This window comes from Dreissena polymorpha, chromosome 12, assembly GCF_020536995.1.
Source record: "Dreissena polymorpha isolate Duluth1 chromosome 12, UMN_Dpol_1.0, whole genome shotgun sequence".
NCBI lineage: Eukaryota > Metazoa > Mollusca > Bivalvia > Myida > Dreissenidae > Dreissena > Dreissena polymorpha.
Window position 1 is genome coordinate 44,207,248 of NC_068366.1, and position 72,089 is coordinate 44,279,336.

The window sequence follows — 72,089 nt, forward strand, 5'->3', positions numbered from 1 at the left end:
ATTAAGCCGATATAACAATAAGCGTCTGAAGGCTGTCCTCTAGATCTGTCGGCCTGAATATTTACGACATCATTCGCCGAAATGTGTGAGTACTCATCGGAACACAACACCCCACTGTCGTTGTTGACCTCCGTTTGCTTTCGTCCAAACATCATATGATTGTATACGTGTACTGTGGATAAAGTGTCTCTTTCAAGGGTTTCGTAAGCGTCATCAAGCGCAACACGGATAGCTCTTTCAGTATCATTGATACCAGTGCAAAAGTCTGTACTTTCTCTGAATATCGGACGCAACCTTAAATGAGAGTTACAAATACCATCTTCGTCATTCGCATGTGTGTTGTCTAAGGAGTTGGCATATTGTTTGCTAGACATTGATTTCGAATCAGGCTTTGAGTAGTGGTAAATCTCTGGTGGCATTGACACGGCGTACTCAACTCTTCCCCTGGTGATGCGAGGGACGTGGTCAACGGTCTGACAGTCATAGTCATTGTCGACCCTACCATCTTTTGCAAAGTTTTCGTTGCGAAATGAGCTAATAGTTAAAGTTAGTCGTCTTTCTGATTTAGGTTTGTTTTCGAACAAATTTGTCCGTCTTTGATAGTTCTGTCTCCTGTCAAAATAAACTGTTAAGATAGTTATGATTTTCTGACACAAATAATATTTATACCTTGTTTTTCTACAAAACATATAAGGTGGTGCTTTATTTTTTGCTTCCCGTGGTTTATAGAGAAATATCAGTGAAATAAAACTGGTATTTCACTGTTTTAAACAGTGAAAAATAACAATGAAAAATATCGATATTTTTCAATGTTTTACTGAGAAATGACGTCATTTTTTTCGACGAAATGACGTCATAAATCCAGCGAAATTATCCAGTTAAACTCGTTTACAATGTAAATAAGCGTTGAAAAAAGCATAAAATATAAAGAAAATGTGTTGGATTCGATGGAATATCGATTTTGATTCACTCGTGATCATTAAAAATACATATTTTCATTCGTGGCTGCGCCACTTGTGAAAATATTATTTTATATGATAACTTGTGAAATAAAATCGATATTCCATCGAATCCAACAAATATCCTTTATATATTTCCTAAAACTACGCAATTTCAACATTTCAAAATGATACATACCGGTAAATACTTAAATATGTTTTTATTTTAACTGACCTATGTTTGACGATTAGTATACAACCGAAGACAACCACCACAACAACGACTACGACAGAACCAGACGCGACGTACTTTATTAGGGATGTGCTTGTATTGGGTGTTCCTAAAACAATGTTTCAAATCAATGAAAGAAATATATAATTATACATTACAGAAAAAAAGTTTCCATTACTATCTGTATTTAAATTTAACATTCTCAGGCAAAAATCAATGCATACACACCCAATAAAAAAGTACCAAGAGTTGTTGTATTGCGACTGTTTGATGAGAAAGGTTCAGACGAAGTCACCGGGGACATTGGTGGGTATTTAGTTCTTTGTAAATCTTGTTGAATAGTGACTGCATTCATAGCGGGATTGTGCTCGTTGACGGTTGTTTTAGTATGTGTAGGGTATGAAGTAATTGCAGTTGTAATCCCTGTTGACATAGAGTTGGTTGTCATGTTCGTGGTCAAGTCTGCGCACCTGATGTAAGTTCCGTTATCTAAGTATGATTCAACACTATTTTAATAGCGATCAGCATACACTCATGAACTTCATAAATTTCATTTTTCAACTGCTTATTAACCAGTTTATGATACTGCTACTTCTTAACAACAACAACGACAACAAGAACTACAACTATTACCACCACTTATAATAGTACTACTACTGCTGCTGCTACTTCTGCTATTATTACTTCTACTACTTCTGCTACTATCTTTCCTACCACTGCTGCTGCTACCACATTCACAACCACTATTATAATTGTTATTTTGGTATACGTTTACCTTTGGCGGTGACTCTCAACCAAAGACGCTGGATGATGTTATTGAAACTGAAGATGATACCGAAGACATTCATGAAAGAAAAATCGCCATGAACGATGCTGGAATTATATCTGCTGTCGAAGAGTGCTTTACCCAACCATAGTTTACTATCGGACTGATCATAAGGCGCATTGGATAGATTTTTTATTGTAAAAAAGTCACGCAGTACAACTTCAGCGGAGCCGTTGATTGTACAGACGCATGCTCCAGATGGCGCCGTGTTCAGCAGAACCAGATGTCGTTGATCACCGATGTTCAGACCCGTTGATAAGCCACCACAAATGTCTATTACTCTTTGTTCTGCAATATTAAAAGATGATTATTATCTTCAACATTTTTCATAAATAGTTAGTTTTCGTTTAAAAACTACATAATCAAACATCCTGATTATTTATGTAATTAAATTACCTGGTACACATATGTATGTTATGCGGATGTTGAATGTATAAAGCCCGATCGGCATCAATGAACACGATGGATAAAAGGAACATCTTGCAAGTATGAACTTCCTGTATCTATCAACCTGATCGTCGGAATTGTTGATGCAAACATCGTACTGTTGGTTCAAACACATTGAGGAATTTTCATGTGGGCCGCTACCGACTTCTCGAAGCCTATATATACGTGTTAGCATAATGAGCCCATCTGTACACGATATATTGAATCGTTGTAGCTTGTTTGAAATGGTCATGCTTTGCTTTCCATATGCACTCGAACGCTTTCCGTTAACTATTTATAAAATCAAATCGATAAAGCCATATTAAAAAAGTCACGCATATATATGTTCATATATGTCCACACAAACAAAGTGAAGGACACTGCCTGTTATAAATAGCGTAAAAACTAGAGTTTGTCACAATGACAAAGAATACCACGTCACACACGAAGCCGAATAAATTAATATGTAGAAAGTTTATCAAAATAATGTCGTGGCGAGTTTTGACCAGATGGGCATGATTTGGTATAGGGTAACTGTTTAATTTTATATACCAAATACAGCACTTCCATTTCAGAAAAAAAGATATTTTTGCTATGTAAGGCAATATAAATCGTTTGACCACCGGGATTTGGCCGGTTTTTGATTGAACACATTTTGGTTGACGACCCCCGAAACGAGATACTAAGAAATTGTATATTTACATAGCAAATGCAACACATTGGGATTGCAGATAAGTTATATTTTGCAAATTATATATATTAATAATCATGATATTCCAGAATGTTTAAAAAGAAGCAAACTTGTTCACTTTCTAACAGAGGACGATTTCACATTCACAACTTCATGTTACAAGAAACAATGCCAAAATATTTGAATATTGTAACTTGAAAAGTGTAACAAAACGACACTGGACAAATATATGTCAACGGACAGTATGACGGACATACGCACATGGTGATTAACCAGTATAACCCCTTCCATTTACTTATTAATTATAATAAAACTGGTAAATCTAACATTTGGTTGGTACTCAACAAAACAATACAACTCAGTTCATATATACCACTGTAAATAAATAATGATGACCTTATAATTATCAAAAAACGGAAGATGTATACACGTACATGTATATAATTAATATAAGACTTACCGCTGGAAAGTATATCTAACAAAACAAGAATGATACACAACATGATTTTTCTTTGTAATTCGACTTGTTTACTCAGTAATACTCTGAGTTTTAATGCTAACACTGGAAGTTGAAAACAATTATGTCCTTGTTTCGTTTGATAAAAGTATTTGTTTCACGTCAACATCGAAGATAAATTAGAGATTAAATTTAAAAAATCACAAAGAAATTTGGAAAACGTTCAATGTTTTCAGGTACTTAATAATACTGCGGAAGAAAAAACGTTTGTTATCAAGCCTTTTATGTAACATAATTTGGTTTAAAAAAAAACAACTTTTGAAAAAAATCAAAAACTGTTATCATACAAAAGCACACGTCTCACTTTAACAAGTTTCGGCTGCGTTTGCAAACGTTGTTCTAATTTCAAGAGCGCCGTAAAATACACGAAATAAAATGGAGAATAAGTAGGTTCATTTTTCCAACCTCCGTATTCCTTATCAAATAAGGAACAGTTTCCTAGTCCTTATTCAAGCTTCACATATTTTAAATACAAGCTTTTAAAAACAAATACCTACGACTCTTAAGGTTTCAAAAATATTGAATAAGGTGTAATGTGTAATCAGATAATGAATCAAACTCTTAAATGACATCAAAATGATATTAAACATAACTATCTTATACAGCTGAATTAATACATGCATCCTATAATTATAACGAGAATAGCATATCAACTTAAACGCATGTTTACACAATATTTTGTGATATAATTAAATTCATGAAAAAAATGTCTTTATAAGTTTTATTTAAAAAAATGTATGTATACACCATACAATGATTTGACATCTAATTATATGTCTTTTCTAGCAATATGACTTGAACTTACTTCAAACAACTATGCTGTGATTGCTATAAAAAAACACTGACAAGATTTAGACTAAGTGCTCAGTCATTAGAAATTGAAACTGGCAGATACAATAACATTGCGAGAGAAAATAAGAGATGCAAAATATGAGGCAGTAACATGGTTAAATCAGAATATCACTTAATATGTATATGTACGGTCTCATTATCGTGATTAAAGAATTAAGTATAAAGTTAACATAATGTTTTAAATTGTCAACAAGGTCACATATATGATGTCCAGTACTAACACTAGACAAATAAAAAATATTTCCAAATATATTTACAATCTTCGATGAAAGTTTGACTGTGTGGTTGCCATCATAATCCAATAAGTTTCAGACTGTCAAATTACACACACTAAGTATTAAAAGCTATACATGGAGCTTTCGTCCGTGTACTACGGACTTCATCAGCGGACTGATTACTACTGATGTGAAACGTTTACACCAATAATTGTCGGGATGAGCTCTGTTAACGTACTGTTCCAGGTGTACGAGAGTTGGTAGAGGCCCCCGTCCTTTTTTATCGCCGGTCTTAGTGCACGGATGTAAATAGCCTCCTTGACCCCTCTCTCGAATCAAGATGGCTCACGGTCAAGAATCCTAACGTTCTCCATTGTGATTGTGTGGTCCGGTTTGCAGTCATGTATATGCCTTGAGACCTCAGATGATGTTGAACTCGGTCTCCTGTGTTCCATGAATCGTGCTTTCAGATTTCAGTCAGTTTCACCAATATAGTCCATTGAACGCTGTTCCTTTGGATTGCCATCACATTTGATATGGTAAATAAGTCCGCAGATATCTTTCGTGTCTGGTTTGTCCTCAGGGTGAACTAGTAGTTGTCTTAGAGTTGTATGTGGCATAAAGGATACGCTGAAATGTGTTTAAGAAAGGTCCGCTTCAACTTTTCAGAGGTACATGAACATATGGAAGGAAGACGTTGCTCTTAGACTTGGCTTGCCCTTGTACTCTCTTGCTCTCCGTACCGGACTTGGGTTTGCTGGCCTGTTCCCTTCCTTTCTTCAGTACCCATTCCGGATAGTGGCACTTCTCAAGGCCTGGCTGACATGCTGCATTTCTGAAATTCTTGATTTAGCGCTGCCAAAACAGTTCTTACTACTGACAGTTTGTGTTCATTCGGATGGTGGGAGTTGAAATCTAGATATTGGTCTGTATGTGTCGGGTTTTTGTAGATAGTGATTTTTAAGCTGCCGTCCGGTTTTCTGATTGTATTGGTTTCAAGGAAAGCTAGTGAGTCGTTCTCTTCTTTTTCTATAGTGAACTTAACGTGCACTAATTTAGGCGCTAAACAATGACGGGGCCTCTACCAACTCTTGCACACCTGAGACATAACGTTAACATCGCTCACCCCAACAATTACCGGTGTTAACGTTTCCCAACAGTAGAAATCATTCTGCTGATGATGTCCGTAGTAAGCGAACGAAAGCTCCAGGTATAGCTTTCAATACTTAGTGTGTATAATTTGACAGCCTAAAACTTATTGGATATTTGCAATGTTATGTTAAAAAAGAAATGGTTATCCTGCTAGTTAGGTATTGTGTTGCTTCTTGATAAAATTTACGATTTAAACTAAGTTATCTTGTTAAAAGTTATGTATGTAATAATTTAATGTGACATGGATTTTGTTTAGTAACTTTAATTTTGCCATATTCCATTGTGGTATCGTCTTTTCGTATATGTGTGTAGCAAAATGCATGTATTGCTGATTCTGCAAATAAACTTAAAATGAAATTAATGCTGAAGTGAAGTATGAAAATAATCCAAAGATACAATTATTCAATTCGTTTACAACATTAATAAAGTAATAAATTAGCATTGATTTGGTCGAATTGGTATGATACTTTAATTGATTTTTTTTCACCCACACAGTCTGGCTAAACAATATGTATGAAAAACAAACAAAATTCACGTCAACAGAAATTTATCCGAAATTCCAACTAAATTGTCATGCCAGAAATATACTTCACTTGCGGTGATTATTTTTTTAACTCTCACTTAATGTATTTGTGTTGCATTCAAACGTTGCAGTTTGGTTGTCACAATGGTGTATATGAAAGTTGTCCCTTTATTCCAAACGTCAGGAAAACTTTCATATACACCATTGGTACAAGCAAACTGCAACGTTTGAATGCAACCTTAAAGCAACGTTGCAGCAACGTTTGGGTGCCCACTGGGTTACTGGAGGCGTGTGTACACTTTTTTTATTTTATTGGTATTTGATACTAAATGACAGTTTGTTTTTTTACTTTTTAACGATTTCATCCATATGTGTGCATCAATGTCAGGGAAATACCATTAAAATTGAATTGCATTGTATGTTTAAATTAAAGGTTTTTGTAAAACCGGTAATTGTTTAGTTTGTTTGGGACATATTCATATTCAGCAAGCGAAAACGCGTAAATTACGAAACTTGCATGTTTAAACGGAAAAATAATAAAACATAATGTAGTGGCGTGTTGCGGTGCGGTTCGGTTTGGTGCAGTGTGGTGAAGGGCAGTATAGCAAAGCACTGAACGGCACGGCACAGCACAGTGTGACAGCACAGCACACCGTATAGTATATTATAATAAAGTATACTGCAATTTAGTGTCAACAAATGATGTTCTAAGTCGAGATTCGATAACAAAACATTTTCAAACGATAAAGATAAATGTTTGTATTGAGAGTCAGTTGGTTCTTCGTGTAGAGTTCCTTATTCCTTATTCAAATAAGGAATATGGAAAGGTTCCGTATTGCTTATTCAGTCGCGAAAAAAGAACGGTGTGATCATAAAGTAATACTAAGACGAAAGGTATTGCAATAAATATATTTAAACGACAATCTTAGTATAGGATGTTTTGCATGTATATATGGTACACGTTGGATCATTAAAACTAACTTTTTAAAGAAGAAAATGCTGGTTTCTTGTTTGGCTTGAATAATAAATAAAGAGCTTGTTTCTTTTTCTATATTTAGCATCGAAAAAGTTACTGACGTGTAAATAAACACAAATATGTTGAAATGTACTAGATTGCATTTTTATATAACATTCATTTCAAAGGTTTTAGTTTTGGTTGATGTGAAGTTAGTATTCAATTTTTCGGTTCGGTTAAAACAAGAAATCCTACAACAGCGCGAACCAGAAACATAAATATGTGTCGTAATACATATAAAGTAAATGTATTCTATTTTTTGTTTGTTTTTATTTTTATTTTCTTAAGAATGTTATGTATTATTTTTCTGGAAAACCTTAATATTGTTAAGATTGAATACAGATTACAGACCTGTTTCTTATTCCTTATGAAGGTGTGTAATATTTTAGCCACAGTTTATTCGCAATGGGAGGAAACATAGTGTGAAGTTTGATGAGATACTTGGTGATGGATAACTTCCATTACTGCCTATGCTGTTCTTACAAAGCGTTTCCAAACCTAGATCACTAGTTATCACTTAGTAACACATAACCTTTTGGGATCAAAGGCTGTTTTGACATATTACGAGCAAGGCATTTAATCATGTTGGATGGGCTATATATATATAATCATCATTGATTATTAAGTACATATGTCACACTTAGAAGGAAGGAGTCCACAGAGTTCCAATAAATACAACAAGCATGATGCACGTTGTGAACACTTTTTTTAGAAAACATTTGAGTCGTGTTCTGAGAAAACTGGGCATAATGCATATGCGTAAAGTGCCGTCCCAGGCTAATCAGGGACTACGCTCTCCGCTTTTATGACATTTTTCGTTTAAATGAAGTATCTTCTTAGCAAAAATCCAATTAAGGCGGAAAGTGTCGTCCGTGATTAGCCTGTGCGGACTGCACAGGCTAATCTGGGACGGCACTTAACGCACATGCATTATGCCCAGTTTTCTTAGAACACGACTCATTTGATAAAGTCCCCTATTTATTTGCGTGCTAATTTAACATACCTTTAAAGTATCTCTTTCACGTGCCGAAAATTAGGCTCCTTATTTAACCGATACAAAAAACATTACAGAAATTAGTTCATATAATACAAATGAGTAAATGCTCATGTAGTTATTTATTATTTAAATTTGGAAAAGTATGCATACAACATAGTCTAAGTTCCGAAAAAGGTATATACTGTTTAATTTTACAAATAGCTTACAATTCTTCTAACAAAGGTATTTTTTATAATATAACTTTATCGAGTAAAATAATGTTAAACTTAATATAAATTACTTTCGTTAGAAGGTGTGTTTATACAACAGGAATACGAAGTAATTTCACAAGAAGAAACAATCTTTTAAACAGTTTGAGGTTATTTCTGACCATAACATTTAAATACATTAATAATAAAGCAAGATTTATCATATTCGTCAATTGGTTTTTAGAATTAATTATTTATGTGCATGCACTAGAAAAAAATACTTAGTTAAAAATCAATAAGTAAATAACTTAATCAACTGCGTTACTTGTTCAACAATATACATGTACTCGTTCACGGCAACTTGAAACTTTCATATTTCATTGTATACTATATACCAGTATTGAAACATTTACTAATCACGTCATACTATATATAAACATGGAAACGTTCATATTATAATTTATACTGTATATAAAAATTAAAATGTTCATATTTCGATTTGCATGTATACTATAAAGTCATAGTAACGATCATTCGCAGACACTTGTGTTCAAGGGCCGGTATCCTGATCGAGTTCTCAGTCCGCATTGAACATCCAGGTCTCTGTGCAGAACAGTGGGATGTGGTCTGCGAGAGACTTACAGAGCCTGTACATGGTGGGGAAGCTAATTGAGCTGCTACAACCTTTCCAGTCTGACCTTCGCTGCGGTCGTCTTGGTAACAAGTATTATGATCTCTTTGGTACTGGTACCATCCTTGAACAGGATTGATACTAAGTACCTGAAGCTGATAAACTTTTTCAGCTTGTTGTCTTTCGAGGTTATATCCACTCTGGTGTTGTTTGTGTTCACTATGATCTTCGACTTCTCCATGCTGACCTTTATCCCGTATGCCACTTTGCTTTCAGAGAGTCTGATAGTGAGGTATTGGATGGAGTTCACTGCTGGTGCCGCCCATGAGGTTAATATTCTCAGAAAATCTAAAGTAAGACATGGGTCTGCTACCGATTGAGATTGAAGTGCGGTTGTCGTAAAGGGTCTCCTTCTAAAGGAAAAGGTTTAAACAGGACGGAGAAGAGAAGATATCCTTGACTGATGCTCACTGAGGACCTGAAGAAGTTACGCATCAGTATATTGAGAAGTATTTTGCTGCTTGTGTTCCGGAAGAGTTCGTGGGTACCTTGCATCAGTCATTCGTCAATGTTGAACTGTCTCAGAACCTAACATCGGCCATCCAATCATGCCATAAAGTCGTTGAAGTTGGGAAAGCTCATGTTGGTGATGCAGGTGTTTCTCTATAAGGACTCTTCAGTTGAAGATCTGTATGTACAATGTACATGTATAGTTTATAAATTAGTTATTAATAAACATTGAAACTTTCAAAATTCAATTTATACTATATATAAGCATTGAAACTTTCATATTTTATTATATATAAATATACATAAACATGTTAAGAGTATAAAGTGAAATCTGAAAGTTTCAAGTAAATTGGACACGTCAAGCGCGTATCTCTTTCAGATCGAGGTCTTTATTTATATTTATCAATTAGGTCAATCTTGCACATGTGGTAATATATCGACATTTAAAAATGTTATTATCTATGTGTCGTGTGTTCGTTTTATCTTGTTCAAATAGTGACACAGAAAAAACTGGAATGTAATGATTATCTGTCAATAAGTAAAACAACATAAATATGGATGTTAAAGAATTAGTGTGTTGGTCTTGTGTCGGAATTTGTTCTTTGCTACTAATAATTTGGTAGGTATATATTATGGTTATCTTATCGACAATTTTCAACTTATTAAGCCGCTTTCAGGAGTCTAAAAGTACTGCTTACTATAAAGTATTTCATTACTGCAGAATTTTGATCATTCCAAGAATATTTCTATGGAATAAATACATCGAATGAGAATTTAAGTAATTCAAAATCGTTGATCGTGTTTACCATATGTTAAATGTCCACAAAGAAACCATTTTATAACAGAAATAGACAACAATTGTCCCATTTTAAATCTGTTAAATTGAAAAAAATGTCATTTGTTTGATGTACATCCATAAGTGATTAAACAAACATACAACAAACATATGGTCGGCTGCAAAATGTTCAGATGCAGATTAACGACCATGGTGTGAATGATCCCATTCAGATGCCTGTACCGTCGTAGCATATCACTTAAATGTTACGTATTGTCTTTTCTACTGTAAAATCACTAGAACGCTGCTTTTGAACACAATGTTTAAAGACACGAATATGTTCTCCTAATGCAGTGGGGGGAGTGCCCAAGTTCACCGTATCTCATACTGCAGAGACCAACCTTTTTTCACCACTGGATGCTCAAGCGACATTGACAACCCTGCGTTGATCATACACAATGTCACCTATGGATACTCGAATATTTCATCAACCAACTGCACCGATCCACTTGGTAAGAAACATTTCTACTTCCATAGACGACAACGTCAATTTGCAAAACGGCTGGACACATATGTTTCTTCAAAACAATAATGAAGTATCCCCGTACATATGCTAATAAAACATATGAAGATTATATGTCGGTAGCTTATTGTTGCAGAGGATGTATGCGAAGAGCCAATGTCTTCAATCCAACTGCAGAACGAATTTCAGAAGCTTTCCTCCATGCCAAGCTACCCTGCAAACCAGATACCGCAAACCACAGCACCAAAGCATTGCGCTGGCTTTACAAGACAGCAGCCGGCTATGATGATCTACTATCTAGAGTGTGTCCCATGTAGGTAAACTGTATAACAAGACTGTCACCAAAAATATTATGTTCTCTCAATGATAGTTTTCTCTGCGTCTGGAACTTATATTTCTTAAACGATTCTTAATCAGCCAGAAACACTGCAGGGTACTCAAGTGACAATGTCTTAATATGCATTTCTATCGCACTTATAGTATGCTGTTGACTACTGGTGCAACGTAAAACATCAAATGTGCGGTTACTTGAAAATAATTGTCGATTTCAATTCCTCTTTCAAATACATGTACGGAACAATTTGTCAAGCCTCGTTTATATTCAAGCGCTATTCATAAAAGGAAATGATTTAACACTGCTGTGCCTTTTTGTTCCTGTCAATCTAGATAGCAGCATTGCAAGGGACATGTGTACAGAGGGCAGTGTGACAGGACCGCGCGTGTCTGTGATGAACGACAACTACCCCGGACAAAGGGATCGAGCGCCCTACCACCTGTGTAAATGCGAAATCTTCGGACCCGAGAGCGAAGTGGTCGTGGAAAAACTGGGTTCGAGACTAAACTGTTCAGATCAGCATCTTACACAGAACCTGACGCTCTACGGTCATAATGAGAGTCAATTGTACACGTGGGAATGCGATACATTTGTTTTTGGCCAAACATTCAATTTAAGTGGCAGCAACTGGACACTGGTATGGAATGGTCATATAAATGGACCCTTTGGGAATTTCTGGATCGGATTCAAAGGTACCGGTATTTCTTTGAGAGTATTAAGACATTTTAGGAATTTTGAGTCAAGTTGAATAAATCAAATTATCACCTAAGTATAACATTGATTAGCGTATGGTATTGTATTGGAAACTGATTGCTTTTTTCACTGTTCAGCTAAAGACAACACAAATATAACAATATCCTGCCGACCAATACCGGATCCAACCACAACCACCTCGACAACCACCACAGCTACCACAACCACAACTATAACCACAACCCACATCACGGCTACCATACTCCATAATGGTACACAGCAAAGGGATACTGACGGATCCTTACACGTCAACGCTACACCGACCGGAAACAGTCACGTGGTCACCACGGAGATGCAAGATCAGACCACTACAAGTAACAACGCGATAATCATATATTATTTACTTGTCTTAAACGAACAGAAATTATGTTCTAGAAAACGTATGTTTTATAAGTTATGCCATTCATGCGTTAAATGCTAAGATCGTAATAAATCGGGCCTCGCGATAAATCACCGAGCGTCTCTAATAAGATACATTTAATGATAAATAAAAAGAATGTGCGTTATATATGAGCTCAGGATTCCATTGGCTGAATATCTGACATCAATACTCAGAACGCCCTTTTAAACTTTTCACTCATTTGGTCTTGGATAAATAAAACAGGTTGTTGGTAGTAGTGTCACAGTCATACATAAGAATGTCCTATTGATAAGGAAGAAAAGTAGGAACAAGATACACTTTCAACCACTAAATGTATGAGCCGCGCTCTGGAAAAAAACGGAGTCTGATGTTAAGTATCGTCACTGATTAGCCTGCGCAGTCCGCACCTGCTAATCAGGGACGACATTTTCCGCAAATGAAGTCTCTTCTACAAGAAAATCCAGTTTCAGCGGAAAATATTGTCCCCGGTTAGCTTGTGCGAACTGCACAGGCTAATCTAGGACGAGACTTTCCGCACATGCATCAAACCACGTTTTCCCCGAGCAAGACTCTTATGTAAATCACTCACGTATGTTACATACGTCCTATAAGCGTTGTTGCAGGTTTATGGCTCTATGTGGGCGGGGGTGCCTGCGGCCTAGTGGTCCTCATAGTGGTTATCTCCGTGGTGGTCTGTGTGCGCAGGAGAGGACAACCACAGGTAACATTGGCGTGGCAACTACCGATAGAGTGAAGTAAAAGTTGCTTTTCGCAGCTTAGAAACAATTCATTTCCGCTAATTGACATGGACTTCAAATAGTCGAAATTCGTGCAAACTATAGTTTCCACTTGTTTACATGGGATCTTTTGTATATACTTTTTCCTTGAAGTTATGTATTGCAGTTCAAACCCTAAATGTGACCTAAGCTATCGTGTAAAAATAATGATGTAACAAGTGCAGCTTAAACAATATTGGATTTAGTTTAGCTTAAAATACGACCTATTCGTTATTAAATACGTAGATCACATGAAACGAATAAAGCTCCCCGTGTAAAATATATAGCATAGTCTGATCATTTATCATGCGTACTGAAAAACATACACAATACATGCTTATCAAAGTAACACGTTTCTCGCCGCATCCTTTCATCAGCCTGTTATATACATGCATGTATAACGCCTTTTAATACATCGTCGATAGATTATCGAGTTGGACTCAATCAAACTACCACCCGAAATCATTCCGGAAACGACGGGCTCCAGGATAGAACCGAAGATTCCAAGGCATCCTGACAAGCGTTCCGGAGGACATCGGTCGGCCAGCGAGGTCGGAAACATTGTCGAACATCGGCGGTCGAGTACTTCGAAACAACATGACGAGGCGTCATCGAGTAAACGAAGATCCGACGTAAGTTGTGGGCAAGTCTTGTTTGGTAACAAATGTCTCTTTTGATTGTCTTTTTTATTATTCTTGGTACTATCTTTAAATAACTGTTGCGTTTTGTAAAATATATGTTTAACAAGAGCACCGCATGACGAGTGCCAACGCTCGGCTACGGGTGCAGTTTTCAATAAATGAAAGCTTGTCAGGATTTTTTTTAGAGGTCTCAGTGACCTTGACATTTGACCTAGTGACCCAAAAATGGGTGTGGCGTGTAGAACTCATCAAGTTGCATCAACATGTGAAGTTTCAAAGTTGTAGGTGGAAGCACTTTGATTTTAGAGCAAATGTTAAGGTTTTAGCACGACGCCTACGGCGGACGGCGAACGAAGAGCTGGCTATGACAATACCTAGGGTATTCTCCGAAAACGCCGAGCTAAAAATACATATTTTTTATTGTAATGCGTTGCAGTAAATCATTAGGTGACTGTTTGTAAAATATTAAAGTGAATCTGTGTGGAATTAAGTTGTATACGTATCCATTTAAAAAAAGAATGTAAACAAATCGATTGTTAAGCACATAAATGTCTATGGGAAATTGGTTTATGCTCATCAATGAATAAGATCTAAACAGACAACCATGTTTTTAAAAAAATCAGCTTATTGATTAACGTTGCATTGTTATCCCGGTGTGACCAATAATAAATTATAAATTTTATAAATTATTAATTAAATGATTATAGTCAATTGAACTGAAGACAAAAGACGAACGAGTCAAACACCGACGAGAATACGCCAATGATTCACATGTGACAAAACAAGACGGCTATGATCCACCCAGAAGATCAGAAAAACGGACCAAAAGACAGAGATCAACTGAGGAGAAAGGCACACATAAAGAGAGAGAAGATCAAATGCCGGGAACATCGTCACGTCCGGCGGAATCTGTCAGTAATCCTAGATCTGATCCTAGTGCGCGAGACAACCAGGTGAAGCGCGACAAGCGAAGCCATCGAAAATAAAACAAAGGGAGACAACCTCGCGACAGGCAACGTACTTCGTGAGGGACCTATCCGAGCAATAGCAGTCTTTGCCCGAGCGATACTGAACAAAGGTCGAGCTATGACGTTTTCTTAAAGATGAAAGTTTAAATTACACAATTATACACATACAAGAACAGACTTGTTTATTTTATAAGTTTAGTTATAATCCTTCAGATAACTGTAGAGATATTGTACATCATTTAATTATATATGTTCTTTTACTAATTGATTTCTTTTTTCTCTGATTATATCAATAGTGTATATAAATTGAGGAATATGAAATTGTTACTGCACTTTATATAGTTATTGTATGTTTTTTTTCGAATATATTTATACAATGTTATAGTAGTTATTAAAATTACCTGTTAAATTTCATTCCTTAATACCGTACTGTATGCGGTTCCGTTTGATAGTAAGGTTTTGCGGTGTTTAACAAGTAAAAATAACATAAACTCTTGTAAATAGATATGGACACATTTCTAACATATATACGAGAATAGACAATATATTTCAATTATTTAAAGCAAATGGGGACTTGTCCAACTTCGAATATAGTTGACCGTTATTTTAGTCTGACCCTTAACGAAGAATCGTCCGCGTTTGACAAATTTCATGACCGGGGTTTAAGTCTGGAAGGGGAATCGTCAGTCTAGCCATATTTCATGAACTGGGTTATAGTATTTAATGTTATTCGTCCGCCTTTTAAAATTCAATGGCCGGGGTTAAGTCCGGACGGGGAAATTGTCCGGATATCAGAATCAACCGCGGGTTAATTTGCTTTACATAAAAGTTTAACCCATTTATGCCTAGCGTATAGAAAAAAGGCCTTGGCAAACATAATGCGGCGTCTCATCTGGGTCTGCGCTGTTTGCTTAAAGGAATTTCTGTAAGAAATATTCTAAATATAGAAATAAATATACTAGACATCCCTAATTGATTCAATTTAGAAGGATGGGAGATTCCACAATGCATTAATGGGTACATAGATTCGTACGAGATCGCTTATACAAGAGGAATACTCTAGTAATTAATCTTATCGATTTGTTGTTTTTCCAGCTAGAAAGTATTATATTGTTGATGAATTTGTTCTGAAGATCAATATGATCAATGGCTAGATCATGGCATAAAGTAATTGATTTTTATCCATTCGCATTGTGTATGATAATATGTTGTTGCTTTACTTTTCCGTGATTAGTTGCATGGCACATAGCTAAAGTGTAAACTTAATGTTTTAGAATATAAGCGGCATTTATATTCGTTAGTTTTTTTTCTACATCATTCTTTTAATTCTTTTAGCGTTTGTTAAGTTATACTTCTTCTCTTTTCTTTTCCATATACCGCATACCCATTATCACAAACAAATCATAACTTATGATTCATTTACAATCTACACAATTCACACTACGTTAATTGAAAACAAGCAAGTATCGACAATACAATACCCGTTATCTACAAAACACTGAACTGCGTGGAGCACTCGATATTTTGACAATAGTTGAAAGCAATTAAATCGCTTATCAGCTCTCGGCTAAACCACCTGACAGCGAAGACATTGCCTATGCCTCGAGTAATCTCGGTTTTCACTGTATTGTCTGATACAAAAGGCTCCACTGTTTACATTGATTGCACAAGAGCGGTCATGCATTGTCTCCTGGTAACTACTCAGTGTTTCAAATGCCTCGCAAACACAGCTATTCGAGCGACTCAAGAAACTGAATCCTAAAACGTTTAAGTTTCATAAGTGATTTGAGACTGCTGATGATAATAACTTACATTTATTGGAATGTGAATTGGTTACATCGTGGTACAAAACGGTGAGTTTATACTATTGACGATTGTGATTTGTTTTTTCATCCGCATACATGACATGTATTATGTGTAATGTTAACTTTCTTTTCAATATCACCAAAAGTACTGTATTTTATTTAGTCGTCGTATTGAGTTACAATATATATACAAATTTAATACCATATGAAATGTTATAATAAAAGTACCACTAAACGAAGTAACTACTACATTACCAAATATTCTGTTAAATTAAAACAAATACTTGATATGCATTTATATAAGTTAATAAATGCTGGATAGGTAAAAAAACAAACCATACAAATAACTGGAAATGTATGTTTCATGAAAACACTTTACATTAAGGAATATCCCAAATTACCTAAATGAATGTTTGTAACAGTCAACTGCATGCATACATATTAGAAGATATGTATACATGAAGTATACCGTTTAAAACTTAGTAGTCAAGAGATGGTTTCATATCCGCCCTTGTGGTTTGTGTTGCTTTAATATCAACAATAGTGATTACAGTGTAAATTCAACAAACGAAAGCATTTGTGCATTAATGGTCTGTTGGGTGTTTTGTTATTGCTAACATTAGGCGAATGCTTATTGAAAACGGAAGCTATAAATAATGTGTTACTTGCGAACTTAAAAGGCCTTACAATAGGAACTTTATTTTCTTAATTGACAAACACCACAGAGGACCATCATAAACCAATTTATTATACAACGCTTTTATGCCATCCGATTAACGTAGGATCTCATATAAAAGTGTAGTTTTGTTGAACAAATAACCAGAAATACGGTTTACTACATCTGGTATTGTTCCCATCATATTCTTCTACTGGTAACTGAATGATAATACGCAAAGGTGTCTTTGGAAAAACTTGAACAATGTCTGAAAAACTTGTAAGCACGACACTGTCACTATAACAAGTCTGCTTTACTACGACCTGTGCGAACAAATATGAGCATTTGCATTAACAAACATGACAAAATGCTCCCCGCAATATAATGGAAATAAAAAAAACTTAACACTCTCATGGCAAGAGGAATTTATGTGAATTGTCGTTAGCATAATCAAGTTCACAATAAAATATACAGGCCACATTGACAATATTCCCATCTTTACAAAAAAATCTCCGGTTTCAGCGTCATTTAACTTCATTTATATCTTTAATGTTATCACTTAATCTAACGATGTTAAAGGGACTGTCCAACAGTCAAAAGCGTCGTTCGACGCGAATCGATATTTTGGCGAACTACGAGGATTGCTTATATAGCTAAAAGATACCTCAAAATTTGACCCGAGTGTGGATGGTCGAGTGGTAAAGTCGGGAGACATTTTACTCCATAACACCATGACTGTGGTCAGTGGTTCGAGTCCTGTTGAGGTTAACGTTTTTTCTTCTTTTTTAAAATTGTATTCTTATTTTTTACTGGAGATTTTTAGTTCAAATGTTTAAAATTATCAATATAAAGCATTTAAAGTTTTAATACATGCCAAAATCTGTTGGACAGTCCCTTTAAAAATTACTGGATTTAACGTTATTTTTATCAGTATTGCTGGATTTTAAAGTGTTATTGATTTGAACAGTTGCATTGGATTTAACGGTCATCATTTAGTTTGATGGAAGTTTTGGTCTGTACGCTATCACTGACATTTTATTACACTTTTATAATTATTAAGTATCACTTACATGGGCTGTTTTCCTTACGTGTCACTGACATCAACGGGATTCATATGGTATAACTGACAATTTGGAGGTTTAACTGACGTAAACGGAATGCATTACGGTATCCCTGACATTAACAGAATTATCAACAATATCAATCACATAATTGGAGTTCATAAATGTATCACTGACAATTGACAGTAAAAGTATTATTTTCTGCATCAATGACATAGACGGTATTCTTAAGGTATTAGTGACATTATAGTTATTATTTAGGGTATTTTGACATCATTAGTATTTTTTGTCGGTATCACTGACATTACAATGATTCTTGACAGTGTTACTTACATTAATAGTATTTATAAGGGTATCACTGAAATTTAAAGTATTCTTTAAGATATCACTGACATTAACGTTAGTTATTATGGTATCACTGACAAACTGTGGATTTGTTTTATTTCGTTGACGTGAAATGTCGTGGATTCATCAAAGCGGGCATATTCGCTGGATCTTAATTCGTGGATGTTTTACGATGTCAGATATAATACTTCGGAAGTTAACGTTTGTTGAACATTTGATTTCGTGGTTGATCCACGAATACTCAGTGTCCGACAATCAATAATGATTTCACAATTACTGTTTTCTTTAAGGTACTTCTGACATTTACGTTATCATTTGTTTTTACGGTATTTAGCCCATTTGAAATACAGCATTATGATTATCGCATGTTTACTTTTAACTCACGAAGTCTTCTGTTGCAACGCAATTTTAGATATTTAGATCAATCAGGTACATTAAAATGTCAAAGTCAAATTTATGTTGTCAATGAAGTTGTGAGAAATTATACCTCCTTTGAGTGGAAAACAATTTAACGTCTAGATGTGTGTATCGTTCACGCGCTTAGCACTTCAAATACCTTATGAACATATTCTTCCTTGAGCGAGATAAAACATTCAAACCCCACACTGTCTGTCATTCCGAATGCTAGTGTTCATATTTACTTCGTGTCAGCAGTGAATGGCAGTGAACGCGCAAACAAACATGTCACAAAACCGCAAACAAACTGAATGCTCGTAAAAAGAATTAACCACGTATATTTTACATTACATAATAAATCAACTGAACATATTTTTACTCTTTTTTTTACATAATTAACTTCCCCGACTTAACGCTAAGACTATTTCAAGCGACTTATCCAGTTATCCGGCGCATTTATGTTATAATTAGCTGCCATTATTGAATATCTGAAAAAGACAACGCGCTTTTACTTTTACATTCAAACAACGGTGCCATTCACTGCTGATCGATTTTGTGTAAGCGCTGATCGATTAACAATTAAACATGCACACAAATCACAGAAGGCAAAGCTTGGCGAAAGAAACAGCAAGTCCCGTGCAACTTACAATAGAGAGTTGTGAGTGGATAAGCATTATAATTCAATGATACCTGAATTAGTCGGTCAACACTAATAACTATGCTAGTATTACGAACACTAGTACATAAAAGCTAGCCAAGTCTAGTTAAGAAAATGTAAAGCACTGCATGGGAATCTTGTAAATAAGTATACTTTACTTTCAGTTGATGAACATGACGAGAAGTGTGAGTTAGGAATCAGACTTGGAGTTAGAACTGAGATTTGATAACATCTGCGAATATTAATAACTATAAGGAAAACGATAAAATAGTACCATAGTACCGCGGTAACGATTGAACCAGCGAAATGAGTAAAGCACCGCGAAAGACGGGGATACTGCGCTCGGTGATGACGAAGACCCCTATTCGTGAGGGGTCCATGCGCGAGCGCACATGGGACTCGAAATCCGAGGTGTCTGACGTCGAGAGGCACGTCATACATTCTATGCGCCAGATGGAGAACACGTACAAACTCGAGCCAGACGAAAGCCAGAAATTCAAACCGGGAAAAGTGGAAAAAGTCATGAAAGACGTTCTCAGCGAGTTTTTGACCGACGTAGAGTACGACAAAACGTTGGGACAGCGCATGAGCAAGATGCTAGCGGATACGATAAAGACGCGCGTGAAGGAATTTAAGTGGTCGCGCTACAAGCTTGTGGTACACGTGGTGATTGGCGAGAATCGGGAACAGGATATAGTAGCCGGAAGTCGCTTCTTGTGGTTGGACGAGACGGACACGTTCGCTTCGACCTCGTTCTCGACGAAATCTCTGTTCGCACTAGCCGTGTGCTTCGGGGTGTATTACGAGTGACCGTTGGTAATTAGAATTGGCAGTGTTATTGACCTGTGATAAGTAATATGATTTACAAGCGATGCGCAATGTTATTGATTTGTGATCAGCAATGTGGAAGCATTCCAACGTTGAACCAGGAGTCATATAATTTGTGAAAGATTCAAGTTGAACAACCTTATTAAAATTCGGCGAGTTAATCATTTGTTAAAGCAGGAACATGACATTTTGCGTAAATGAGTTTATCATGATGTGTGAAAAGCGTTAGCGTCCGCAAGGAAACCAGAATTCTCCCAGAGGTCTAAGACCAGATTAGTTTAGCCTTAACTTTTAATCCATTCTTACAATTTATTCTCGTTTTTAAACTTCGTTTTTTCCAAAACATATATGTTGTATTAATTTATAATTTAAATTATTTAAGATTAAAGAGATTTTCATTTTCGTGTATAGCTTAGAACATATTACATGTTGTTCTTTTTGACGTTGGGGCAATAAAAGGCAATACAGAGACCAATCTTAATTATAATTAATTTGATTGACGGTTTCAATCGACTTGTGTATGCTTATGTTCGATGAAAGTCAAATTACACTTCGCGTTTGCAACGCCATTACATTAGTGCATACTGCGTTGTTACTTTGAAGATAAGCAAATCCATTTGCAAAGTTTATTGTATGCAATACTGACATCTTTTATTTATTTTATAGCAAGTACGTACAATTATTTTATAGATTTTCTGATGATGTCCCTTATATATACAAGGTCCTGGTAATGTAAAACTGCTATGAGTCGATGAAACGGCCGTCATTAAATAATACGAAGAATTGTAATGCTATTGAAACAAGCTGATTATACAGTAAGTCGACAGTTCAAAATGACCCAGGGAAAATATCAGAGATTAACGAACGAATTTGAATTTAAAATCATGATCAATGACCGATCAACATAATCAAATCGATTTAAAGTGTATAATACTTTAAAGGGCATTGAAATTACTATTTGTAAGGAAGATTAAATTATTACTTTCATAATTTTAACAGTGAGTAACGGCTCGGTGTAGAATTCATCTGTTACCAACTTTAAGCAGTAGCAAGCGCAGTGATTATTTAAATTCCTACGATATTATAATTAGACAATCGTTTCCGTGTTTCGGTACTGCTTATATAAGAAAACAACAAATTAATAATGATAGACAGATCTCCCCCCCCCAAAAAAAAAACAAAACAAACAAACAAAAAACACAACAACAACAAAACAACAACAACTGCGGAGCGAGCGAGCGCAATGCAAATTAAAATAAACACATATTTAATCCATTTTGGATATATAGCCCATAATTAAAATGCTAGCATGTTTATATTTGTTGAAAATTTCTGCAAAACGCATTCAGCTTATCAGATGCTGCCACTTGGTATTATTAAATGTTTATATTTAGTCCATCAAAAAAACAAACATGTATGGACCAAAATGTGTATGCTTAACCATAGTGAACGAAAACAACAGAAACTCGACCATTTAGAACAAGACTATTCGTTTCAAACCAAAAAAAAAACTAAATTCATTTCAAATTAGAATTCGGACGTTCGAATGGACAAAGCGAGGACTATAGTTCCCCCCCCCCCCCACACACACACACCATTTCGGTATACATCGGATGTATTTTTCATGTTTACGAAATATGCGTGTAGAAATTATACTAACATCTTATTTGTCGTAGCATTTTCAACGCGCTTATTGTCGACCTTTAACAGAAGCAATCGCAGTTGTTATTTAAAGCATGAAGATGCATTAAGAGTCAAATTATGTCTGTAGTCGCTTTAATAGTCAATATCGCCGCATCAAATGTTGACTCGTCATAGAGTTTACATATTGACAAAAAAGACAATTTCCAAAATTTTGTAATAAATCAAAAATAGAATAGTTGCATTTACAGTGAAACCTCGCTTTTAAGACCACATGTGGGATTTTTGAAAAGTGGTCTTTGTAGCGAGGTGGTCTTAATTCTGAGTTTTCATTAATTTGATGGACAGATAATACAAAACGTTAATATTCAATGAATTTTAATCCCTTTGCATGAAATATAACAGTAATTAATTTATGCAATGTACAAAGATAATAGGTCCGGCTTACCAAACAAGAAGTGAAAATACATGTACATGTACTTTTCATCATGACACTATCCTTTAGGCTTACTTAAGCGTCAATTGACGTCTGCTTAGAAGAGGTTTTCACTTTCAAAACCTGCTTTTAATACCTTTCTGTAGTATACCACATTCAAATGTTGTTGAGGTTTCCCATCACTCGCGTTGATCAAATCAATCTTTTCTTTTAAACACAACTCTTTCATTATTTCGCTATCCATTTTGAATAACGATATGGTTTACATGTCGGTTTTTATATCCATCACAAACAAAACCATCTTACTGTATTGACCTAACTGTTAAATTATTCGCAGTACAGTTGACAACCAGTTCAGAATAACCCGGAAAAAATTGTTCATTCTTTCGACCACAATAGTTTCTTTCGGGATTTAGTGTCAATGTGAGAAGATGTAAACATATAGGGTTAAATTTATTTTCTATGATAACAGGTTACGCCAGACGGCATATGCAGTTTCTTGTTAAAAAATAGCCAATTTAAGTTAACCCTTCGGACAATTATTAAAAATCATTCAACTTAAAAGAGTAAGTACAAATGTACTTCAAAACTTTGTTATGACATTTGTTTTCAATCATCAAAAAGTGTATTTGAAAGTAATAAAGCCTTCTATATCCATATGCACATTTCAAAACATAACTCATTCAATCAGTTCCGGTTAACTTTTTGCCGCATTTATTCCCCCCCCCCTGTAAGCATAATACAAAAGCTTTCTTGCTAAAACTTTGTTAATTAATTCCTTTACCCAATGTATACCTTAGACACGTTTTTTTTTGTTTTTATTGCGGCATTATGGAAAATTAAATACAAATAAATCGGAACTGCTGATTATCCGGAACTGGTTGACAAACTGTATTTAATCTTTAAAGTATGTACCAAACAATAACAAATTTACCCATCAACGACTCGATAATAATATCTAATTGTCAATCAAGAATCAAGGGTTCAAATGAATAAAAAGTGGAGAAAATCGAACACATGCGTCGCAAATCAATGCCAAAAACCGCTGTCGTGATTTGTGGTATATTGGGTCGCAATGGCTTCGTACACAAACCCGACCGAACCAGAAGACAAAATCAAGTAAGGTGTGAAAATTACATGTACTGTTTGTTTGGCGGGTGTCAATTTAGAGCAATTTCGTTCATCGGTACTGATTAAAAGGTCGTAATAGCGGATTAGCGGGTTGGTCAGATTAGTGAGTGTGACGACCATTGAAATATAGAAGTAAACAAGAGCTGTCTCACTCGGAAGACACATTCCCCCGAAAAACGCTTTTTCGAAACCTAAACGCAGATTTCGAAACCTAAGTTCAAGGTCAAGGTCAAGGGGTCAAAAATTTTGTGCATTTGGAAAGGCCTTGTCCATATACACATGCATACCAAATATGAAGGTTACATCTGAAGCGACATAGAAGTTATGAGCATTTTTCGAAACCTAAACGAAAATGTCTGACGGACAGACAGACAGATGGACAGACGGATAGTGCGATCACTGTATGCCCTCCTTCGCATAACAATAACAATCGGGACTGAAAAATGGTGCACGTCTGAGCAAGTTGGTCGTAATACCGAAGTGGTCGTAAAGAGTTTTTACTGCATGCCGAAAGTTCTGCTATTTGAGGCTCTATCTATGCACGCACACATTGATATACCCAACCAGGTACCAATTGAAATACGATTTAATTATTTCTCAAACTCTTCGAAGTATGAAGTAGAAAACTAATTCGCAATTTCATAAATAAGTACTACACATACATTTTCAAATTTTTTGTCAAACATCGTTTACATGGTCTGCCTGAATCTCCGAAATGCCAGGCTTCAGTTAGTATCGAGCTACGTTACGATCCTCTCTTTGGAAACGTTTGTATTTTGTTCCAGCGTTAAACGTGTTTCAACGAAATGATGCGTATACATGCGCCATTGAATCGAAAACTTTACGCACGTTTGAAATGGAATAGAATATTTTAATGCAAAAAGTATCTCATGACCGCCGCACGGAAAAAGGATTTTCTTTGTAATGAGCGTATGTGAAAATGTGAAATGTGAAATTTTGACCTTTACCCGGGTGGTGAATGCAATTGGGGTAATTTCCGCATTAAAGTTAAACGTCGCATAGCATTAATGTACACAGTACATTGTTTATTACATAATTGTACTATGTCATGCGTGCATTGGTTAAAGCTGAAAATTAAGGAACTTTATGCGCGTTTTAACTTAAAACTGTTATAATTATTGACTTCCTAAATATCTACCTGGTTTCTGAGTGAGAGTATTCTAAACATATGGCGTATTTTCTTTTGGGATTTGCTTTAACTAATCTTGAGTCAATTCACCTATTCTAAGCCGATCAATATATCAAATAAAATGAGCAGTTTGGGGTATGCATTTTACGCATTTACAGAGATAGGAGCCGCGTTCTGAGAAAACTGGACTTAATGCATGTGCGTAAAGTGTCGTCCCATATTAGCCTGTGCAGTCCGCACAGGCTAATCAGGTACGACACTTGCCGCTTTTATGGTATTTTTAGCTTCAAGGAAGTCCCTCCTTACCGAAAATCAAGTTTAGGCGGAAAGTGTCGTCCCTCATTAGCCTGTGCAGACTGCACAGGCTAATCTGGGACGACACTTAACGCACATGCATTATGCCCAGTTTTCTCAGAACACGACTGATATGAGGGCCATCGCATGACGAGACGAGTACTACGTCATCACTGAATTTTATGACGACTACCGACTTGTGTGTGTTCATACAAAACATAAAAGCCTATAAATTGATTTTAGCAAACAACTCAGATGTTTTAACACCTTTAAAGATGTTTGTTTCCTAACTTAATTAAGATGTATTGTGTGAAATCCACTGAATTGAGTTATACATTTATTTTTATCCAAATCGACAAATACAAAATGAAGGTTTTCTTCCCATTTTAAACATAATTGACAGTAAACATAGGCAATATTTCACACGCACATTTGTTTTTGTTCATTAATTTCATACTGAATATGTAAGTAATCTATTTGTAATTTTGATATGCGCATTGATCAAAAGGTTGAAATAATGAATGGTTTGACCGGCCAATCAGTCACAAACATAATAATCTTATTCATGTGTTTGTTGAAAATTTATAATAATTACCGAATTATATAGACCTATTCAGTATACATCAATAACGATTATTACTCGCTATTTATACTCGTCTTAAGGGAGCTAATCAGTATATACGTGGCTTATATTACATTAAACAGATGAACACACATAAAAAAGACAGTGTAATACATTAAACGGCGCATTATAAAAGATTTAATTAGCGACATGTTTTTAAATCCATACATATATGGATATTTTTTTAACAGTCGTGCGGACATTCATACAGATGGAAAGACGGACAGTGCGACTGCAACATGCATATATATATATATATTATATATGTATACTGTATCGCAGTATATTGCAAGACGGGATTTGAATTATCATTGCACCCTTACTATTTACCACTGAAAGGTCAACCCATGATCAGGGAACTCAATGCTTGCAACTGATTGATATGTACAATTGCTGGTCTAGGTATGTGCACAAAGTAAACGAGCTTGCTCAGGAAAAGAATGAGCAGTTTAACTAAGTCAGACAATAGGAATGATATATTATTGAAAACCGCAAAAAAAACAATCACACAAAAACGGTGACAAATACTACAGAGATACCACTAATCTACTGGTCAACCATGGTGGTCAGTCTAACTGCGAATGTAATGTCCTTTCAGATGAAGAGTTCTTGAATTCTTTCAATGAAGTCAGGCTGACACAGTCACCAAATAATGTCTGTGCGGTCGAGTCTGTGATCTACAAAAACAGGTAATACAACACATCATATTGGTTTCTGCAAATTAAAACTTAGTATGAATGAGCTACACAAGAATTTTGATCATCAAAGTTGGGGTAAACAAACAAGTTGTATCGATATTTTTTGTAGAACAGAAATCTCAATCTAGTAGTCTATTCATATACAACTATTTATTACAATTGCTTTATTTACTGAAAGTTATGATTGAAGAAGAAAATAAAATGAAGGGCAATAACTCATAAATACATGTTATAAACTCTGCACCTCTTCTCAAAGTCTCCAATCATAACACAAAGCTTTACTGAACAATTCACAAAAAAGCAATGGGCAATAACTCTAAACATCCAGCTTACATAGTTAAGGTTCTTAAACTCTCCACTTCTGCTGAAAGCCTTCTATCAGTCTACCAAGTTTCATTTAAATACCTTTAATACTAAAGGAGCTATACTCTGCACCAGAAAATTGACATAATGGCAATAACTCTGTTAATCCTGATGACAGTTATGGTTCTTATACTCTACACTTAACTTTTTGCATGCTGGGAAATTTGTCGTCTGCTAAAATGTTGTCTGCTGAATTTCTAAAATAAGCATTTTCTTCGATTTTTTTTCAAAGAATACTATCAGAATAGCAAACAGTTTGGATCCTGATGAGACGCCACGTTCTGTGGCGTCTCATCTGGATCCAAACTGTTTGCAAAGGCCTTCAAAATCCGGTTCCAGCGCTGAAAGGGTTAATGCCCTTAATCATCATATTAAAGATTCATTTGAGTTATGCATAGCACAAGAAATGCACTACATAAGAAACAGACAATTCAAGAAATATGAAAATGGTGATAATTCCAACAATACTCTATCAATTTCCTTTATAAATGTCAACAATGTCATTTAAAGAAGTTATGACTTTTGTACTCTTCATTTTTTAATGCTTTCAATCAATATATAACCTTTCCTAGTTATGCTTTGCATGGGAAAGGTGGCAGAATGACAGCTATGCAATAACTATTTGCATCCCTTCTTGACCATAGAAATGACAAATGTAAATTAAAATGGTATTCATACCATATATCCTTTCCTCCACCACAAAAAAGCTGTCTAGCAGAAACTAAAACAAGACTATTGCCAAGCAATATAGTCCCCTACCGGCTCCATCATTGTCAGAAATTCCACCATTATCAGATTTTTTATTTTATTTGTTGCCATAGCAACCAGAATTTTTGACGTAGGAACAAAATGAAATGACGTGCATAATGTCCATATTGTCATCTATCCATGTTTCAAGTTTCATGAAAAAATATTAAGAACTTCTAAAGTTATCGCAGGATCCAGAAAACCACCATTTTCAGCAGTATTTCTAGTCTACTTGTTGCCATAGAAACCAGAATTTTTGACGTAGTAACAAAATGAAATGACGTGCATAATATCCATATTGCCATCTATCCATGTTTCAAGTTTTATGAAAAAATATTAAGAAAGTAAAAATATTTTAAAGTTATCGCAGGATCCAGAAAAGTGTGACTGACTGACAGACAGACAGACAGACAGACAGACAGACAGACAGACAGACAGAGCGCAAACCATAAGTCCCCTCCGGTGAAACCGGTAGGGGACAATAATAAAATACCAAAATATGTAACTTTGTGTGTGTATAGTTATTTTTTATAACTAGTTCACCTTACTGAGATTCTGCGGTATTTCCTATTTCATCACTTGCTAAACAGAAATGATGGATTTATATAGAAAATATTATTTAGAATATACATTTTAGCACATATAACTTAATTTGTACACACCTTAACTACTGCATAGTCCCCGGGAACAGGCGTCTGTACAGTGCTACCATGTGGTACATCAGTAGCAGGAAAGATAACTGCGATTCCAGCTTCATTCTTGCCAAACAGAGTGCCTGGCCCTTTCTTACTCTCCTGAAATGAAACCATCAACATGTACCAATCATGTACATGTAAATGTTTGCCCTTTCCAGCACAGAATTGAATGCCCCACAGACACTGATGCACCAAACCGCATGTTAGGGCACAGACACATCCACAATATACTAATCAGCTTACAAAAGGCCAAAGCCAGTTGAAGTCAAAATTCCTTCCATAACAATCATCTACATATTCAGCTGTGAAAGTTGGTGCACAATCTGCCAAACAATTAGAGGAGTTGAACACACACAAGTTTGGAACTATAAAATATTTAGTTGAAAGAGTTAAAATTCTGCCGACTTGTTGAGGCCAAAACTCTTTTTAATGGTCATCTTTAGTCATCTTTAGTCATTCTACTTTAAAAGTTTGAAAGAGATTCACTAAGTAGCAAAAGATAAGTTCGCCGTGGCGTAATGGAGGTCACAGGCTCGATCCCCACGCGGGCAGCGTTCTCTAGATCTTTCCCAAAGACACCAAGTACTGGTTATAGGCCCAGGAAATGGACTTGAGAGCGTTTCTTTAAGCCGGAGGCTTTCTATGCAATCAAGCTAATATAAATAAGTTTAAACTTAGTAGCTAAAAAGGATATATACTATATATTAAACTGTGGAAAAACAGACAAAGGGCCATAATTCTGGTGAAACTTGTTACAGCAAATACTCCTTTCTTAACAATCATCTTCATATCAAGTCATTCAAGTGTGAAAAAGTGAGCGTTATTCACCCAGGTGTTAAAAAGGAGAATAAAGGAACTTAATAGTCTATGGTGGAAAAACAGACCATAATACAGCAAATTTTTTTTGTCAAAGTCAAAATTCTTGTCTATAAAAAAAATCAAAATTCCAGTCTATAAGATCATCTACACATTAAGGTCATTCAGCTATAAATTTTCAGCTAGATCGATCCAAATATTTAGGAGTTGAAAACACAAATTAGAGACTAAACGAACCACAGACCATACAATTGGGACCAGATTTTCGGACTATACTGACAATATTTGTGGACCATATGGACCATGTCTGAAAAAATATCAATCTTCTATCAATGTAATATTTTATTATTAAACTTAATAAAATCTTTTAAGTTGCTGTACTAACGTGACCCTTTTGTGTAAAATACTTCTTTAAATATGAACCACAAGCGTCAGGTGACTGCATCTATTTTAATTTTGGGACATCCCCAAATACTTTTAAGGATCATCTGCACATTCATCTGTGAAAGTTTATGGGAGATTCTCCCAGTTATTCAACAGCAGTTAAAACCACAAACTTCCAGACAGAAATGTGCAACGCTTCATGCCCCCCTTCCCCTGCCCCTCCCTACTCTGAAGGTGCATATAAATGGTTGCCTGCCCTTACAAACATATAATGGCTTGCATACTGATTGTATGTATCCTTTACGAAGTCACACACAAAAAACAGTTAAAATCTGTAGACGAATATTTTTTGCTAAAATGGTTAATGCAGCTGTAATTTAAGTGAAAACTAATTAACGATTACATCTCCCTACTGGCCTACTCCCTACTTACCCCCTCTACAAGAACCAGGTGGTGGTGACCTCTCTGTGCCATGTTTGCCTGCCCCGCCCCCTCCCTGAACACCTGCAGCAGTTCCTGGTAACGGCGACCCTTTACATCCTCTGGAACATCATCCTGCAGGCGGTGGTATGCATGTGTCTTCTGCAATATGCACACATTTCTCGTACAATCAAAAAGAAACTTCTTTACCATGGGAAAATTGCCTTTATACAATTTATATACATATTTACCTTTGTAAATGGAAATTGTTCAGTCTTTAATTTCAAATACATGGAAATAAAACATTATAAGTAATACTTACACTTTTACAAAAAACAAGTTTAAAAGAGTCTGTAGAACATGGATGCCCCACATTCTTGTCTGACAACTCCACTCATCGGTATGTTCAAAAAAAGAGAGAATTAAACAAGATGTGTTTGTGAAACACAATGTCCCCATATATTTGACCTTTACCTTTCACCACTCAAAATGTGCAGCTCCATGAGATACACATGCATGCCAAATATCAAGTTGCTATCTTCGTTATTGCAAAAGTGTACATTAAATAAGCTGATTAAGACCCATATATTTTACCTTTGACCTTGAAGGATGACATTGACCTTGACCTTTCACCACTCAAAACATGCAGCTCCATGAGATACACATGCATGCCAAATATCAAGTTGCTATCTTCAGTTATGGCAAATGTTAAAGTTTAACAAAACAAACAAACAAACCAACAAAGCAACAGACAGGGCAAAAACAATATGTCCCCCACTATAATGGTGGGGGATGTAGGTGTGCAAGATCACACCCTGGTTACCCTGTGCAAGTTCACACGCTGGTTACCATGTGCAAGTTCACACGCTGGTTACCATGTGCAAGTTCACACGCTGGTCACCATGTGCAAGATCACACCATGGTTACCATGTTCGTAAAGTTTCAGCCCAAAAGCAGCAATACTTTTTGAGTTAAGTGCATCACAAGTTAGAAACGATATTTGTTGCTATATAAAAGGTTATAACTATGATTGTATAGAAAAATACCATAACAAAAATACTGATGAGGGACCCTTTACAATCTAGTCAATGTGTTTGCCAAGTTTCAGGCCTCTACAGCTCTCTCTGGCAAATAGGCAATACAAATGTATTGTTTGTGTATACAAAGAGGCCACAACTCCTGTTGTGACACAAGATCCGAAATATTGACAGGCACAACTTAAAATACTGGTTGACATGGGTGTAAAGTTTCAGCAATCTAGCAGCAATACTTTTATGAGATATGAGACATTTTTCTGCAAAAATATCTGATTCTAAAATTTGAGGAGTAAAACTTCAGATGCTTGCTGACATTTTTGCAATGTTTCATCCCTCTAGCACCAGCAATTTTTTATTATGTTCCACACTCATAAAAGTGGGATAGATGATAGAACGGAAAGATAGATGGACGTGAGAAAATGTGCCCTTCCACCCTTCACCCCTCATAAAGTGGGAGCATCAAAATGCTTTACACAAGTATATAAAGTGTGAGAAAATGTTTAAGTTTCTATATGCATAAACAAGTCTTAAGATATACAAAAACTAAAAATAAGTAACAGTCCTATGAACCCCATCCTGCAATGACTGTATCAGGTTAGCTGATAATTGGAAGTTATTCCACAATATCTTGAACTATATTATCCACTAAAAACTCATGGCGATTAAAACCTTGACTCACCTCTCTCATACTGTAAGGGTAGGCAAACACCATAGTGTAGCCAATATCCCTCACCAAGGCTAGTGTTTCCTGGTGACCGGTTTCCGTCTCACCACAGAAGCCACTGATGAAGTCACTAGTCAATGCAACATCTGCCGGGCATAAAATAAATGAGGGTTTAACATTTTCAACTTAGAAGCAAAGTGAAAATGGCTATGTGCAAACAGCATTAAAACAGATCAGCCTGCAAGTAACTCGCATTCTGTTCAGGTTTAATGCTGTTTGCTGCTCATCAGTATCTTAGATTTGAAGTTGAAGCCTTAAAAACTTGAATCTAGTAAGAAAGGTCTAAAATTCAATTTAACTTTTTAAGGGACTACAAATGCGAAAAGAATAACAAGTCTTCTGGGGCTATTAGTCAAATGGAATATTGTCACTGCACTCAATAAATAACTACTCCACATGTGCCCCTACCCGGCAGTATCTCCCTGACTCTGGCAACCAGGTCTCTGTAAGCCTCCACAGTGTACCCCCGCCTCATGGCCGCTAGCACGGTGTTGTTACCAGACTGGGCCGGCAGGTGAAGCTGATTACAGATGTTGTCACGGTCACGTATCAGCTCCAATACCTGCAAGGTTGAACATGCAGACATCAGTCCTTATTATACATATTATACATTTTGTTGGGAAAAGCTTAAACATATACCAATATATTGTTAAAAGATTATTTCCCATTGGTTTAAAATCATGAGCATTACCATGTGTGTTTTAAGAATCACAAACAATAAGTTTGTGTTCTTTTGAATAAAAATGTTTTACTGTTAAGAATATGATGTCTGAGTGCGATGATTGGATATTGGTTCAGGCTCCTTTTAATATGAATGACATGTTGTGAAAATGTATATTAGGGAACAGGTATTAATAAATATCAAAATAGGCAACGTGAATTATTGTCACGACCAATATATCCTCAATTTAAGTATATAAGGCCCCTGCTTAACCATGGATTCAATATAATCAATATTGTTTAAAATGACACTATTATGAGTTATACATGCGAGTTTTTACAATTCTGTACAAGTAAATGATAGTACCTCATCTGGGAAGTCTTTGGGATGCGGTGAAGTAAATCTTATCCTCATGTCAGGGTCTATGCGGGATACTTTGTCAAGGAGGTCAGCAAACCTCCGTCCCCCCGACCGGGCCTTGTACACGGTCAGAAACCCCTCCCTGAGTGGGGTGGGCGGGGCAGGGTCTGGTACACCATAGAACTGGGATTCAGAGAGGTCACGGTAGCTGTTCACATTCTGTCCCAGCAGGATCACTTCTCTGACACCCTGAAAAACACCATTTGAGTACAGAGCACATGCACAAGGGTGGTATTCACTAAGGAATCTAATTTATTCTTATAAAAAGTACACATGTACATTGTATATTTAAACAAGGATATTTTCTTGCATCAAAATCTCTGATGATCTTTGAAAGCATAATAATTATATTACAAATTCCAGCTACTTATTTTTACTTAAAACTATTTTAATTGATACTTTCATTTTATTATAGAATTTTCCCAATTCATATTTCTCATATAAGAATAATTTAAGTTTGACAATATCTTTCTTTATCTTGGCTATGTAGGAGTCTTCTGGTCAACTTCTCTCCATGTACATACCTGATCTGAAAGCATCTTTATCTCATCCATGATGGAGTCTATAGGTCGACTCCTCTCTCTGCCCCGTGTGAAGGGCACAATACAGTAGGCACACATGTTGTCACAGCCTCGCATGATAGACCTACATATAAAACATTACCATACCAATGATTTGCCATGATAAAAAGCACAATGAATTTCATTTAAAAAAACACAACATGTTGGTCTTGTTAGCTTTATATAAAAACTTACATACCATATGATTTAAGCCATACATTTACATCTCATCTGGCACAACAAGATGCAACACATTCACATGAGCAGACAGATTGAGACTTAAAGTCATAATTCAGTAATACTTTTATTAAGATATCCAACTCACACATAGGCGCTCACTGCTCCCTCGTTGAGCCTTACTGGCATCACATCAGCGTAAGTCTCCTCTAGTGATAGCAGCACATTCACTGCAATAATACATGTCTACTTACATTCAGTACTGCAACACATATTTCCACTTACATTAAGTACAGCAATACACGTGTCCCCTTATATGAAGTATTGCAACACACACACATCCACTTTTATTAAGTACTGCAACAAACATGTCCCCATATATTAGGTACTGCAATACATATGTCCACTTATATTAAGTACAGCAATACACAAGTCCCCTTATATTTAGAAAAATGTGAATGTAGTGAATCACAATGCTATCGATATAACATTATTTTAATTAAACTGTTAATTGAAGCACGTTTTGTTTAGGACATTTGTTGTTTTTGTTGTATTACCACAAGTGGTTATGGAAAAAATATTTTCACAAGTGGAGGTAAGCCACTTGGGTGTAAAAATATTTTTTCTATGACAACAAGAGAAATGATAATAAAATCATTTACCAAATAATTGTTTTTATCTAATACTTAAAGACAATTCACAACTACTTGTGAGTAGTGTATGAGTGAAAGAATTAAAAATGTGTGCATTTGTCGCATCTTACTAATAGTTTTGTTTATTGATTCATGTTTTGCTTGAAAAACAAATGTTTGAAAATATTCTTATACATCTACATTTCTTAATTACATTAACGGCCACTGTTATTATTGGGAAAATATAGTATTTTTTGTTACACTTCAAATACTGTGAAAAATAAGTGTTACATTTTCCCTAAGAATGATATTTCTTCCACTAATGAAATTGAAATAGATCACTTATAGCATATAATAAATAATATAACACCTCAGAGATATTGGTCCTTCTATATCTATACAACCGGTTTCAGTCTGTAAAATGCGATAGAGAAACCTAAGAGTATATGGACCGGTCACTATTTTTTGTATATGGACCGTTCGGGGTTACACACCACTAAATGTACACTGTGTTGAAGCGTTTTATTGAACAGCATTGCCACTATTTCAGCTTTAACAAGAGTAAAAAAAACAACTTAAATTAGAATAAACGACAAGCTTACCTCAATGCGAATGTTAATCCAATGTTTATAATAATTAAGTCGAAACGATATTCACTTCCATTTTCTATTCTTCAATCCCTTTATCGAAACTTATTATAAATCACACTATTTTATTGTATTCCTATGGAAGTTTACATTATGTATGATAAACACACAATCCGAAATATGTTTTGCATTCGTTCGATGCCTTAAACAAATAACTAACTGTTAATTTTTTTTAAACAACACGTCCGACATGTCCATAATATCCAGATAATCTAGGCTTAGCTCCAACTTGAATGTTTCGTCAGAGAAACTACGTCACACGATATATGTCATCGTTTGCGCATTTAGTTGCACGAAAAATAAAAGAACGGAAAGATGGTATAACACTGTACAATGATACAGGGGACACTTTTCGGTGTTATATAAGAAATAGTAAACTCCACTTCGGTCCCAATGGCATTATAGTTACCAGCCAGGCAGCCAAAAACTGTATATGGACCTCAGCCTACGGCTTCGGTCCATATACGGTTTGTGGCTGCCTGGCTGGTCACTATAATGCCATAGGGACCTCAGTGGGGTTTACTATTTCTTAATTATATATTGTTATACATGTCCATGTATATTTATGCATATTTATATAAACATGATTATGGTTAACTTTTTTACTTTAAAGAAATATAATACATCTGTATAATTATGGAGTTAAATACATTCTAGTTCAACATGTAGTATGAAACAAAAGACCACAAGCTATCTGTCAATCAAACTTAAAAAATTAGCCAGTCTTTTCCAAATTATAAAGAGCAGGGTTCTCAGCTTTTTGCATGAACATAATTCCCTGATTTTTTCCCTGATGGAAAATTAAAATTCCAGGATCGCAATTTCGACCTATTTCTTGTTATAATTATAATTGTATCACAGCTGCTATATAAACAGAGAGAAAGATAGGTATTTACTAATAGTACACTAAGCTACATGTATACTACAAAGCCACCATAGCCATGCAGAGGAATCCATTTGATGTTTTAATTGTATGGACTTTTCGACACAAGTCGGGAAAGTCTGACCAAACAAAATTCCCTGACTGGAAAAAGTGAGTCTTTTTCCAGGTTTTCCCTGATTTCCAAGTTTATGGCTGGGAACCCTGAAGAGAGTCATGGTAATGGAATTTGTGTACGATGAATAAATAAGTGGGCAGAGTAATTTATTATTTGGGGACTGGTTAACAGGATATAATAAGCAACATGAAATGAAGTACATTCTGAATTGGATACCATTAGAATGGACCCACCTGCGGTCTGCTGATTGTGAGTGATGGCTAGGAGGCGTGGCAGGTCCCTGTAGGCGTCTGGTCCGCACACTAGATCCACGACTCCCTTCTCACGCTCCAGGATCTGAGACTTCAGCCTCTCTGCCATGCAGCCTGTGACAGGGAACACTAGGATTACTATTAAATATAGGTATGTTTATTAAGCAAACCAAAGAAAACCTAAACCTTGAGTCTTGGTTGGTGGTATATGTGTTTATATCCTGTTAATCAACTTGTATTCAACACTGGTTGTGACACCTTATGTACCAGTCCTTTTATGTACATTCTCTAAACATGATTAAAGAAGGAAATAAGGAAATAATCTGATTATTTTTACAGTTTGAAAATGACGGTCATTCTCTCTTCTCTTCAAAGTATCACATTTCAATTATACAATAGGAAATACAAACATTTTAGACTTAGTCAGGATAAGATAGAGACAAATGGATTTTTATCATTTACTTCAATTTAAGGTAAGAATGGAATACGGACAAAACCCCTCCCGGACAAAAACCCTCCCGTCATTTTCATAGGGGGCGGACAAAAACCCTCAGAAGAATAATAAGAATATGAATCATTTATTACTACTGGGGCTAATAAATTACACTAAGACACTCACTGACACTTACACAATCTGGCAAAAAATATAATCTATGGCAATATATAAGTCTAAATTTATACATAATATGACACAAAATACATTTCATTAATAACACACATTCATATTAAACCATATATTATTTATCTCTATATATTATATATACATATGTATGGTACATAAAGTGTCAGATAGTGGTACATAAAGGGGTGGTACATAAACGGACTGGTACATAAGGTGTGACATTCTTCAACACTTACCTGGTATTCTATTTATTAAATTACTCTCTTAAAATGTTTTCTTTGTTTTGAAAACAAATAGTTGCACTTGCAATAAAATCACAATAAATATGAAATAATGTTATGCAAATAAACACAAATATTCTTCATGCGAAAGCTTTATTGTGGCAAGAAATAACTTAAGGTGAACATTTTCTCTTTTTTTGTCCATTCTGGCCTAGAAACTGTCAATACATTGCAAGCATATTCCTCTCTCAGGCTGCCAAGAGCAGACATGACACATTTGCAATCATAAATGATAAGGTAAAAAAAGCAACAACAAAAAACAAAACCAAGACTGTTTTGTGATGACTATTTCCCCCAAACGCTAATGGAATACATTTTAGGTTACCACATATATGTCACACATATACCCACCCAGAATGTGTCATACAGAAACCCACAATATATGTGTCATACAGAAACCCATTTAGTATGTGCCACACATAAATCCACCCAGTATGTGTCTGAACTGGCTTACACACACGGAAACTCACCGAGTATGCCAATCTTGAGCCTGTGTCCCCCTTTCTTCAGTGGCAGTGTCCTCTTCAGTCGGGCCAGGTAGTGCAGCTTGTTCCAGATCTTCTGTTCTGCCCCCTCCCTGATGGCGCATGTCATCACCAGTACAATGGCGGCCTGACCAGTTGACACATGCTTAGTCATATTTCATGCAGTAAGAAGGCCAGTATTCATCATCTTATTCTTTTTCTCAACTATAAAGTATTGACTTAAACTGAAGAAATCTAAATGTTTGCAGGCCATGAAGGGCGCTTACGTCATAAGGGTCACTAATATATTATTTATATATAGTGTAAAGTAAAACTCAACAATAAAGAATATTGAAAACATTACATTTTTAAGAATAGTCTTACACAGAAACTTAAGCCTAAGAAATGTTTGGTGAATATGTGCCTACAAGTAGTAGGTGGCCTCAATTTCTGGAATTCTCTAACAAAACATTTCAGATTAACAATTGCATTCCTTTTTAAAACCATGAACAAAACACTTAGGTTGCACCTCTTTTATATCTGTAGTCCTCTCGAATCCTTTACTCTGCAGTACTGACCATGCTATTTCTGTATCTGAGGTGTTCATCTGGCACCCATGTACATCAAAATACACTGAAATGTTGATTGTATTTTTTTTACATGTAACATTTATACTTCCTATTTGTTTTAAAGAAAATAATGTCTTTTATTAAAGTCTCTATAACGCTCAAAATCAACGAAAATTTCGTAAAGTATTTCGTAACATAAAGTTAACACCTAAACAATCAGTGTTCCTTATAGCAACAGCCACAATTTCAATGCTAGATGTGGTATGATTACACAGATTTTTTTAGATACAAAATGCTCGTTTTTATTTATTTGTGACCACAATAAATTCCATGTTAATTTTCTGCGATTATATCTATTGATACATGTACGACACACCAACACTAAAATGGTACCATGTTAAAATCATAATCAAAACTAGCATTTTGTATCCACAAACATCTATTTTACCAGACCACATCTGGCGTTGAAATTTCGACAATGGCCATAAGGAACAATGATTTTTAACTGTTTAGCTTTATTTTACGAAACATTGTACGAAATTTTCGTTGATTTTGATTAGTAATGTTACTTCAAGAAATCACAAACAAGCAATTATCATGATATTATTACAATAATAATCTGTTACTTAAATCATTTGTGTACTGAAGTGGTTTATAATTATTCTTTATATGTTGTTAGGGCTTCTTTATTATAAAAAAGGACCCTTTCAAATAAACCGTAGTCATAAAATTTATATAAAAACTCCTACCCATATATGTAATTTGGCATGGGCCTACTATTAAGTGACCCCTTAAATCAGTTCCGGGGGCCCCTAGATTTTTTGAGAAAATGTGTATGATATGTCCTTTGTCCAAAAATAATTGAAAGAATGAAGGTAGGCAACCATGGCGAAATGTTAGTATCTATCCGTTTCTACCTTTCCTGCCTCTGCCCTGCAAGTCAGACTCATCAATGAAGGGAACATCAGAGACCAGATCATGTTTCTGTGACTGAGGCCTGGTCTTATATATAGACATGAAGTGTTCCAAAGAGGGACCGTCCCTGACACTTGTTTTCGCAGGTTTGCCATCTGATGAGCTTCTTTTCTGAACATCATTATAGAAACTTCCAACTGCACACAGGTTGTTCCTTTTACCAGATGCCAATGTGTTTGAGCAGGTCTTGAAGACCAGTCTACACAACTTTTCCAATCCTGAAATAGCACAAATATCTGTCTAATAGCAGGGCTCAACATTAACCTAGAAACCAACTTAGTACTTAGAAAATCTACTTGCCCTGAACGTAAAGCCACTTGCCCAAAAATGAAATATCACATTAACTGTAAACGTCATATTTTTTTAATAAAGATCAAAATGATACACCACAAAACTTTTTTTATTTTTGCACATTTAACAAAATGATTGCAGCAATTTAACTCTAATTAAAGTCTAAATTTAATGCTCTTTGTTGTTTTTTGCACTTGCCTGGGTGGACAACTAGATTAAACAAGAGATGTGTTCGTCAGAAACACAATGCCCCCTATTGCGCCACTTTGAGATAAAAATTATTTTTGTACCTTTGACCTTGAAGGATGACCTTGACCTTGAACTTCCACCACTCAAAATTTGCAGCTTCATCAGAACGCCGCTTTGATTTTTTTTTGACCTTTGACCTTGAAGGATGACCTTGACCTTGAACTTCCACCACTCAAAATGTGCAGCTTCATGAGATACACATGCATGCCAAATATAAAGTTTCTACATGTATCTTCAATAATGCAAAAGTTATGGACAACGTTAAAGTGTTTTTTTTCAGACGGACGGACAGACTGACATACACACATACTGACATACTGACTGATGGACAGTTCAACTGCTATATGCCACCCTACCAGGGGCATAAAAAATAACTTGCCGGACCCAACTTTTACTTGCCAGGGGCAATAGGACAACTGTAAATGTTGAGCCCTGAATAGTATACAGATTTATGCCAACTGCTTTATGGTATCACAGTGATCAGTCCACAGTGAGCCTTTAGTTAAGATTGGTTCCGTATCATGGCAGTATATGTATCACACATGCACTATACATCATTACAATAGTCTCAAAAGAAATGTGTACAGCTATCAAACCCCAAATGCATGCATTTTTTTATCCAAACATCAAATACTAGCAAATAAACCCATAAAACTATGTATCATTAATATACTACATGTAATTAATATACTAATATTTAAAAAAAACAAAAAAAACATAATAACGCCTTTAAGCCATCCATTGAGAATTTTTAGCTTCCATTGGGAATGGGGCCAATTACTGGACCCGATTTTGAATGAAAACAATCACTGTAATTTATGAATGAATGAGCTAAAAATATAACGCAAATACATTTAAAACGCTGTCTTGTGACTTGGACTCAATCATCCGCGTTATTTTGGAGTTACAATGTAACACTTTTGACTAACTTTTTAAAAAGTTACGTTCATTTGTTGATATTCGTAATTCAAAATCAGAGATATAATAAAGCCATTGAATTGTGGTTAATTTAAAGTTAAACAAAAACAAGAGGGCCCGAAAGGCCCAAAGTCGCTCACCTGAGATAACAAGATATTATCGGGACAAATCTTCTGACCAAGTTTCATGAAGATCGGAAAATAAATGTGGCCTCTAGAATGTTAACAAGGTTTTACTATAGCCATATAAGGAAAAATGCCCCGCCCCCTGGCAGCCATGTTTTTCAACCAACCGGCATCATTTTGAACTTATCCAAGATATTATCGGGATGAATCTTTTGACCAAGTTTCATGAAGATCGGACAGTAAATGTGGCCTCTAGAGTGTTAACAAGATTTTAGTAAAGCCATTTAAGGAAAAATGCCCCGCCCCTTGGAAGCCATTTTTTTCAAGCAAACATAATTATTTTCTAACTCATCCAAGATATCATTGAGACCAATCTTCTGACCAAAATTCATGAAGATTGGACAATAAATGTGGCCTCTAGAGTGTTAACAAGGTTTTACTATAGCCATATGAGGAAAAATGCCCCGCCCCCTGGCGGCCATGTTTTTCAACCAACCGGCATCATTTTTAAATTTGTCCAAAATATTATTGGGATGAATCTTCTGACCAAGTTTCATTAAGATTGGACAATAAATGTGGCCTCTAGAGTGTTAACAAGATTTTACTATAGCCATATATAGCCATATAAGGAAAAATGCCCCGCCCCTTGGCAGCCATGTTTTTCACGCAAAGGTTACCATTTTTGAAGTCATCAAAGATATCAGTGGGACAAATCTTCTGGGCAAGTTTCATGAAGATCGGAAAATAAATGTGGCCTCTAGAGTGTTAACAAGGTTTTACTATAGCCATATTAGGTAAAATGCCCCGCCCCCTGGCTGCCATGTTTTTCAACCAACTGGCACCATTTTAAACTCATCCAAGATATTATTGGGATGAATCTTCTGACCAAGTTTCATGAAGATCAGACAATAAATGTGGCCTCTAGAGTGTTAACAAGATTTTACTATAGCCATATAAGGAAAAATGCCCCGCCCCTTGGCAGCCATGTTTTTTCAAGCAAACGTAACCATTTCCGAAATCATCAAAGATATCATTGAAACCAATCTTCTGACTAAATTTCATGAAGATTGGACAATAAATGTGGCCTCTAGAGAGTGAACAAGGCAAATGTTGACATTGCACAACGGACAACGCACGACGGACAACGCACAATGTACGTACGACCGACAAAAGGCGATCACAAAAGCTCACCATGAGCACGTTGTGCTCAGGTGAGCTAAAAACATGTATCCTACCGCAACCCATATTCGAAGACACCTAAATTCGATGATGTTCGATCTATTTATATTGATTAAATGGATGATTATTGTCTTCGAATCATTTCAAAGTAATACAGCAGAGTTTAAAATTTTTATTTTGTGCTATTAAACATTTCATTATTTCTTTCATTATTTGCTAAATACAGTCGATTGGTGTATAGCGGATTTTATTGAGTAACGGATAGGTTAAACGTTTTTTGCAAAATACTTTTATTTATGTTAAGATTTATAGTTTTCTATGAATTGAATACAAAAAGCCTATTGACCTAAGTCGATTCATGTTTTTGTTGACGTGTGTCAATGTTTACAACTGTTTCTTTTTTCGAAAGCAAAACAATTAGGTCACGTTATGTACACACCGTTTTTGTGACGACAGGAAAAGTGCAGACGAATGGTTTCTTGAATTTTGCAGATTTTGTTAGGTAAACATAATGTTCATTGATGTAATATTTTAGTATTATGTGTCCTTTACAAAAGTAAGAATGCTCAGAAACCAAATTGATGCGTATCATATAAAGTAAGCATGAAAGCTGCAACTCGGGATTTAGTGAATAACGGACATGCGGTGACTTATATTCAGGAATGACGGGATTGTCTCAAAATAAATATAAACTCAATTGAAGTTGTCCAATACACATGTGGTTAGCGTATGGCTATGATATTAATTAGTGAAAACATAATTTTTTAATGAAAAATAATCAAATTATAACGAAAAATCGATGTCTCTGAAAACATATTTTTCACTGTCAAATCTATATATATATGACAAGGAATTTAACTCAAAATGACCCGAATATAGGGTGCATCGCTTTGAACAGCCATTACTTCATCAATTGTGCAGCGATTTCCATGAACTTGGTCTTTTTAAACGCAGAAATGAATTTACTTTCTGGAAATGTACATATATTGCAATTATTTTTTACAAATGCTGTGTCAAATTTCAAGAAATAACACGATACCCATGTAATCCGATAAAGACCTAAGCGATCCGGTAATGGCTGAATCAGTGTACCATGAAATTCGTGCTGTAAACAAATAATATTTTTTTCTGAAATTTAAAACTGCTGGCATGTTTCAATAGGAAAAACATGTGTCTATCAAGGTTTAATGGTTTAATTACTGAATGCATGGTGTTTAATTTGAAATGAGACTCGGAGTCCTTAGCTATCCGTTATACACCAATCAACTGTATTGCTTCATGTAACAGTTACATCGTCGAATTTGGGTCACACTGGGATATTACCAACATAGCGTTGAAACTACAAATCTAAAGCCTGCATAATGTAGTGGTAGCACCTTATCTTTTGCTTAAAAAGGTCCCTGGGTTCCAATCTCAGGGCATGCCCTTTTTTTAGTTTATATTGATATAAAAAATAATAATTAAAACTATTCCAAATATTATAGCTTCGCTATTCAACTTATTATGATATTTTTACGAAGAAAAAACAACACGAACATATGGGTGTACGGTCTTTTCTCCCCCTTGGGCATTTCTCCCCCTAGTCTTTTCACCTCATAATACCCTAGTCTTTTCTCCTCCCAGCATATTTCATACTGGGGGATTAATCTGCTACTTTTAACACCTCGATTGATATACTTGATTAGTCACTGATTGAATTATCAATGTTATTTCAATCAGTGATCAATCAAGCTCATCAGAGAAAGGAAGTTTATCATTGCTTCATTTTCATTAATTGACAATGAAATAGATTGAGTGTGTTTATGTCATTTCAACATTATAATGTTAAATTTATTTAAACAGTCTTTATTTGAAATTTAGTTTTATTATGTTGTATCTTTTTTTAACATTTTAATAGACTTGTTAGCCAATACTTAAAAATTATTAACAATAAAGTAACTAAGAATTATATTTCAAAATAAATCAATACATTAATTTGAATTAAGTATGTACATTTATGTTAAGCATATTCTAAGCTACTTTTTATTATGCCAAAGAATTTATGCACAAAATGAAAAAAGTTACTAGATTATTCAAGTGAATAATTTTTATTAAGTTAAACTGTTAAAGATTTAGATCACACAATAAATGATAGAAATTGAAATAAATTGCTAAAATAAGTGTGTGATTTAAATGTGTAGCAACCCAAATGTTGAATATTGATTATTAATTTTGAATTAAATATAAATATTTCCAAACTGTTAAATATAAATTTAAAAATGATCATGAAGCAATGAAAGTCAAATCAAAACTAACTTTTCATGACATTGGGACTGGGTAGGATATGGACAGGATGTGGAAATGGTCAGGTAGTGAATCCCTAAGACATTCTTGTGAAAAATTCTTGCTTTATTACATGGGTGGAATGTGTCATTCTTTGGAATGTATCATCCTTGTTTATTTGAAAGAATGTGCCAATCAACATCTTAGCTCATTTTAACTGATCATTAAACAGAAACACAACAGAATTACAAATTAATTAATTTTATTTTATTTCAAATTATCATTTTTTATTCATAATATGGTATACAGCAAAAACAATGTTTAGTTTTGAAAAACATTTAATGAAAGTTTAAATATATTTTAAACATAAACAGAAACACAACACAATTATAAATTATTTTATTTTATTTCAAATCATCAATTTTTACTCATAATATTATGGTATACCTCAAAAATAATTTTTAGTTTTGTGAAACAGTTAATGAAATTTTAAATATTTGTACCCTTTTTATATTATTTAATTATCAACCAACAATGTTCCAGATCAATCATACATGTTATAATTTAATTAAATTGTGTCTTATATAACTAGACATCAAACAGTTCAATCAGTCTGAAGTACATATAAACATATTGAGAAGGTGTGAAAAACAACATCTTTTGATCATTTCATAAATATTCAAGAATAATTCACAATTAATTTTTATTTGTTTAAATCAACTTTTAAATCAACTTAAAATAATATGTCGCTATATTACTATTTCTTTCATAGTCTTATAGACTTCAGGGGTTTTGTTTAAAAAAAGGGGAAGACGCTGGACGCTGGGTGAAAGGGGAAAATAGAGTGCGAAAGAGACATATTTGGGGAAAAAATTAAAACTGTTTTAACCAATGTCTATATTATATATATATATATATATATATATATATATATATATATATATATATATATATATATATATATATATATATATATATATACTATCAACTGGTTTATATTTCTTTTAATGACAACAAAGGCATATCGCATATCATAACATAACATACAGGTTTCAATATAGCAATAATGATTATGGTACTTGTCGAAGTGCAAACATAAGTTATTTTATACATGTTCATTTAAGAGTGGTGTGGATTGTCCCAAATTTTAAATCCTGAAAATTAGGCTGGTGGTCTTGGAATCGCAGCCGTGGGAACCCATAAGAAATAAAGGGCAAAGTCCCCCACCCCACCCAGAGCCCTTACTAATTGTTCATTTTTATAGTATTTCCAATTGCAATTTCAGGTAAATACAATTCGAAATAGTATAAACCACACCACCCGTATCACCACATGTGTATTTGTCATTCTATGTTTTCTATAAAGAACTTCGAAAATAAATTATAATCAACGAAAAAAAATGTATCCAAAAACGACCGTCCGAAAAATTGTGTGTCTTTGGAAATGAAATAAAATGTAAATATCGTTTGACTGCAGACAATGAAAACCAGTTACCTAGCAAATACTTACTTAATATACAATTTTATTGACATATTGCTTTACAATAGCATAGTTTGTAGGTAAAAAACAACTTGTCACCTTTTAATTTCAAACTATAACCGGCAAAAACTGAGAAAGGTGTTACATCATCGACATAGAACTAATTATTTAATTATCATCCTTTAATTCAGATCGATAATACGTACAAAGGTGTATAAGTGATCAGCTTAGAAATTATTTATTTATTGTTACGCTTCTTTTTCATTTGTTTATCTTGAAAAACGATGATTGCCATCGGCCGCTATATTGTTGGCAGACGACAATATAAACTGTGTATTCCATGTAAACAGTGTCTGCGCATGAATCACCCATTATTTGACTTCAATTACAGCAAGGTCAAGTGATGGCTTATGTTCTGGTGCAGACCGGTTTTCATTTATTGTTCAAATTGCGAACAATTTCATTGAAACAATGAGCTTTTGTTACGATAGATAATTAAACAATCAAATTTAACAACATTCGATTGAAAGCTGAAATAAATGCTAAAAAAGATATGTTTTGGTGAAAAATTATATCCTTGGAGGGGAAATTGTATTTTGAGGGGAAAAAATTCTGGAAGGGGAAGACGCCGACTATCGGCGTCACTTTCTTAGTAAAAAAAAACCCTGGACTTACAACAAAATTTAATTAAAAATAACACTACTCACTGATTAATATATATTATATATATATATATATATACTAAAATGCTCCTTCATTAACCATTCTTCAATCACATACTTCATTTTCTCCTACCTAAATATACAGATAATAAAAAAAAAAAATGTTGGGAGGAGAAAAGACTAGGGTTTGGGAGGAGAAAAGACCAGGGGAGAAACGTCCAGGGGGGAGAAAAGACCGGAAATCAACATATGTGAACAAGTCCCTTTAACTTTAAGTCCCTAGGTGTAGTTGCAATAATCCAACTCCCAGCTATGATGAGCTGTACGTATGTACCCATAAAAGCTCAGAGCATTCAAGAAGAACTACAGTACCCTAGCAGGTGTTGATGATGCGCTACTTTCATCATCTCTAGTCTAAACTGAAATTCCCCTGTCGATTAAAACGCATCTGTATTGCAGTGATACCAGGGCCAATGCTCTTGTTAAAAAAGGCTTATACACAACCTAAATCATTCACAAATAAAAACGTTTTCCATTTCAAACCAACATGCAATTTACCCATAATTTATCCGAACAACAGTGACACTTTCATTGTGGCACAATGGCATTGATCTCAAAGGTAAGCAACTGTAAAATATTTACATTTCAGGTTACATTACACTAAACCTTTTTGTATCCGTCCTTGGTCCATCGAATGAATTGCCTTTTTCTAAAAGCTGCGTTTCTCTTCTGGCATTCACAATATTTTATAGTCGCACAGCAAGTAAATGCACATGACAGCCGCCGCTATCTATTTCCTTAAATAGACAAGCTACTCAGAGTATTGACTTACATTTCACACCTGTAGTTGAACTGTAAAAGATTGTTCATTAAACGTCTTGAATTATTTCTTTTTCAGCTTACATCTGGTACAAACCGTTTCGCAATAAACCTATTTAAATTATTGACAAAGGTGTGGGAGTCTCTCGAAATGTGAAATGATATCCAGACAATATGACAAACATTTATCGGAAATACGTTGTTTATTGTTGTTTACTGTTTTCATGTTAATATAAACATGATGTTACGTTTAACCCCATTTCAGATTATTTTTATTATACACATAGCTATATAGATAATATTAAAATACATGTTAACCACTTTCTGTTTATTTCAAATAAGCATAACTCTTTTCTGTTAAACTAGTTAAAACAAGAAATATCTTTAAAAAAGATATACGGCGTTGATAGCTCAATGAATGAGATCAAGGATAGCGAATGTCTTTTTCTGTGCAGTTCTTAGCTGCATCACACGCAGAACGGGATGTTACGCGGAGTTTTCACGGTTTATTTTACATTATTACATATTGCTGGTCATAAACCTATAGATACAAAACAGAAAACCAAAAGAAGAATGGAAGTGAAATTAAAACATATGAGTCAACCGGCCACACGCGAAGTATCCGTATTTATAGGCGCGTTCTTCGAACAAACCTGATTTAGTGGTTTGTCGGGCATTGCTATTTGATTCGATTATTAACAGTATCGAGAATCATCGCGCTCATGCTTAATACATTAGTCAATATGGTGGAATAATTATTGTTAAATTAATCAAAAATAATATTTATCATTGTATTGTTGAAAACACATTAAGAATCTATTATTGACATACCATAATTATATTGCTGAATATCTTCATTTAAAGCGGGTATATACGATTTTGTCAAATATTTATGAATTTATATAAACTGTGTAAAAAACTTATTATATATATATTTCAATATAAATTAAAATAAAAGTTAAGAAGAACATGTGTCGAAAAATGCGAAATAAGCCAGATATTTAATTCTGAAATTGAAAACGGCTGTACAGCCGAATTCGCCAGCATGTATACCATACATGTACGATGTGCATCTAAACTTAGTTTAACGGTTTATTTGAATTCCTGCAACGATATCTATTCATACGACACACGAACACTATCTCCGATCCTACTGCAAAGACGAATGCTTCGGTTATTGTAGGAAAATATATACGTCACTATCGGCTCGGGGCGCTAATTTGCCTTTGCTGCATTTTATGAAATTCGGCTTTAATGTATAATTTTTCTTACCTATTTTGTGTTATTGTAACATATTTTATCAATATATTACAATTAAACACATATAAAAAATCGTATATACCCGCTTTAACATATTTCTGGTCTAAAGAAAATTCCAGGTCACCTAGTTCACGGATAGCGTCTTTATAACGACATTCACACACTATTAACCGCGAATTGACCCGATACCTCGCGGGTTGAAATGCAATGCGTTAAAGTGAGCGCTTCCACTGCTCTTTATACTTTTACATGTTAACATGTTGACAGGAATATGGAAGTAAGTACTAAATATGAGAACATAGCCTTTAAGTATAAACGCTTTTGCGTTGGTAATTCTCTGAAAATAAAAGGTGCACGTACAAACTGTATTGATGTCGAGAATTGAGTGTAAAACTGTTTTATCTATTAAGCCTTTTCATTAGAGATAAAATTGTTTCATGCAGTAAAACAGTGTTACAAAGACGCGGATATGTTTCCAATGTTCTGGTGGAATACTCAAATCAGCCAATGGAATGAATGAAGTGTATTCATTTGTACCTAGCCGCGGAAAATTTTATTTGAATTTTATTGGACACTTACAAAGGTCAGGTAAGGTGAAAAGCTGGCTTAGACAGCTACGCCGAAAAAGTTTATTCTAGCAACCATCAAATATTAATGGTATAATCAATACATTCACTTTAAATAATCACGTTCGTCATGAATGGATCTGGCATTTCTGTCCCTCAGCCCAGAGCACTATGTCTAAATGTTTGAACAATTTCTTGACACGAACCTGAACAGGGCAACTTAAACTTAGCTTGAAAGTTACATCTTTTTTGTCTTGGAAAAACGTTTTTATCATTAATATGTATGATTGTCTAAATATTAAAAATAGATTAGTTGAATTAATCAGTAAACGAACTGGTCGCGTCAACCGACTAAACTGGTAATTATGTGGTATTAAAATCTGTTTTCGACTTTATTTCTGAGTTTTAGACGTGACACACCCATGACACCGTCTCTTCTTGGTGGTAATTTGTGGTACGTAATTTTGAAAACGCACGATCAATGACAAAATTAAAGCCATAGTCTGTTATCCGGGTAAAACCAGTACTAGCTGTCATTGGGGGAGTTCTTAAGAACGCAAACCCATTGGGAATCGACCGCGCGTGCGTGCGTGTGTGTGTATACGAAGTTGATGAGGTCCTTCCGCTCCTTAAGGGTGTTTATATGCGGCACACCAATCAAACTCATATGCGCAGGAATTGGGGATTGAATCTGGGTCTAGGGGAGGAGCGCGTGTATCTGTACGGCCCGGGGGGGGGGGGGGTAACCACGGCAATTTATATCTTACAGGGACGGATCCATACGTGCATGTCCTGGTTTGGGTGGAGGCTGAAGTCAGTCGCGGGCGGAGGGTTATAAAACGAACTGTCATCCTCACATGCGAGGGACGGTCATTCATTCATTCATTCGTTAGTCTGTTCATGGTAAACTACCTCCACACTAAAAAAATAATGAACCAAGACTGCCAGTGTTCACCTATTCATATTTTGCTCATGCATACGCTTTAAATTGAAAACCATTTTTTATTTTTATTTTAAGATAATGGCTAATTGACCGTGAGAATTATTTCAAGACCGCCCCACCCACTACAAGCTGCACGAAATGTTACGAAATCTAACCACACGATCCTCTGATTTGAAGTCCAGCGATGTTCAAAAGCCGACCCTTGATAGCGTCAATGGTGCTTTTGTGTTAAAGTATATCTACTTAACGCAACACTTGACTGAAAGTACCCATTACTGACACCAATATTTTAGTTTTATTTAAAATGTACATATTTTTTACGACTTTAAACGTTTTATATTTTAAATCTTCAATTGATAATCGAGACGAAATTTGTTTAAGTGAGAAATATTGAAATACCCGACGCACATATTATCAGTGTGGTCATACCACGTGGTCCGTGCCATCAACGCAAAGACGAAACTTGTAAATATTGCCTCCTTAGAAAATTAAAATACATGTAAGTGACTTATTATTTACTCGATTTTGACGAAATAAAGCACACGCTATGGGTAATGTTGAGAAATATTCCCGGTTAAATGAATATTTGATTCCATATGAGTAGTTTATTCGAAGCAAATTCCTAGTTTTTACGTTACAATATATGCAAGCACGGTAAGCACATTTTTAATCTACCAAATTATTCCGTGTTACATGTATATGCCTTTTTACAGTGCACTAATATGTGTGGACGTGAATAAGTCCGAAAAAGATTTCCGTTGAACACCAGACGTTTGGCAAGGAACAAAGTGAAGGCAAGCACGACAAGTCGATATTCGGTTAAAACGACCAGTTATACATTTTGTTTTATAATTATATATGGTTAAGTGGATGAAATATTTGAAATAGTAACATAAATGACAGATACATTATACGATTATAATACTCTCCTGGTGAATAGAGAGCAATGCATACTTATTTCATTTAACATACATGTATTTGATGTTTTCAGATAACAAGCATGACGAAAGAAGCGCAGTATATATGTGATAGTCTATATGGACCAGAGGGTATAAGGTCAGTCGCAATTTGGTATCTCAAGAAATGTCGCACCCTGCAAACATATAAGCTAACTTTGTAAGCACTACGGGCATAAACAGAAATAACGTGTGTTTTGTATGAAATGATTTTCACCTGTCTGTGATTTATTTGTGATTTATCCGTGATTTAATAGTCATGATAATACCGTTATCATCAAATCTCAGTCATAATTAACATTTGATGATTCTTATCTGTTCATACTACGATGTTCATAATTCATTTAATTGTTGCTTTTCTTAATGTTATTTTGATTTTATTTTTTGTTAACGCTACCGTTTCATTAAAACAATTGTGATTTCGATTGTGATTTACATGTTATTTAATGTTGCCATTTAATATTGTTTTATAAATTTAAATTAATAATTAAACGTTCACTGCGTAGTGTTCATTTCTGAAACAAAATGAATGAAAACAAAACAAGTCGGTTCAAAATTTATGCAAAATCCTTTTAATTGAATATCACAAAGAGGGTGAAAAATCTTCGTTAAGTTCACGGTACAAAACTCGCGAAAATAGCAAAGGCAAATGAGCATTGTGTAATATTAAACTTTACTTTTATCCCAAATTTCTCCATTATCTCTGTCTCATTTTTCCAGATTTTTTTTTGTATTTTCAGATTAACGCATTTCAGTTGAGTTCTCAAAGCTGAACCATTTCACAACTTTCAACCAAAGCTGAAAAGATATATTTTTCAACGGGAAAGTTGAATTGCTTAGCAATTAATAAAAATCACATCACTGTTCGTCATAACCATCTGCTGCCAGGTTTTTCATCACAGATGGTATAAATTCAAACACCTCAGCTTTTTTATTTTGTAAATCGAATCAATTGCACTCGATATCATCCGGAAATCCATCACTGCCCTTACACGTCGTCGTTTTTTAATAATCTCTTATGCTTTGGTGTTGTCAATTTAAATGGAGATTTTTTTTCAAAAATGTTTATGCTCTGGTGTTGCCGCCTTTGGCGGAGCTTAAGTTTGCATAATGTTTTCAATTTTGGACTATGTGATGAGTAAATATTAGTTTTGTGTGTTCATATTTCACTATATTGAATATTTCATCTTCGGTTTTGATCGTGTTTCTGACCTCACGTCGTGGTCGCTTGCTTCGCTTTCCGAATTGGACTGTTGGTTTTGGTCTCATGATTCCTACAAAAGAAGGATAAATATTTTAAGAAAACAAAACAATTGAATAATTATTATTGTTCAAATTTGAACTTGAAAACAATATTCATTTTTCTTTTGTAAATTTCATGTTTTATCTTTTCTATTTACATCACGAAAAGAGGATATGTTGGTCGGCATATTTTTAATTGACACATTTGCGATTGATTTTGGGGCCGTCCAACAGATTTCTGAGTGTATTTAAGCATGTCATAAAATGCTTTATATTGATAAATTAAAACATTTGACCTAAAAAATATCCAGTAAAAAAAACAAGAATACAATTTTAAAAAAGGAAAAAAAGTAACCCCATCAGGGCTCGAACCACTGACCCCTGGAGTCCTGGAGTAAAAAGTCTCCCACCTAGACCACTCGACCATCCATGCTCATGCTATTTTTGACGATGCTGGAACAGCGTCGTCTAAGGTTTGATAACCAGTAAAAAAAATCTTTACAATGGGAACCTATGTAAAAGACCGCGCCAGTCCGATTGAGATAACTCGATTTTTCAGTTACTTCCCTTGGCATTTGCCACTGCGTAGGAGATTGCTCGTTGATTTTCATTGATAGCATTCTCCTAGCAGAGTTGTCGATCGTGTTGATAAAGGTAAATATTAATAGAACAGCATATCCTGGGGAAAAGGATTTAATAAGTGTATCAGAACGTTAATTTAAAATTAGTAATTTTACATCCATCTTATTTTTATGGAACAATGAAACAACTATATATTTTCTCTATTTTGTTTGATATTTGTTCTCAATTTAGTAAATAAATTGCGAATAAAACATGTAATATTAACTTTTTACGTGATCACAAAACTAAAGAATGCGAACAATTTCGAACCTGCAAATTGTAAACGCTGCACTGCTATGATAAATATAGATATAATAACATTTTTTGAGTAATTGTCCGTCCCGCTAGCGCAGTGGTAAGGACATTCGCTTTTTCACCTTTACGACACCGGTTCGATTCCCGCTCCCGGCGCAATGTTATATTTTGTCTGTTTTGTGGTCACCATTCCGGACAGGTGTTTTTTTCCGGATAATCTCACCCAACCCGCAGCATTTGACCATATAAAAAATTAAAAAGTATTTCAGTACAAAACAAATAGCTGGAAATTGCAGCTATCATTCAAAATTCGTCCCAACTGTCGTCAATCTAATCTTATTAGGTAGGAGTGCTGGACACACTCCGGGTCCCAACATTATGCAGCCTCAGCGCGGAGGTAGCTTATTACCTTGGAAAAACACAAATACACAGACTGGGTGCAGCCTAGGCGCGTATAGACTCAAACAAGGCAACAAGCTCAAGTGCGGGCACAATCATTTAAAATTTACATATTGAATACAATATTCTAACAGAAATTATACAACCACCTAAGTGTACATACCATGTTTGATATTTCATTCGATTGTTAGATTTCAGCATATACATGTATAAGGTCATTTCACTATTAGTTAACTTATCCTTATGTTCGTGGGCGAACTCGGATAGTCAAGTGCTAATACGATTAGGCTCACATGGTCCGGCTATGTGCTCATACCTACTTTCGAGAATCATCATGAAGGTATTGCCATACTTAATGAACAAGAATGTGACCCGCCTCCCAGTTTCGCTCAATGGGTCAAGTTACCCACGGGTACTACTTCCCCGTACCCCTAAACTTTTTTTTGTACCAAAAATGTTTCGTACGCAAATTTTTTTCGTACCAAATTTTTTTTCGTACCCAAAATTTTCGTACCCAAATTTTTAATCGTACCCAAATGTTCGTATCAACACACACAATTGTGGTGATATAGATAGACTTAAATTGATGTTTTATATCCATCCTCTTCAAAAGCATCGTCACACCAGTACTGTCAGTACTTTGATTTACCTATATAAGCAATCTTCGTAGTTTCCCAAAATATAACTACCATAACAGAACTTTCCAAATTATTCAATCGTTTCGATTCGTACGACGCTTTATAATTTTCAGGTTTTCAAATCGTCAAAAGATGAATATAATGGATATTTAAGATCATGGTAAATGGTCAGTGTTGCTATTTCCTAAAAAATATCATAACAAAAACAAAAATTTGCGAATCTGAAACAACTTTTTTTTTAAATTTTGTCAATTTACCAAAACGTTCGACGGCTCCTTTAACAAATTTAGGCAACATGTTTTCTGTATATGAGAAAAAATTGGGAAAAGGCGTATTTTAAAGAAACGGTAAATTGGAAAAAAACGGAGTTATTTTCGCAAGGCGAAAACAACTTAGAACATCAAAAGGGCTATCGTCGGTACAAAGGTCAATATCGGTCGGGTTATATAACAATAGTATGTTTTCAAGAGCGTGTATGTTTCAAAATTTAACCGTACTCTAATCTAGTTTTCAGTCAAATTTTCATCGGAACGAAAAACTGTTACAATAGCATTTTATCTGTTTAAAATGCTTATTGCCTATGTGGAGCTAAAAAGGTATTCAGTATATCGTCATTAAGTGACTATAAACTGCAGAAATATAATAGGCATTATTTTTACCGCACAAATATGTTACATGCAAATGCATACTTGTTTTTTTGCATACTTTGTTTGAACAAGAAACGGTTCTCGTTAATATGCATATTAAATTACTGACCCTTTAACTCTCATGGACGAAAAGTCTTATTAATGGAAACATAATGTCTGAATTTCGATTCAGTAGTCATTTATAAGTGCATTTTGTTTTATAAACCTGGCTGAACGCACACACGACCGGACACAGAATCTCACGAAGACAGTCCAAGACAAAAACTATACAAGGGACACACACGTCTAAACTTATTGAAGTATATAGTTTATTTATTAAGTTTCAAATTATGCACTTATATTAACTGGTCGTTTTAGCCAAATATCGACTTGTCGTGCTTGCCTTGAAATCGTTGCCTGTCATGTTAGCAAAAGTTTTGGTGTACATTTAAAATCTTAATATATGGTGTTTTATGATTTTTTTTTGTTCAGACAAACACATAGTATTTAGAATTTTTCACGTCGGCACATATTAGTTCATCGCAAAAGTCATATAAAACGGGAATATTTAAAATGTGCTTGCCATACTAGATGAATTAATTGTAACGTAAAAACTATGAATTTGCATCGAATGATAGACTATATATATAACTTATTTGGTATCAAATATTTATTATACAGCCGGGAATAGTCCTCAACTTTACCCTTAGCGTGGGCTTTTATTTCGTCAAAATAGAGTAAATAATAAGATACACGGTTTTTAATTTTCTTAGCGGGGGCAATATTTACAATTTTCTTATTTGCGTGTTAGCCAAAATGACGTCACGGACCACGTGGCAGGGCCACAGTGATTATTGAACAGGACTCGTAATATTTAATGATTCACGTAACAAGAGATTTAAAACAACAACAACTACAAAACAACACGTGGATTGTAGGTATTGAAGTAAGTATTCGGGCATAACTTATTAAGTAAAATATATATTTAAACCTAGCAATATTCATCGCATATTGAATACCAATGAAATTTACGTATAGCACTAGTTGGCAATATACTTTTTTTGACTGCAAAACAGTAAGTCATATAGTTGCTTAGAGAAAAAAAGAATATGAAATTAATAGCTTCAAAAAAAAATATTAACCTCTGCAGCAGCGCCTCGTATCGAACGTTTTCTTAAGTACAACTTGAGAATTCCGGTAAACAATGTCTGAATTATCAACAAAGTGTTTTAGAAGATTGTGAACCCATCAGCTTCATACGCGTTAGTATGTTTTATATGTCAGCTTTTATTGATAGCATCTCTTCATGAACATTCGGAGAGAAATATGTTTTTGATCTTCAAACGTCATGATCACAAATAAAAAACTAATTTAAATCTCGGGGATGCGAAACTATATAAATAGCGCGCAGCACGAACTTCTCGCTTTGAAAATTGCCTGATTGGTGTTCGTCAATTATTTTCATTTCTTTAGTCTTTGGCACTAAGATTTGCGATAAGATTTTTTTCTAATCTATCATCCTTTCAACTTTTAACGCATTTTATTTTCATTTTCCCCAAATGAAACATATTTTTCATATCATATTTGATCAAACCTTCAAAACATTGATAATATTATACATAACTGTCGAATGCCATTTTTTCTAACAAGAAATGTCAATCAGACGCATTTGCATTATACTGAAACCAAATAAATATCGTCTGATTATGTATCGACGTTAAATTGGTCAATCAACAAACATTGATCACCTCGTAAAGTCATAATTTAAGAAGCATTCGGTTGATAATTGTTCACTTTGATTAGACTCATTCACAAATATCATCTGTGCCATACTAGTTTGAATAACACCCAACGAGCGTTAAATATTTGAGTGAAAAAGTGTGAAAAAAAACAAACAGATCGTTGCATCACAATACAATGGATAACGTCAGTGCTAATCAGACGAACTGGCATCAAGATACAATGGATAACGTCAGTGCTAATCAGACAAACTGGCATCAAGATACAATGGATACCGTCAGTGCTAATCAGACGAATTGGCATCAAGATACAATCCACGTTGATTACATGCGTTACATCCATGTTGGATTAATCTCACTGATTTCATTGGCATCCTTTATTGGAAATGGTCTCATATTGTTCGTCATTCTGTCCAAACGAAAAGGTGGAATTTCAGCAACGTATTTTCTTTTTGGAAATTTGTCAATGTTTGACGTACTAGTTGCATGCATCAACTTTATTAGTTTATTTATCAATCGTTACAATGAGTGGTGGGTTGATCGGTTGTTAAATCTTTTCACCAAGACGTTTGCGGATCTCAGCACCTGGACTTTGGTACTCATATCAATGGAGCGACTAGCGAGTGTTGTGTTTCCATTAAAAGTAAAGGTTTTCGTCACTACTAAGAAAGTAATGATAGCCGAAATCTCTATGGCCAGTGTCGTCATTGTTCATGGGTACTTCCAGACGTTACATAACTTCCTATTCGAAAACTGGAAAGTGGATGATCGCTTTCTGTTAGCCATGGTATGGTTTTTTGTATTTACATCGTTTGCTGTGATAAGTTTATCTAGCATAATTATCGGAGTAAAAATTCGTACCTCCATCGGCAAAAACAAGCTTCGAATTAAATCTGTTACAAGGAATCTACTGGCAGTCAACGTGGCATATATTATTACTAGGGATGGCATCGAATACCAATATGGGTATTCGAATGTTCGCAAATTCATTCAATCGAATATTCGAATATTCGCATAAAACTGCTGGATTGATTTTTCCTTGTTATGTGTTAATTTCCATTGGTATGTAAGTTATATCCGTTTGCTAAAAACGAGGCTGTTTATTAACGTTGCTATCGAATAATTGTATCGCTGTCGACTAATACTATTACCGATACTGTGATCGGGCACAAATAGAATGAAAAACATCGTGTCATAGAATTTTATTTTTTAATGATTCCACAGATTTGAAGCAGACCGCGCATATGTAAAACTAAGTTTACACACATTACACGTTGCGGTCTTCTTATCCACAGACCGTGTAAAGTATTCCATACTGCAGAAAGGGCTGGTGGCATTTTCAGATTTGAATTATGATTATTCTTCTTCGTCATTATTTTTTATCGAGTGCACCGGGATTGTCTCCCATATGGCCATCGCCCCCAGAAAGACGTGTTAGTTGGTTACGGGGGATAGTGCAAGATACAGGAGACACCCCGTTCCAGAGGTGATCCTGGGTCTTTTAGTGCCCGGTGTATAGCACCTAGTACACTGCACCTCGGTTTAACGTCTCATGCGAAAGACGAGTTATGATTCCTTGATGATTGTTTAATTTATATCATCTGTTACTTTTGAGTAATTCACATATTTGAATGTCTGTTCAAACTGTGATCACAAAAACTAAATTACTATTCGCCAGTAAATTGAAGCCCTTAATTGGTACCTAATTGACAAACAACAGTTCGGGCCCTTTCTTATAGTAAGTATATTGCAATGCGCGATTTGAGTAATTCACACATTTTAATGGCTGTACATACTGTGATCACAAAACTTAATTATTATACGCCAGTCAATTGAAACCGTTAATTGGCACCCCATTGGCAAACAACAGTCGGGGCCCTTCTTAGAGCGTGTATATTGCATTGCGCAATCAACACTGATACGGGCCGCGTTATCAGTTTGACACGACGAACGTCACGTCAAACATGTTACTACCAGGTAATTTCGGTTGCATTTTAGTAAGCGGTTCGCAGGTCATTGAATATTGGTGAAATTACGTTTGGAAAAAAAAGCAAATATGCGAATATCATTTTTATTATTCGAATGCTGACCATTCAAACGAATATTCGAATATTCGAATAATTTTGCCATCCCTAATTATTACACAGCTCCCGATTACAATCTAAAAAATCTGGGGTGTGAAATTTATAAACGTTATACTACTCTATTGTACAATTTTACTTCAATTGTCAAAACCCGCTATAAACTGCTTTGCATATGTATTGTCAGGTACGAACTTTAGGGATGACGTGAGGAAAATGATCTGTAAACAACGTCGTAAACGATGAATAAAGAAGAGAGAGAGAAAAAGAGACAATGCTTGAATCATTCGAAAATGATCCGTTGAGTGTGTTGACGGAATAAAAAACGTTGCAGACAAAGTCATGTCGGTATTTTAAACAATTATTTTATTTTGTTAAATGTACATATAATATCAAAATATGCCATCTGTATAAAGGAAACGGTCACAATACTAATGATTCAAACACTTTGTGATTGATGAATGATGATAACCGTGAACCACTCTATTACTACTGCTAAAACATTCCTTCATGTATCCTGAACCATTGAAAAAAATTAATGTCAGAACAGTATAACCTAACTAATGACATTGCTTTGGGGAACCTATTATTTTCCATGAATCGTGTTGAGTTCGCCAGTTCTATTCACTTTTTTGTAAGTGACGTGCGTCGATAAATAATACAGTTTAAATTTCAAAGAGCTATCGACTTGATATTATTTTATATGCACGATCATTCCGAAAGGAAATGCCACATCGATGCCATATAACTTTAACACTTCATACATGTATCCGGTAGACAAAACACTGAATACAATGCATGCTATAATAACATGTCGCCCAGGTTTTTTTTGTGGGAAATATTTTGTCGATTGTGGGTTCTTAAATAAAGTGGTATGTTTTGCTATGAAACACGGTGAAGTGTGTATCTATATATACATATATTCATTTACATATATAAATTAAGACGTTTTTTTCACAACGCCGTCTATGACGCGGTACAATGTACTGTGTATCTTTTATACTTTTAAAGGTTATTCTTCAATGTACTAGATCATCAACAAATTGCATTGATGACATATTTTAAATTGTGAAAACCCTAATACGCGTTTATATTGAAATGTGACGTTTATTAAGAATAAATAGTATGATATGGGGCATTTGTGCATTTGCTCGGAGCTACTATCCCAATTGTCACACAAATACATGTTTTGCTTACGTTATGACTTCTTAAATGTTTGTGCACAAGAGGGCCATAATTAAAAGTACTTCACATTGACAAACACATTTAAATACTTTCTATAAATTGTATAAAGTATGACATACTTTCTTATTAAGTTCCAAGTGAAGATAATATAGCAAACCAATACCCATATCACACAATCGTACATTCATAAACGAGATAAATGAAAAAGATCCGAGTGAATTACATGACTTCCAAATTTCGGTGACGTCACAGAAATAAAGCACTTGTTATTCAAGTGACTACTTTTACTAAATTTGTTAGGCCTTTCAAAGGCTTTCATGTTTTTCACTTTCAAATTCAAACTGTAACGTATTCTCAACAAGGTTCTGTAGAACAAATATAGTTTGAATGTAGTATTCAAATGGCTTGTTGAATTGTGGTTTTCGTATTTGTTTTGTTGTGGGGACATATGAAAATATGTTCCTTGAATGTAATGCTGAACTGGCAACATTTACATGATGTACATGATGATGATTGGCGCCGGTGTGTTGAAAAGCAGAATTGCCTTGACTACGCAATGCTTTACAGATAGCTACTAACATATGTAACATATGGATATGTTTCATTTGTTTTCTAACCTTCTGAAAGAAACCCTTAGGCACTTCATATATGATATTTTATATTATTAAATGTACAAAATTAATACCGTACAATAAACAACTTTAAACAGTCATTGTTCAATACAAATAATGCAAAATAATATTGTTTCATAGAGAATACTTATTATGAACCGCTTTCAAAATTGTTTAAATGTCAACAAACATGTTAATTTGCCCCTTTTGCAAAGAGATTAGGTTTGCACAGAATGATATTGTACTTTTTGAAACATTTTGACATTTCTCAATTGATTGGTAATGTTTCATATCAACAATTTGGTACGTGGTCCATATGTCGAAGTGGTCAATGTATGAATTGATTAAATTCACGGAGAAATAAAGCAAATGATATGTTTGCATTACAGTAGTAATTACACTACGTTGGACTTGGATTTATCATACCACCGCATTAATATCTGTCTAATATAACGTTGCCTGATATATAGAGAATAAAAAGTTACTGTACCATCGTTTTGTAATATATCAGGCGATACTAAGAATAATATAACTGCGAGGCTTGCCAAGGCTTTCTGTTGATCATACCACAGATTCCTAAAAATCTGCAAAACAATCCATTTTTTATATTTAAAATGTACGCTTATTTTTCTGATCCGGCTTTTACACGTTGACATGTAGCAACGGCGTTCGAAAAGACGAAACGAATAATTGCTTATTTTAAACATCGTATAGAGCAATCGGGAATCCTCGTACAATTCCGCCATAACGGCGATCGTCTCTCGGGTGTATTTGGTGGAAGGATATGTCTAACGCCTCTAGGCTGAAGATATTACACCGAAAATATAGTTCGGCTTACACACCACTATATTTGCACTTAATGAACGATAATATAGATATATATAAGGACCAATATCTCTGAGGAGTAATATAATAGCATATATATTTATGTTATTGTTTAACATTAGCTGTCATTGCATACAAAATATTCAAATGTTAATAAAATGTTTAGAAAGCCAATTAGTTGTTTATTGAAGTGAAAACAACAACATTATTCCAACTTAAAACAACCAGTATTTCTTAAATTATATTCATTGCAACATTACTGATGTTCGACAGGGCGACAAACTTTGAAATTTTATCAATATGTTTATGTTCTATACCATAAACAATCGTACAACACTGTACAGTGGTACATAGAAAACTCTTCGGTGTAGTATAAGAAATAGTAAACTCCACGTTGGTCCCAATGGAATTATAGTGACCAGCCAGGCAGTCACAAACTGTATATGTACCGTAGCCATATGGCCCTCAGTGGGTCTTACAATTACCAGTATTGAGACACCAGAAAGGTTTCATGGAATGGAATGAGTGGGGAGCTCGATTGAATTAAAAAAACGATTCCTTCTGTTCATTTGATGATGGTAACCATGCAGTACTTCTGGCAGATATTGTTTTAGCCTAGGCATTTTAATTCCAGATGTTGTTATCCCGGCCAGGCAACTAGCTTTTTAAAGCCTTAAACAATCCTGTGCCATTAAAATTAGGGAAAGTGTAACAATGTTCAGTTTGGTAATATTCATATATTAAGGCATAACTTTGCCCTTTGAAATGAAATCAATTCAGAATGGCCTCTCAAAATAAGACATACTGTATTGAAAATGTTAAAAATCAGCTGTGGTGATGATTCTTTCTGTACATTTGATGATGGCAACCATACAGTACTTCTGGCAGATATTGTTTATATTTAAGCATTGGCATTTTAATTTCAGATGTTGTTATCCCGGCCAGGCAACTAGCTTTTTAAAGCCTTAAACAATCCAGTGCCATTCAAATTAGGGACAGTGTAACAATGTTCAGTTTGGAAATGTTCATATATTAAGGCATAACTTTGCCCATGGAAATGAACTCAATTCAGAATGGGCTCTCAAAATAAGACATACTGTATTGGAAATGTTAAAGCTCAGCAGCGGTGTTGTTAAAATTTATATAAGTTATCTTTTAAGAAATTTTAAGATACATATCACAGATTTGAGTCGGTATTCTTTAGCTGGGAAACCAAAACACTAAATATGATTGACAGTGCAGGCAACAATTGTAAAAAGATTTCCATCCCTGCCTGCCATTACTGACATGAAGTAATTTAACTGTAATATGTCTTGCAACACAGTCACACTGTTTTAAATATTGATTTATTCGTTCATATATATATATATATATATATATATATATATATATATATATATATATATATATATATATATAATAAAACGCTTTTATTAAATTTGCCGTAGCTTTCGACCTCTCGGTCTTCTTCAGCGGCGTTTATTTGTGAATAAGCATATCATCTTTAGCGGAAGTGACGTTATATTATCGCACGTTACATTGCGCGCCAATTTAAGTCTTTTGTGTTTAGTCCATATGGTTTGAACGTCCTCAGTTTGCGGTTCCAAAGTTGTTCGATGGTCTTCCGGTACTCGTCAGTTCCATTTAATTTATATATATCATGTCATACAAGTACAGATCATACAATACATTCAATTAAAATTCAATTCCATTGGAAAACAATTATCACAGGTTTTGAATCACAATGAATTGATATATCACATTTAGAATATCGGTGACTACTTTTATACTTATTATATTATTATACTTATTGGTTTACAAAAAAAACCGGTGGACGTATTGTTTTAAAAACCCGAAAAGATAAAAATTAGATTTGACTTATTTTAAAACAAAAAATCCCGATCCTACGAAAATGGTCCCAACAGTTATCAGTTTTCTAAACGTTTCGCGCTTTAAACATGATATAGCGCACTGAGTCGGATTGTACTTTGTTTTGGTATTTTACTTTCTTGTGTGTATAAATATGCAGTTACTGTGATAAACCAGTCTGTTGTTATTGGGAACATGGCGACTACCGTCAACAACAAGGGAGATCGTTTATTTTTGCAAGTGAACTTGTTTGGTCATAATTATAACGGACCGGAAAAGATTTTTATGCGCGCACAAATTTCTGAGATTATTTGAAATGCCCTTGTGAGGATACTTGATGACGAAAGTCTGTGTCCAAACCCGAAGCCTTCCAAAATACACAAGGGTCTTACTCTAAGATCGCAAGACACGACCGTCCGAGTTATCCAGGAGTTCGGATACGAGTACTTGCACGTACAACGAGCAAAAAGGTAATATTTTAATTTTTGGCTATCTATTTTAAGCTTTGCGGTCGCGCCCTTGTCTTTTCGCCACCAGGATGTGCCACCATCGTTGTTTCGCCCCCAGTGAATTAGAGTATATTTATTACGTCAGTGATTTAACTTTAATACAAGGGTAAACATACAGCCTGAGGGTGGAAACACCGTGAGAGCGAAACATTTGACGACCTATTTTAATATTGAATTCTGAAACTCCCGACCTGCACACCATTATCCATTGCAAGCTTGAAGTTGATTTTCAATTAATTAAATATTGACTCAATTAATTAAATATTCAGGATGGTGGTAGAATAATTGTCATGATGCATTGTTAAAATATGGGATTTCATTGTTTGATGTAGTTCATCATCATAAAATCTAACAATGGTCAATTTCATATGCATGTCAACTACACTTCTCTACTTGATGTGAGATGTTGTATTTGTCTGACAATGTTTTTTTGTGTATGATAAAGTTTGAATGCACAAACATTTGAACTTATGTTATAATATATGTGTATTTAAATATTATTTTTGTTGTGACAGCTTGGGTGCAGGGAAATACTGAAGGACAGCAACCTGCCGGCACGGATGTGTTCCAGGTGCTACTGGCTGCGCAGAAGTCCTATACCCACCTCCCAAAAGACATGCTCCAGACTAGGACTAAGAATGTGTTTTTTTTTTTGTTTTTATTGAATGTGTTTTGTTGTTTTTAATTCAATAAATTGATTTTCAAACTATATTTGTAATGCCATCTGAAAGACAACAAATACACAATCATTTTTTTTCGACCGCCTGACGGATACTTTCACTGACAATTTTTCTAAACCAATAAATAAAAAAGGAGTGGCCAAACACACGTCAAAGTTAATCAGTTAAATTCAGTTTCAAGTAACTAGTCAGTATATTTGGCAGAGTTCTGAAATAACAAGACGTAACAAGATGTTGAAATCAAGACATGATATATATATACCACAGGATGTCCCAAGAAAGTTTTGAAACTTATTTCCAATGGGGTCCTATAGATCGGTGGCAAATGTACAAAAATGGTGGCATTAATACGCATAAAAATTAGCATATATTATTAGAGAGCACTGGTCATACTACTATCTTGTTTTCACATTTAAATGTACGTACAAATACTGTATTGATGACTAATTTAAACAACAGTCATATATATATATATATATATATATATATATATATATATATATATATATATATATATATATATATATATATATAACAAACCAATCACATAAAACATTAATTTAAACAATAAGACTAGTAGTAAAAAATAAAATTAGCATTTTCTTTTAATTTCATGTTGTCTGTGAGAGCAGTTTTCACTTTCTTTTAAAATTCAAATTGATTCTTAACGATTTTAACATCAGCAGGTAGACAGTACCAGTCTTTGATCGCTTGATACCGTTATAAAAAGTAGTGCTGGTAAAACCAATTACTTGAGGTAAATAAAAGTTACCTTTACTATGTCTACTGGTGTGACCATGTATAGCAGACACTAAACTAAAATTAGTATACATGTAAGAAGGACAGTTCTTGTGAACAATTTTATGAACATGGTTGAGTCTTAATTGCTTAACTTTATTTTGAACATTTAACCAACCAATATACTACTAAAATCTTTAACTTACAAAGATGTTCTAGAGTCATATCCATGATTAAATCTAAAAACTTTACTCTGTACAACTTGTAATCTGTTTTTTAACTGTTTACTAATACCGTTGTACCATGAAAAGCTAGCATAGTAAAAATGGCATTGAACCAAGGAGTTACATAACAATTTTCTTAATTCCATATTCAAACAGGTGTTTTGTCTATACACGAATCTTATTTTTGAGTTCACCTTTTTAATAATATTATTAACAATAGATGTAGCAGAAAGATCATTGTCCAATATTGAACCAATGTATTTAACAGATGATTGAGAAACACTAGTGTGATCATTACATTTTACATTAAAGTTATGAAGTTTAGATAATTTCTGTTTGGAACCAAACACTATACATTCAGTTATCCCAAGGTGTAAAGACAGTTTGTTATCCACTAACCATTAACTACAATTTCAAGTTCTTTACCCAAAACACTTACTAATGATACTAGGATATTTGTGAGAATAAAGGATGGCACTGTCATCAGCATAAAGAATAAGTCTACATAAATAAAATAATGAAAAATCACTAATACATGTATCCTATATCAGTGTTAAGGCATTAGAAATGGATATGGGTGTGACAAGTCACAAGAACCCTACATTTTAACATCACAGAACATCTGAGATCTACAATTACTGGATATAATATATATGTTGAAAGTTAATATAAAGAAGGCAATACAAAAGAATGTACAAAACTAGTAATAAATACAAAACAACCAGTTTACAATGTTAAGATCTATGCAGTTGTTGGCAATAAGAGAACCATTACCATTCTTAACTTTGAATTTTGCGTGTAAATACATGTATCTAAATCAGAACACAAGAATTTGTTTCCTGGTCACTTTGAGCTATATAAGTGCCCAATGTTTACATTCAGTGAATTTGTAAAACCAACTTATATGTGCTTACAAAAATGAAATATTAAAAATCCTTTCAAGATCACATATCACCAGTAAGTATTTAATGAACCTGGTGGTGGAAAGGTAATGGATCAGCCCTGTTATAGCTTAAGTGTAAATTGGTTATTCCAATACTGTGGAGAAGCCAATAACACCCATAAATCAATTAAGAATACAGTTTTTTATGCCCCCGGTAGGGTGACAAAGTTTTTTAACTGTCCGTCAGTCCGTCTGTCTGTCAGTCTGTCTGTCCGAAAACTTTAACATTTCCCATAACTTTTGCAATATTGAAGATAGCAACTTGATATATGGCATGCATGTGTATCTTATGGAGCTGCACATTTTGAGTACTGCAAGGTCAAGGTCATCCTTAAAGGTCAAATATATGGCTTCAAAGCGGCGCAATAGGGGGCATTGTGCTTCTGACAAACACATCTCTTGTTTTTTAATGAAAAACCACAGACATTACTGGAATTTGCCTTATATTAGGCATTGTGTATACATTTTGAAACCCCATTTTTCCACACTATGAAACAACTTTTTTAAAAGGCACCAACAAATGCACCCCATCCCCTTTGCATGCTAAACTAAGAATCAGTTTTTAATAAGAATATTTCAAAATGGGCAAAAGTCAGGGGCAATACTGTCAAAATGCCCTTTAACAACTCTGGTGACATGCGGCTGTAGTATATTTTCTCTGTAAATTTACAGCGAAACACATACTGTCATCATCATAAATGTATAGCTTAGAATTCATTTTATACTACGTCTACATGTATATAAATATGTTATGATGTCTTATTTATATAAATTAACCTGGATGATTATGAAAAACACCATCTCCCTGTAAAGAGCATTTGTTCACCAGTAACATTATGTCCAGTAAATTGCAAGCAACAGACATGAAAAATTCAGTTCCCCAGTCATCGTGTTTTTTAAGAATTCAACTTTGCTTAAGTAATAATCATGCGTCAATGTTCTATTCTAAAGAAAAAGAGTAATCATTTATGCCTTAACTGTTCTGCTGTCCAGAAGCAAGGACGTCAAAAACAAGCTTTACAACATTTATAGTTTTAGTTACTTAAAAATCTAAAATGAATGTCGATTCTAAGTTTGCTGTTGTATTCTTCCCTCAAATTATACATGTTTCTTGCATAATTGAATGTTCATGTCCATGGATCACAATGTATATAGAAACAAACATTATTTTGAATAATTTGTCACAGTCATTTATTTAATATTATGTAAATTTTTGGATACACTAAAGCAAATATTAACATTTGTCTCAAAATAAATCATCCTCTGGAGCCCCTGATGGGATTCAAACCATACCTCTTTCCTCTGGAGAGTAAAGTATTCTATCTCTTAAAATGCAAGGGCATGTAAGAGGAAAACTAGCAATTTCAAAGGGACCTTTTCACAGATTTAGACATGTATTGAAGTTTGTTATTAAATACTTTAAATTTATAAGTAAACGTTTGAAGAAAATACCTCAATAAAAAATAATAATAAAATTTAAAAAAAAGAAAGGAAGTCTTCCTTAACTGGGCTTGATCCACTGACCCTTGGAGTAAAGGTCAAGTGCTTAAACCAATGGGCCATCAGTGCTCCCATATAGTCAGTTGTTTATTTTATACTTTATATAAGCAAACCGTGCAATGTCACAAAATCTAACTATAACATAAGAACTCTCCAAATTATTTTTTTCATTAAATGCTATATTGATAAATGCAAACATTGGATATAAAAAGCTGCAATAAAAAAAGCATAAAATTACATAAAAATATAAAAGTAACCCTCAAATGGGCTCGAACCATTGACCCCTGGAGTAAAAGTCTACCGTTCAGACCACTCGGACATCCATGATTATTCAATGAGTGATGTATTTCATACTGTATCAAGTTTATGTAAGCAATCCTCGTAGTGTCACAAAATATATTGAAAACAGTCGATTTAATTTTTAAATTAACTCAATGTCAATACTGGCATCTTTAAGTTTTAACAAGTTTGAAAGTATGTTCTGGGAATTCACAGATCTACATTAAATTATTACTAATAAAGAATGTAATCTTGAAACAGACGAGCTAAAAAAACACACATTTTAATTTTTCCTCTTTACGAGGCGTTTGAACCGAGGAGGCCGCCATCTTGTTTTCAAAAGTAGTTCCAAAATCCAATATGACGGCCGCCTTAGTACATCAGAGAGACGGTGTGGTGTAGCTCACTGTCCGAAGCGTTCAGATTGTATATTGAGAAAAAGTTTTTTGCACTACGGATGGGAAGAGTACACCCGCTGTAATTATAAACGTCTTGAATTGGAGATCAGGAATGGACTGCAGCGACAACTTTAATCGAAGAACATACTTCACCGAATAGTTTGGAGACGCCATTTTGGAGATGTGTATTGAAATTGCTATTTTGATGATGGAATCAATATTGACATGGGCGTGTTAAATCGTTTGTTTAAAAAATTGAGGATTAGCATACAGTTACAATTTGTCTTGACTTTCTGTGCAACACTTGCGAGTGCAATGACTGTATCGATATTTAAGATGTATTGTCCCATTCATGACGTCATTTAACTTCTGTAGAGCGGGCTGTGGTGATTTTTTTTTAAATAAACGTTTTTGTGATTTATGACTTTAAACTAGAATAAAATATGTACATTCTTGGTATCAAACTGTTTGTTTTGTTAAACCTGATTCATGTTGATAGAAATAGTTGACTTTATTGCAAATCCCATGTAACTCCAAACATTGACTAATATAAGAACGTCCTGTTGACCATGAACAAAATATATCAGGCAACGTTATATCAGCAAGATATCAATGGGGTGGTATGATACATTTTTATTTTATGGTCAACAGGAAGATCTTATATCAGTAATGTGTGGAGGATAGTCTAAGTAATCGGAATCAACTATAAAGTAATCATTTGTAGTAAAATCGAATCAGATTGAACAAAACAAACAATTTGATACCAAGATGTAATATATTTTATACACAAAATGCAACACAAACAGCAAACAAACATTTTTTACAAATATTAAGCGCGCGTGCTCATTACGTCATTATTAACACATCAGACGGCAAAAGTCATATTCTTTCCCGCTAAAACTGCAGCTTTTTAGCGATGTTTTCATTATTTCTTTAAAATCGGGGAAGTAGAGGTATGATAAACAGAAAAAAACAGGTTACTGCCCGATCTTTTTGCAACGTATCAGGCTCGGCACGAATAAAATAACGGCTCGGCAAGCCTCGCCGATACATATTATTCTAAGCCTTGCCTGATATATTACAAAAAGATCAGACAGTAACCTGTTATGCTCTATACATATGTGCTTTGCCTTGCAAAGAAAGATACACTGATAATAATCAATGGCAGGACATCTGATAATAACCAATGGCAGGACATGCTCTGTCTCAAGCATTTTAATTGGGTCGTATAAAGCCAATGCAGTTATCAGCGCCCAACGAAATGGCGAAGTGCATTGGGGATTCCTAATTTCGAAGCCGTTTTTCTTGCCTTGAACTTATATGTCAATGTTCTTTGAATGGGTATGTATATATTATATAAACAGGGCATCGTTAACATATTATTTATTTATATTTTTTCTCCTGGCTTCTTGGCAAATTATTAAAAAAGAAGTTAATATTCCAATCATTATACACAATTGCCATCCGCAAGCTGACGAAACTGCCAACAGATTCCAACGTGTAGATATAATCAATAATTTTAACCCCAAACTATTAATTCTTTGAGAGGCAATTCCCGACTGACCATTTTCAAAGACGGCGCGCTGTTTCATTCTCGTTGGACTAGATTGTCTACAAAAAGCGTCTTAATTAATTTGCGTTACAATTGCAACGCGTCCATTCGATTCACAATATCGTTTAATATTATTTTCGCAAAATATATGGAATTCACTATAGTCCCCCAATAAAAAAGCCTTAAACAGATATACATTGTAATCTTTGTCGATATTTATTACACCATGTAACAGAAAATCTCTCAGCCAAGCTGATCGAAAGGAATAACGTATTGATTAATTTTGTTATTTAAGTACTGCCATGTCACTCGAGAAATATACACGTTGGCGACGATGGTGTGAAATTAACTTTCACACCCTCGCCTTACCTTCCACGCGATTCCACTTTCCACATTAAGCGTCATATATACGACAAATCATCGCCTTTTTCTCGTATGTGCGTGGGGGGGGGGTGTACGTGCGTGCGTGCGCATGTGTGTGCGTGCTTCGATAGCGCGCGTGTGTGTGTGTGCATTTTGCACTTTTTAAGGTCTTGAGGCTGTATTATTTGAGGACCCGGAGTGTGTTCCAGCACTCCTCTAGACTCAAGAAAGTTGGGACTTAATTGAATTATAGTTGCAATTTCCAGGTATTTCATTTTTTACCGAAAGACATTCAATTTTGTTGTGGTCTTGTCGTGTGTGTGCGAGGAGGCGGGAGGGGCGGAGTATCCGGAGGAAAACTCCCCATTTCATGTATGGTGATCACCGACCAAGCTCACGTGCGCGAGATCCGGAGCGGAATTACCTCGGGTCAACTAGGCAAGAAGCGCGGATACCAGATACTGCGCTTACCGGACAGCCTGGCGTGTGTTTTGTCGACAGTGTGAATGTATTAAGAATTGTATGGGTCTGATAATGCATTATGTGAAAACCCGGAATATGTCTCAGCATTCCTTCATAATTATCTAACTTCGCTCAAGAACGATTGGTCAAATATAAAACAAATGCAGTTTCCAGCCATTTGGTATTAAAGGGGCCTTTTCACAGATTTTGGCATTTTTTAACTTATTCATTAAATGCTTTATATTGATAAATGTAAACATTGGATCGTAAAAGCTTCAGTAAAAAATCAAGAATAAAATTTAAAAAAGGAAAATAACATTGCCCGGAGCAGGGTTCGAACCAGTGACCCCTGGAGTCCTGCCAGAGTCCAGAAGTAAAAACGCTTTAGCCTACTGAGCTATTCCGCCGTGTACACATACTTTACGTATTTTATACCTTATATAAGCAATCTTCGTAGTTTCACAAAATTTAACGACAAAAACAGAACTCTCCAAATTATTCAATCGTTTCGCGTTGCAACGCTTTATAATTTTTAGGTTTTAAAATCGTCAAAAGATGCATATAATGGCTATATTAGACCATGATAAATGTTCGGTATTACTGTTTCCTCACAAATATCATAACTAAAACGAAAATTATCGAATCTGAAACAACTTTTTTTAATTTTGTCAATTTACCAAAGCGTGAAAAGATCCCTTTAAGCGACAGTTATTTTAACACTGGCATGGTCTTGCGATTTTTAGGGAAAACCGGAGTGCACGGAGGAACCCCCAAGTGTCAAGTATATTTACCACAAACCAAACGCACCTGCTGCCGGGAACAGGGATTGCAGCCGGGTCGCCTAGGTGAGAAGCGCGTTTAAAGGGGCCTTTTCACAGATTTTGGCATTTTTTTGCCTTATTCATTAAATGCTTTATATTGATAAATGTAAACATTGGATCATAAAAGCTCCAGTAAAAAATCAAGAAAAAAATTTAAAAAAGGAAAAGAACATTGCCCGGAGCAGGTTTCGAACCAGTGACCCCTGGAGTCCTGCCAGAGTCCTGAAGTAAAAACGCTTTATCCTATTGAGCTATTCCGCCGATTATACATTCTAGACGTATTTTATACCTTATATAAGCAATCTTCGTAGTTTCACAAAATTTAACGACAAAAACAGAACTCTCCAAATTATTCAATCGTTTCGCGTTGCAACGCTTTATAATTTTTAGGTTTTAAAATCGTCAAAAGATGCATATAATGGCTATATTGGAGCATTGTTAATGTTCAGTATTACTGTTTCCTCACAAATATCATAACTAAAACGAAAACTTACGAATCTGAAACAACTTTTTTCAATTTTGTCAATTTACCAAAGCGTGAAAAGATCCCTTTAACGACTAGTGCTTCTTGACATCCAGCGACAGATATACATGCAGTTTGAATGCGTATATATACGGTAGTCGACCACTTGCCAAATCAACGAAACGTGTGTTTGTTCATCCAAAGCGATGCGCAAGAACTCCGCGCGCGATTTCCGCAATATGTAGCCCCCTGAACAGTCGGTAGTCAAAATTAAGCCTCTTTCGGAGTGTGGCATTTTTTTTCTTAGAGCAGCTTTTACAAGACGAATGCGTCCATCTCAGCAATGTAGA

General features: G+C 34.8%; 4 protein-coding genes and 1 long non-coding RNA gene across 9 annotated transcripts in view; 2 read left to right on the forward strand and 3 right to left on the reverse strand.

Moving 5' to 3' along the window:
- Positions 1–3,717, reverse strand: part of LOC127854061 (uncharacterized) — a 4,365-nt gene extending 648 nt beyond the window's left edge. Inside the window, exons 1-6 of one of the 4 annotated variants that reach the window (XM_052389002.1) lie at positions 3,574–3,717; positions 2,393–2,713; positions 1,946–2,284; positions 1,414–1,659; positions 1,174–1,279; positions 1–612 (exon numbers count right to left, since the gene is read on the reverse strand). The exon at positions 1–612 is cut by the window's left edge and continues 648 nt beyond it. In XM_052389002.1, the coding sequence (XP_052244962.1) occupies positions 1–612; positions 1,174–1,279; positions 1,414–1,659; positions 1,946–2,284; positions 2,393–2,713; positions 3,574–3,616 (1,667 nt within the window). In that variant the 5' untranslated portion in view covers positions 3,617–3,717. Of the gene's footprint in view, positions 613–1,173; positions 1,280–1,398; positions 1,660–1,945; positions 2,285–2,392; positions 2,714–3,573 lie in introns of all 4 variants that reach the window. The other 3 variants (XM_052389001.1, XM_052389003.1, XR_008036899.1) reach the window with 3 other exon arrangements.
- A 4,613-nt stretch (positions 3,718–8,330) lies between these two features.
- On the reverse strand, positions 8,331–16,439 carry LOC127853054 (uncharacterized). The gene is made up of 3 exons (XR_008036417.1): positions 16,326–16,439; positions 13,049–13,198; positions 8,331–9,891 (listed from the first exon to the last, which is right to left on the reverse strand). It is a non-coding gene; the product is annotated as an uncharacterized LOC127853054 (long non-coding RNA).
- On the forward strand, positions 10,133–16,137 carry LOC127853052 (uncharacterized). Its single transcript, XM_052387179.1, has 8 exons — positions 10,133–10,332; positions 10,843–11,000; positions 11,148–11,324; positions 11,678–12,037; positions 12,176–12,412; positions 13,083–13,180; positions 13,661–13,867; positions 14,584–16,137. Exons 1-8 carry the CDS (start codon positions 10,268–10,270, stop codon positions 14,860–14,862), a joined length of 1,581 nt encoding a protein of 526 aa, XP_052243139.1. The 5' UTR covers positions 10,133–10,267; the 3' UTR covers positions 14,863–16,137.
- Positions 16,440–16,496: 57 nt separating the features above from the next.
- LOC127853053 (dynein light chain Tctex-type 5-like) lies at positions 16,497–21,063 on the forward strand. Its single transcript, XM_052387180.1, has 2 exons — positions 16,497–16,697; positions 19,929–21,063. Exon 2 carries the CDS (start codon positions 20,071–20,073, stop codon positions 20,572–20,574), a length of 504 nt encoding a protein of 167 aa, XP_052243140.1. The 5' UTR covers positions 16,497–16,697; positions 19,929–20,070; the 3' UTR covers positions 20,575–21,063.
- A 5,264-nt stretch (positions 21,064–26,327) lies between these two features.
- Positions 26,328–46,821, reverse strand: LOC127853055 (mitochondrial tRNA methylthiotransferase CDK5RAP1-like). Of its 2 annotated transcripts, none has more exons than XM_052387181.1 (13): positions 46,731–46,821; positions 38,950–39,225; positions 37,993–38,096; positions 37,470–37,611; positions 36,079–36,210; positions 33,717–33,798; positions 33,356–33,476; positions 32,778–33,020; positions 32,159–32,312; positions 31,706–31,836; positions 30,002–30,151; positions 28,337–28,468; positions 26,328–26,543 (listed from the first exon to the last, which is right to left on the reverse strand). In XM_052387181.1, exons 1-13 carry the CDS (start codon positions 46,732–46,734, stop codon positions 26,433–26,435), a joined length of 1,782 nt encoding a protein of 593 aa, XP_052243141.1. In that variant the 5' UTR covers positions 46,735–46,821; the 3' UTR covers positions 26,328–26,432. The 2 variants fall into 2 exon arrangements, with proteins under 2 accessions (XP_052243141.1, XP_052243142.1); XM_052387182.1 differs by lacking the exon at positions 46,731–46,821 and adding an exon at positions 46,545–46,677.
- Between the last annotated feature and the right edge of the window lie 25,268 nt (positions 46,822–72,089).

Coding starts and splice junctions, on each gene's coding strand:
- LOC127853052 (XM_052387179.1), top strand. CDS start 10,268: ATGGATGTTAAAGAATTAGTGTGTTGGTCTTGTGTCGGAATTTGTTCT. Junction 10,333..10,842: donor TCTTTGCTACTAATAATTTG/GTAGGTATATAT, acceptor CTCCTAATGCAG/TGGGGGGAGTGCCCAAGTTC. Junction 11,325..11,677: donor CTATCTAGAGTGTGTCCCAT/GTAGGTAAACTG, acceptor CTGTCAATCTAG/ATAGCAGCATTGCAAGGGAC.
- LOC127853053 (XM_052387180.1), top strand. CDS start 20,071: ATGAGTAAAGCACCGCGAAAGACGGGGATACTGCGCTCGGTGATGACG.
- LOC127853055 (XM_052387181.1), bottom strand. Junction 38,097..38,949: donor GCAGGGCAGAGGCAGGAAAG/GTAGAAACGGAT, acceptor TCAACATTTCAG/TGTATTTTGATGTACATGGG. Junction 33,799..36,078: donor TCACAATCAGCAGACCGCAG/GTGGGTCCATTC, acceptor GTATTATTGCAG/TGAATGTGCTGCTATCACTA.